This window comes from Polistes fuscatus, unplaced genomic scaffold (genome assembly GCF_010416935.1).
Source record: "Polistes fuscatus isolate 324 unplaced genomic scaffold, CU_Pfus_HIC Scaffold58, whole genome shotgun sequence".
In the NCBI taxonomy this organism is placed as follows: Eukaryota; Metazoa; Arthropoda; class Insecta; order Hymenoptera; family Vespidae; genus Polistes; species Polistes fuscatus.
This window is the reverse complement of record NW_025113138.1, coordinates 132570-190297: the sequence shown is the minus strand read 5'-3', so window position 1 is coordinate 190297 and position 57728 is coordinate 132570. Positions and strand designations below refer to the sequence as shown.

General features: G+C 29.8%; 3 protein-coding genes and 2 long non-coding RNA genes across 6 annotated transcripts; 3 read left to right on the top strand and 2 right to left on the bottom strand.

Annotated features, from left to right (window-relative positions):
- Nucleotides 1-15176: 15176 nt before the first annotated feature.
- On the top strand, nt 15177-17116 carry LOC122522783. The gene is made up of 2 exons (XR_006305154.1): nt 15177-15300; nt 16961-17116. It is a non-coding gene; the product is annotated as an uncharacterized LOC122522783 (long non-coding RNA).
- A 2011-nt stretch (nt 17117-19127) lies between these two features.
- Nucleotides 19128-23418, bottom strand: LOC122522778 (aminoacylase-1-like). 2 transcript variants are annotated; one of them, XM_043644060.1, is made up of 3 exons: nt 23339-23418; nt 20142-20288; nt 19128-19512 (listed from the first exon to the last, which is right to left on the bottom strand). In XM_043644060.1, the coding sequence occupies exons 2-3, from the start codon at nt 20163-20165 to the stop codon at nt 19153-19155; spliced, it is 384 nt and encodes a 127-aa protein (XP_043499995.1). In that variant the 5' UTR covers nt 20166-20288; nt 23339-23418; the 3' UTR covers nt 19128-19152. The 2 variants fall into 2 exon arrangements, 1 of the variants encoding a protein (XP_043499995.1); XR_006305149.1 differs by lacking the exons at nt 19128-19512; nt 23339-23418 and adding an exon at nt 19606-19848.
- Nucleotides 23419-37494: 14076 nt separating this feature from the next.
- LOC122522770 (histone-lysine N-methyltransferase SETMAR-like) lies at nt 37495-37902 on the top strand. Its single transcript, XM_043644041.1, has one exon. It carries the CDS (start codon nt 37495-37497, stop codon nt 37900-37902), a length of 408 nt encoding a protein of 135 aa, XP_043499976.1.
- A 12277-nt stretch (nt 37903-50179) lies between these two features.
- LOC122522779 lies at nt 50180-52530 on the top strand. Its single transcript, XM_043644061.1, has 2 exons — nt 50180-50828; nt 52276-52530. The coding sequence occupies exons 1-2, from the start codon at nt 50507-50509 to the stop codon at nt 52299-52301; spliced, it is 348 nt and encodes a 115-aa protein (XP_043499996.1). The 5' UTR covers nt 50180-50506; the 3' UTR covers nt 52302-52530.
- A 3348-nt stretch (nt 52531-55878) lies between these two features.
- Nucleotides 55879-56233, bottom strand: LOC122522784. The gene is made up of 2 exons (XR_006305155.1): nt 56084-56233; nt 55879-55994 (listed from the first exon to the last, which is right to left on the bottom strand). It is a non-coding gene; the product is annotated as an uncharacterized LOC122522784 (long non-coding RNA).
- Between the last annotated feature and the right edge of the window lie 1495 nt (nt 56234-57728).

The window sequence follows — 57728 nt, the reverse complement described above, 5'->3', positions numbered from 1 at the left end:
TTTTGCTGTACTCAATGTTAGAATATTGGCTGCGTGTCTATACCTCACTGTATTTGTCTGTCAGTATTCCTACTGTGTTTCTGCACTGAAACCTCCTTTTGTTGCATTTTGTTTATTCCTCATTTCTGCTTTAAATAAATCAAACGTATGAAAAACGAATATTACTATACACGATGAAAATGCAAAGCAGCCATTAGAGTAGCTAATAGTTGAACAATATCACTAATTTCGTTACCGCAAATCGATATTTGTTGGAAGCGATCCTTTCTATTTGTTTTCGTCGATTTGTGCCACACAAGGTTAGAAAAAACCATTACTTCGAAAAATGTTATTAGAAGGGCTACTGTTTTAGCAGATGAAATATTTGCATTACACCGTACTTTTCGGAGAGTTTCATCTTGTGGGAGCCTACAAGAAAAAGTAGCCACAGACTTATAAAATTACTAATTATAATAATAATTTCTTTCTTTCTTTAACTTTGATTTTAACTACTGATATAATATGTACAAAAGATCTTAATCTAGCAAAGAAATAGACATAATTTACGGTTATGTACTTATACTTGCCAAAAAAAATATTATTTTCGTATGTATTTAGCATATTATATAAGTATATATAAAAAACATTATATATGTGTGAATAGAAAAGATCAAGTTTTGATTTACACCCAATCTTTCAATATTCCAACGAGCGTTGATCCGAATAAACACAATCTCTCTTTTCCTCTTTTATCTATCTACGTATCCCTAATATTTCCTCGGTTAAAGTTTATACGATATTTATTATTTAAGTCCAAAACATGAAGTAGGTACGTCGAAAAACGCAGCAGCAGCAGCATGTAGAGGTGTAAATGGTAGAAAAAAGCGATTGTTAATGAAGGAAATATTCAACGGCAGCGGTGATCGCATCGGGAGAAATTCAAGTAACGAACAAACGCGAGTGTAAACGAAATATTTCAAAATTTAAGAGCTTTTGTCCTAATCCTATTAACAATAAGTAGAATGTAAACAGCATAATAAGATTTCTTACAAGTTTATTTGAATGTATGTGTGCTTATTTGCACGCACGTCTTTCATTGAAATGTTCTTTGTTTTTTCTTTCGATTTACAACCGTAAATACGTTAAAATTTTAAAGACGAGATTATTTCGATTTCTTCCTTACGTACGAATGATTAATTTTCTTTTAATTCTAATTGAAATAGCCCACACACATGTTCAATATTATTGAATAATATCTTATTTATATAGTGTTATTTATTATTTACATAGATCTATTATATTATAATCTTAATAAATTATAGAAATAAAATAGATTTAATATCTTCCAGTCTAAAAAAAGGAGAGATAGTATAAGAATATTATGTATAATATAATATAGGTATATATATATGTATTGTGTTTACTAATATATATAATAATACAAATTATATTACATATGTATGAAATTAATAATTAATTTATAATTTTTGTTTATAATATATATGTTGATTGATGATATTCATCGAGTATGGGCCGTCTTTAATAGTATTTCGTTGAAATGATATTATATACTGGATTATATAAAATATTTGTGATGATTTTAGCCGATCGAACATAAGTGTACTTGTCGATGTATTTTATATGCATTATGAATTAATTGAAGTTTTCCGTGTATACTTCATGTCTATATTTCACTGTATGCTCACGCAACAGTTAAAAAATGTTTTGAATTGTTCATCCTCACTTACTAACCTTCTCCTCTTTCTTTCCACCATTCGGGATGGAACGTATTCTTTATAATAATTCGAATGTGATAAAAAATTAAATTTTTACGTGACAAACATTTACGAATTGGCATTACAAATTTTTGAAATTTCATTTTCCTTCCGTATGTACTATATTCCGTATATATGTATACCATATACACATTTCATTCGTAAATACATTCTACATTATATTCGCTGGCTGATGTGGATATAAAAATAGTAGATGTAATTGTGACAAATTTCTGTCGGAAAATTATCGATTTTCAATCGATATCCTTCTTTCCGTATAGTTCATTGACCAAGTAGTTAAAACGAATAAATAAAGGTAACCCCCGAAGAACACGATTTTTTGTTCCGTGTTCTTTGAAACCGTGTTGTTCGAGACTACAAAAAGGGATTCCGTTTCAAGTGTAAAAATAAAAACAGCGTACGTTTAAAATTTTCTTCTGTTAAATATAAAAACTAAAAATTTTTATATTGTTTGAATTCATATTGGTAAAATCTTCTAAGAAATCTTGTATTACTTAATTAAAATTAATCTTTTAATTAGTTTTGAAAAAACGTTTTATCTTAAATTCTTAATATCAAAATAAAAGTGTCGTATCCATCTAAGATACTATATAAATATTTATTATCTAATCCCTATGCAAGACTTAAATAACAATAAACGCTTTATTGTTGACAAAAATTTTAAATAACATACTTACATATACATTTGTAAGTAATGTGTATGTAATGTGTATTTATTTAACACGTTCACGCCGGCGGCATATTTCTTTTTCTTTCCCATAGGACGGCTATAATTAAAGTTTTTCTCTCCATCGGACGGCAGCTAATCCAGAGCGTAAATGAAATTTAATAAAAAAGATTGTTTTCAATGAATATACGTTAAATTTTCATTATTTTGATTTTCAACTATATGGAAATTATTCTACTTACTTAAGGATCAATATTTCATCGTTTATTTGCATCGTTTAATAGCAAAACAAATGCGTACCACCGGAGGTACGCGCCGGCGTGTAAATGTGTCAACATGTAAATTAAATTGAATAAATTGAGAAGTCGAAGAAGTGATTTTTCAAATTTCGCGATGAAAGTTATAATTCCCTATAATTCTGAAGAATTTTGCCTTTGATCATAAGTCTCTACTTTATCAAACAAATGACATATATGGAAATAATTTTTTATATCAAATAATCTATGTTTTATTCTTTTTTAAAGAATTACTCGAAAATGGAGTAGTTTGAAACCGTGTAATTCGGGAAAAGATATTCGATTTATTCTGTACCGTGTTTTCGGGGATTACCTGTATTTACCATAAACGTTTACGCTTACACATTACATAATAAAAGCTCAGCCAGATGGCAACTCGTATTATTGCATGATTTAATATCAATTACAATCGGTGTAACATTGTTTTCGTCCATTACCCAGGAAGACCTGAGATGGATGACGTAATTCCAAATCCTGTGATAGAATTCTACCACTTTCAAAACATTCTCAGCAAATTATGAACCATCCAGTGTTTCTTTTAAAATCTTTTGGGACAATTTCGAATTTTGTTCCGGCCTTCATTACGCAAGTATTTTTTCCAGAATAAAGAGATTTTACGTTACTCCAACTATCTGGAATGGAGTTATGCTTTTTCTGAGAAGACTGTCTCAAGGACTCGGCGTATCTCTGAACACTTAATAAGCTTAGCCTCTTGAATTGATTTTATTGAATGACCGAAACTTATGTTAAGGACATTGCGTACACATTTTGAATTTGGTGATTTTCAGATTTCAAAGTATTCGCAAAATATTTGTCATCTACGAAAAAAGATGCACTGATTATACTGAAAAACATTCAATAGTTTAATGACGTTTGTTATTGTTGAAAGTTGGACAATTATACGCATCAGTAGGATGTTCTCATGCGTGTGTATGAATGTTCATACGAATATGCGGGAGGGGATGAAGATTAGTAAGACTAGAAAAATTAGTAGTCGTTTTTTTCTGCGGTAGAACATGTGCCCCTGTATGTAGATTATTCCGTTGAAATGATATGTGTTATGACTTGTGTTTACTTTTGTCTTTTGTAGTTGAATAAACGGTTAAGTTTTTTTATTACCTATTTCCTTTCTATTTTATTGCTCCTAACGTCAAACTCTCACCATTTATGTATTTATTAATTAATTTATAATAAAACTTTCTAATTCTATGTATATTTGCTGTCTTATAAATGTTTACATTGCAATATTGTTTTTTATAATTTGATTGTTTAGTTCTAAAAATTTATAGGCTTGATCAAACATTTTTTTGAATAGTCTAATATACTCTATGTGACGTTTGTTGATCTATAGCTATAATTTTTAATTGGCCTAATTAATGCTTGATGCATAGTATTTTTTAAGTTGTTAAGGTAATTGTATTTGAAAAGATTGATACACATTTTCAAGACAATATGTGATATCAAAAGTTAAGTTTATTATCGAAATAAATGCCTAGATATTTTACAACTTTTTTATGTGATATTGATTCCGGAGTCATCTTTCTTTTCATTCAAAGCAACGTTTTCCAATTTTGCTTTACAGTTTGGTAACAAGTAGATATTAATGGTGTGAATAGTATGTCTCACATATTTGCCTTGGTTTTTTTTAGTTTCCAGATATAGTAAAATTCATAAATCTTGTTAAATAAATTTGGAAGATTAGACTTTTTACATTTGTAAACGTTATCGTTTAAGTCACTGGGCTACTTGGAAGATGACGGAACTTATAAAAAATAAACAGACCAACAAAACGTTAAAGGGTTTTTCTCGGAATTGGCAAGCCATGGCCGGATTTATTTTACGGGAAGAATACCCTGATGATGTACTACTATATATCAAGTTACATCCAAACAGTATTTTGCAAGTGTTGATGCCTCTTTGCAAGAAGGAAAATATTGATTTTTTTTGTCGACAGAAATTATTACTAGCTATTTATAAAATATGTTACAAATGGTTTCGATCGATATTCGAAGCATCATAATGGAGCTGACTTGAACGGAGCTATTTCTTATGTTTCGTCAAGTTAAAAAACTGAAAATGCGTTTTTATTTAATGCGTGGTTATTTGAAACTCTCTTATATCGAAATTAAGAGACAATCTTTTAATATACACGATGTTTAAAAGTTCGGACGATATTTTTAAAGTGTTTAAAAATTATTCTTTTCATTGAAACTCATATAATAATATTATGATCTATAAGATATCTTTCTCTTCAAATAAACATAGTTTTTAGAAATACTTATATTCCCTAAACCAGCCAATATTATCATAGTTTCTTATACATTGATCGTGACAAAATTTCCTTTTTTTGTTACAAAAAAAATTATTTTACAAAAAGGATGCATACGAAAATTTTCCTTAATTAAAAAAAATGTAATTTAAGACAATTATTTTAAAATCGTTATTATACTTAAAAAAAATGTATAATATGATTTTTGCTCTAAATAAATTATTCATAAAAGTATATATTTTCTTTCTTTTGTAAAAGAATTATTCATTATTCCTTTAAAAATTCCTAGAACTTTTATAGTTTAAAGCCTTAAGGCTCGCGTTACTTCTCAAGAATACTTAAGAAAAAAAATGGAGTTATATTGATATGGTAAATTATTCTTCTTAAAAACACTGGGACTACATATGCGTACGCTGAGTTTTCTGTTATATTAAAATTTTTCAATGGAAAAAAAGGTTTCAATTATTTTCGTATATGTTCATTGATTTCAAATTAATTTCGTCTTACAATCTTTTTTTTTAAATAAGTAAGATAAAAAATAAAATAATTTTTAATCATTTTGTTTTCGCTTTAGAAAATGCTTCGCTCAGTAAGTTAAGATGATTTATTATAATATAATGAAGAATACCCTATTCGGATATTTATTCTTCTGAATTCAATAAAGAGGTTTCATCTACCCTTATTTCTCTTCAAAGATGTTTTTTATGTTTATCTAAAGATTCAAATAATACACGATGAGACGATAAAAGAAATTGTTTTCTCTCTAATAAGTTTAGTCCATCCTACGAAAGTATGGACGTAGCCAAGATATTCCATATAACATATACAGTTGCACTGCTAACTTTTAAAGCATCCCTAAAATGAGCAGTCGTCCAGGAAGGATTCGTTGTTATTAATTCCGATAAAAATCCTATACAATCACTGCTAGTTAAGGTATTTAATGGATACATTAGGGTAATAAATATCATATTCAATAAAAATATTAAACCAGAATTCAATTGTCGCTAAACATACGTCAGGAAACTGATAATAATCCAACGACAGAACTTCTTCTGCAGTATTGTTAACACTTATGCCTTTTCTAAAATTTACCCATAATATGTGCAACACCACTTTCAATTTCCAATCATTTTTAAAAGTATTCAACAGTGACCGAAAACTCATCAATAGAAGCGAATCTTAATATGCAAGTATTCAAATAACTCTCTATATTAATGTTAATCTTTGATTATTTATTAATCTCGTTGTACTCTGTTGCGATCGTAGATAACTTTAAAATATTTCAAATTGGAATAAGTATAATAGTTGTACTGCTGTGTGGAATTGATTTGATAATAGGTATCATTGTTAATAGCACTAATTAGAATTTCTCGAAATACATGAACAATAATATCTTGTAAAAATATACGACTTTATCGTTAGTGATGAATTTTATAAATGATTTGATTGTCGTTATTCTACTGAATGTCCTTGTGCCAGCTAGTGTTGATAAACATGGATTTCAATATTATTGTAGAAAGTGTCACAAGTTCATTGCGTATCGAAGCGTAACCGTTTACTTCTATTAGTTTTTTATTACTAGATTGCGGATGTTAACGCAAATATTTATTTTAGATGGAAGAAAATAAAGATTTTGAATTTGGACAGAAGTTTAACATCATTTATATTTATCGAAAATGTGTTTGTTATTTTGCATAATTTCCGTATAATGCATATGCGTTAATTTTATTACATATTCCGTACATATGTAACAGCATATGCATTTCACTGTGTACATCTCAGAAAATACGTTCTATCCATCATTGAGCACTTACACGATAACGGAGATCTAAAGTCACATCCATTCCTAAACTATCCTTGGGAAACGTAAATACAAAATGTGCCGGAGTAGCGTGATTCGCACCACCAGTGAAGGGACAACACGACGTGAATTGTACCCCTCAGAATCTATAATGTTCTAGAGACAAAATTTAAAATGTAAATTATAAAAGTGAAAACAATGCCTGAAGAAAAAAACTTCTAGGTTTAAGCGGGAGCGTATAAAAGAACTTAAAGCTTGAGGACTGGTAAAATACGTTGTTATTTTTCGCGACTTAAAATAACTTTCTAAAATTTTCAGGCTAGCACTACACACTCTTGTCCGTGATATTTAATTAAAGAAAAGAACGAGCAGCCTTAATGATAGAGTTATAGGCTAGACCAGTGATGACGAACTTTTTTGGATGCGTGGGTCAAATTCGGCTTATCGTCGATTGCAGCGCTAATGCGTGGGTCAGCAGGAGGAGGCGAATCAACTTTGGGAACTTAGAATCAAAAAAAGGCCATAAGTTCGGAATAAAATTTAGTAATCTTATTGAGAAACCTTCTGTTGTTTATGTTCGGATAGTTTTTAATATCAGGTTTATACAGTGGTCTTCCTCTAAGATATCCGTCAGTAAGATATTACTTTCCCTCAATTTACTCTACTTCTCTATTCATTTTTCCCACTCTTGACGCAAAATAGTATTTAGCATGCGCCTACGCCAACATATGTATCCCTTCTTTCTTTCTGTATTCCTTCTTCTTTTATAGCCTCATCTCTTTCGAAAGGAAAGGGGTCCCTCTTACTCTGTGAAATATTTTTCTCGGAACCAGAGCCCCGAGCTTGATATCAGGGGACCACTGTATTGCGCATTCATTAGTTTTTCACATTCCCAAGCTTATTTCTTTTCGTCGATTTTACAAAATTCATTTACAAGAATAATTTTTCACAGAAATACGTTGATTCAAATATCGTTAAAAGAGCAAGTTTCTTAATTGATTTAAAATTATTTGATAAACATTCCCATATATTTAATAGAATATTAAAAATTTTTAATATTGTTGATTATCTACGCGTGGGTCAGCATCTGACTCGCGGGTCATAGGTTTGCCACTCGTGGACAAGGCCGTTCAACGGAACGTGTATCGGTCTGCAACCGATATCTTGAATAAACATACGTACATTAGGTATTTGACCGTATCTTTGGTTGATATAGCTGCTCCATTTATGGTCACAGGAGAATATGTGAGCTTACGCAGCGTGATGGTTATATGCGCCGATTTACTTTTATTTATATTTACACGCCATTTCTGTGACATCAACTTTCTATTATTTGCATATGACATTGGAGCATATCAGTCGCGTTGAAGAGATCGCAGTCCGATGATAACAAAGCTGTATAGTCCGCAAATATTGCCGTAGTTACTTCCTCTGAGGTAGGTAAGTTGCAGAGTAGATTGCATATAGTATGTGTATTGTGTGTAGATTCTCCACATGGAAGTTCTGTGGCGATTGTGATAAGCTAACGATGAGGAAGAAAAAGGGTTAAATTAAAATAAAACACTTTTTTGAGCCAATAGAAAGTGTAATACTTCATTGGCTTGTCAGGAAAAAACTTTGCGGCTTAAAAACCCTGGTTGATGGATTCGATACAATAAGGAATGGCGTCCACCAAAGATTGGACACGCGGCTCATCTCTCGCTCGCTTCGTTTGTATATAGATACTATAATGAATCTCACCACTCGCTCGTCTATGGAAATGTAAAGAGTTCTTTTACACTTCGCTTACTCTCTTGATCGAGGCGCGTATTTCGAATATAGCTAAGAATCTACGATCTATCGAATCTTACAGCGAGGGTGGGGGTGGTGCCTTGGGTCTTGCCACGCGTAAGACACGGAGTCAGTCGAGTTTGGAACTGCTCGCGAGTAAGATCGATTGTGTGTAGATACAGTCACCCTGTGTGTAGTTTTGTTTCTTGTTAGTCTTGCGGTTAAAAGTTCAGATTATCACCATTTTTGCTATTGGCAACTTGATTTCATCGTGTAACAAATACATGTATATTAAAAAATATGATACTTTTAGTCTTGTTTTCTTAAAAATGAATTGTTATTTGATATAACTACTTGCGCAATGTATGATCCTGATGGACTCCTTACAACTGTTCAAAGGTTAAAATAAAAAATCTATTAATGTAGGATGAAAGAGATCGTTTCTCGGAAATGCATTTGTTTGTCTAGTTACGCGATGTTGCACCCAAATATCTCAAATATTTCTTATTGAAAATAAATTAATAATCTATACGTTTATAGTCAGGAATGGTCGGAAGGTTTCGAAAAGAACGGAAGAAAAAATAAAAAAGAAGCGATCTGTTGTTAGTTAGATCAGTTTAGTTTTGTTTGAATCAGCGATAGCTAATAGTTGGTAAGCTAATAGATGTGTAACATTATTCTGTTTAATTTAATAAAATTACTTTAATTTATTATTCACTATAACTTTTATTATATCTCTATATTAGCAAGAAGAAAAACTGACATCAGAATAATTAGGTACAAGACACTCTTTAAACGGTTGTACTACCTGCACAAGCATTGTATTTTTTTTTCTTCACTAATAACAGTGTTCAATAAAAATAATTAGATAAAACTTTCACAAATCGCGCGAGCACTGTGGTTTAAAATTATTTCTTTCGAAAATACTTTCGCGTGGTTTGTAGATTGTTGAAACGTTGTATGCAACTATCAAGAGGTATATGGTGCGTTAAATATATAATCAAGCTTATGTACTGATGAAATCCAATATTAAAACGGAACAAGAAATAACGTCATCCTCTCTCCCTTGACCCCTGCATTCCCTTTCTAGTCACCCTCGCGTACTACCCCATTTCTTCCCACCACACCTCACCCAAACCCTTTCACGATCTCATCGCCTCTTCCCTTGGCCCTGTGATATCCTTCTCTCCCCCCCTTCGAAGCCCCTGTTCAACGAAGGCATTTTCACAAATCACGAAGACGTGGGATATCCCCCGCCCCCTATAATTACATGATGATAGTTATGATACTCGACGTATGGAGTTTCGCATCACTAAGTGTTACAGAAAAGTTAATAAAGAGTATGCATAATCGTTTACAAGATGTTATTCGTGCCAAAGGTGGTCATACTAAATATTAAAGACTTCAAAGTTATCCGTTCAAATACAACTATAACTATATAATCTAAAGAGTCGTAAGTCCATCCAATATTAATAATATGTCGGTAAGTTTTTATATATACTTATTATATATATAAGTATATTCATGGCAAATGTTCAAGGACTTTCGTGAGTCACTATATGTTTTAACGAGGAAATCAGTATATTATTTTCGCAATGTTTGCATGCAGTCATTGGCCATAGTTATTCGCCGAATATAAAGGAATGCGTCGTTTGTAAAACGTTCATAAGTTGAAAAATGGTATTTATTTGATCATAACGAGTTAATAAATTATGTGTTTTTAATTTCGTTTCGTTTTGATGGAGTAAAGTTTCAATGACAGCGTGTTTATCAAATCTGTTATAACGTATCTTTTATCATAGTACACATTAAGAACCACTTTGTGTGGCTTATAATTTATAAGTTTTGTTTTATTATCGGAAGTGATTTTATTTTTAAGAGCATTTTTTCTTCTTTTTGTTTAAAGTGAACTTTACTTGTTGTCTTTGAACTCTATATTTTTCACAACAACGTTTCTATTTATGCCTTTATTTTTTTAATAATTACGTCATCTAAGCGAATAGCGTACATTTTAGCCCTTAATTAAACACATTCAGTCGAAATTATACTATTTTCTTCTTTCATCGAACCTATTTTTTTGTAATTCGCGCGCGGAATCTCGTATTGATTTTTTCATAAGCATCCACGCATTTTAATTCGTAGATTAAGCTATCCATATGGGTTTACATAATTTTACAATTTCCCGATAAGCGAGAGATCATGTAATCGTAATGAAACTCGTATAAACGTAATTAAGGTATGTCTAATATGTACATTCTTATGTAAGAGGGTTTGAAAAATCTCATTATAATTTTATCTATTTCGACCGCAATTAAAATTTTCGGAAAAATTACATACTTATCTACTTATGGATTAGCAATTTGAAATCTCTGCGATTACGAATATTTCCATTCTTTGACGAAACACTGCGTTATTCATTAATTTAAATAAATTTTATTGAGAATCATAATCGAATTTAGTACGAATTTAGTACTTACTCGATGTAAGTGTGTAACCAAAGATTGGTTAAATTCTAAGATGTGAATATTTTTAGACAAGTTATTTATTCTTATGTAAGATTTTATTTTTGTGATTTCGTTTTCTATTTTCTATGCAAACCTATGACTCGTGGATCAGACTAATCCACCACACCTTCTGTACTAACCGTGGCATCGATAATGATCTAACACTATAAATGGAAACTATTATATTAATTATATGGGATATTTATACAATAACTTTAGATCAATGAAGAAAACTCTCTGAATACTCTTTTAAACTCTATTCAACCGTTAAACCGCGTGTGACCTCGAGCCGTAACGACCTCTAGTTTTAATACAACATCATTTAAATAACTTATCGATACTGATGAATTGTTTGTAACTGATTATGCACAGACGGATCGGCATGATCATAATACAAAAATCGATTGTTACTCCTATAAATAACGATGATTATCTATTTTGTTGCGCGAACTATCAGCATCTTTAGTATTCTCACGAGTTGTGTCTCATTGTTAACGTTTTATGTTTTCCATCAACTACCACTCATTAACTTTTCTATATCCTCTCCCCTTCCCTATTCCACCACGTTCCATCCCCCCCTTTTCTCCATGCTCCTTTTTTCCTTTTTCACCTGCTTCCTTCTTTTCCGCCTTGTGGTTCCCAGCTTTTTCGTTTCCCCTTCCTTCTTTCACCTCTCGTTTTTCATTGGCCCCATTACCAAGGACATTGGTCCTCTTCTAAATCTGGACTGCCTATCGAGGACCCCTTGGAAACCAGATACCGGACAAACAAGCGAGCGATTATTAGAGAGGCAAAGAATTATTGTTAAGTACGAATCGTCTTACAAATTATATCGACGGTGGTGGATCGCAGAGGCGATAATTAAGGTGATATTTATATAATCACGATATCGAGACGGAGAGGCGACAATCACGGCGAGAGATAAATTTCTATTTCTTTCAACGAGATACCCATCCGGGTTAATCGTGACGAGAATGCAGCTCACGGACATAGTCCGTTATCCATCGTCGTCCATTGTATTTGATACCCAACCAGGGTTTTTTGCGCAAGGCTTTTTCCCTGACGAGCCAATAAAGCTTGCACTTATTGGCTCAACCAAGTGTTTTTTTTATTTTAATTCACCTTTTCACCCTCTCATAATTAGCTTAATCCAATCGCTGGAGGACTCCGCGTTGGAGGAATTTGGCAGATACAGACATTCAGCGTGTGTTTTGTGATTAATGATTTACTTTTAATTTAAAATTTTTGTTTTTTTTTTAACAATATTTTTTGATTGTTTTAAGCCAATACTACTATACTACTATTATACAACTAGTATACTATTATCTACTTTTAGTGCATTTCAATTACAATGATAAGTTTAATAATAATTACCTAATTTTTATTTTCTGTTTTGTTTCATTTATACATTCTATTAAACTGTAATTAATGGCCTCATCATTTTTTTTCTTACACGCGCCAAAAAAAAGTATAACTTTTAAAAATATTGAAAAAGATTAGACGAGGAAAAAGAAAATAAATCCGTTATGGATTATCGTGGCGAAACTTTACAATTTCAATTATTCAAAAAGAAATCATTTTTATATATTTGTGTTATTTTTCGTAATTTGTGTCGTTTTATTGTTTATAATTAAGAAAAATATATATTCTCTCTCTAAAACAAGAAAAATAACAGATATTTCTAGAACAATATTAAACTGTTACCGTGTACCGAAAACGGTGCACTTGTCCTAGAAACGAAATCTTCTCATAAACAGCATGTAAGGGAACGTGTTAAACGAAACGATGGATGATCGAGGACGAATTTTATTGCTTTTCCCTTCTATTATTAATATCTGTATTATTATTATATTTGATTATTTCATTCAATTATTATACTATTAGGTTGGTGCATATGAAATGTCGGATTTTCCTTACATGTGAACGTTTGTCCTCCCCGTTTTCGTTATTCTTGTATTTTTGGCATAACTTCATTTATAGTCGTACCGTCGACAGCCAGAGTCACATTCAACAAAACATATTTTCTCAAAAATGTTTAATTTTTCAGTTTTTTTAAATTTTATAAGGATATAAATTTAATTGATATTCGTGTAATTTTTTATATGAGTATAAACTTGGTAATAATGCTGCAAAATCTGCACGTGGTGCAGATAAACCAGGTGTTTTTAAAGAATACTGGTAACGATCGAAAAGTGCATCGTTAGTTTGAAAAACTTCGGTCTCGTGAATTTTACCTTCAAAACGAACCTCGTCAAAGATTCAAAATGTCCGTGAAAAACGATATTTAGAAACGAATTCAACTTTATTTACAAAAGAACTTCCTACTAGAATGAAAATTGATCATACAACAATATTGCGACACCTTTCTGAAATTGGCAAGGTGAAAAAAATAGATAAGTGTATAACGCACGAATTAACCGAGCGAAATAGACTGGATCGAATAAACGTATTCTCATCATTACTAACTCAATTTTTTCAAATAAATAAAAATATGAAATTTTGGCGCACCTATCTTATTCATCGGATCTTTCGCTAACTAACTTTCATTTTTTTAAACCTTTACAACAATTTGTACGTGCTTAACAATCTAAAAATGAAGACAGTTTGAAAAAATGCATATCAAAGTTTATTGATTCTGAAGATAAGAATTTCTTTAAGACCGAAATCTGTGCATTATAATCTCGTTAAGGAAAGTGTAATGAAGCGAATGCAGCATATTTTGATTAAATAAACAGCTTTTGAAAAAAAGAGATATGCAGTTTTATATATTCACTTAAAAATCCGACATTTCATACGCACCAACCTAATACAATAATTTGATAGAATTGTAAATGCACATAATCTCCCGAATCACAAATTAATTATCGTCGAATCATGTGTGTGTGTGTGTGTGTGTATGTTTGTGTGTGTGTACTACTTTTTTGTTATATTTCTAAACTGAACTATCTCTTTCCACGTCGTTCTTTTAAACACTTTATCGACCGCTAACTTATTAATCAGCATTTCGATTGCCAGCGCTTTTTGACCGCTAGCCTATTAATCGGCTTTTCGATTACCAACGTTTATCGACCTATTAATCTTTTATTATATATATTAATCAACCTATTAATCGGCCTATTAATCGATTTTTAAATATCGACGGTTTTCGTACAGTTGGAAAATTAGTCGATACTGTGAGTAAATATGCCTGCGATTAAGTCGGTACTTAGTGAGTGGCAGCCTCAACTACAAGCGGTCAATAAAGTGTTAACGTAACTTGCGTAATGCATACTGTCCCCCTCTATCCTCTATTTTCATTTCCTATCGGAATCCTAACTTTGCGTTATCACGGATAACATTAATCATATGACAACTTTGTTATTTGTTACGTTCGGTATTTGTACCTGCTCAACATACATACTCTTTTGTGCACTTATACTCACACTATTACAACACTAGAAAAAGAAAAAAGAACATTTTCTGTAGCTTTTGTTCTTGCACAATATATACATCTTTTGAATTTCTCCTATTCTCACACAGTTTTGTATAGTATAATATTTAATCAAAATATTACGAAATAATTATTATACAGATATTAATAATTACAGGAGGAAAAAAACAATAAATAACAGCCTTGATCGTTCTTTTTTTATCTATTACTCATTGTCTATCTGCTTCTCTTCTTATCTGCACTTCTACATTTTTCTATTCTTCACTTATCATTTAACAAATCATTCGCACACATACGCTCATATCAATCCTTTCTCTCTCTCTCTCTCTTCTCTCTCTCTCTCTCTCTCTCTCTCTCGAATACATTCACGCTCATCTCACGTTCGTCTCATTTTCGGCGACATTTTTTTCACACAACAGTAACATTCGTTGTAAAAAAAAAAACATCATCTGCAGATAATTATTCCACGTGAAATATGTCTAATTCAATGTGAGTAAAAATTATTATCAATTATTTTTTTATTATTATATAAAATTGTTAAAAACTGATTTTGAAATACTATATTATTTTGATAATTTATAGAAGGTATTCAACTTCACACAATTATTACTTGACGGCGCCATCGTCATCGGCTGATGCAATCATCGATGGACCGAATACCGCCAGCAAATTACCTCGTATTCTTACGAGAAGATATCCCCTTGCTCAAAGTTATAAAATGTATCTAGAAGTGGGAATCTGCGTGTCTCACTATTCCTCAATTCATCTAATATTGGGTAATAATGAAGGTATTGAAATAATTTTCGATATGCATACATGGATAGATTTGATACGTAAAAGATATATAATTGATAAAATGAGAATTGACCAATCGGTCGATATTGGCAATATGATAACTGTCAAATGTGTCACATACAACAAAATTCAATTGTTAACATTTGCTAGTGATTCATCATTAATATACATGCCTATAGAGAAACGATGCTTCAAATGTGTAATTAAGAATGCTGCGTCAATAGCACGTATTTATATTTAACGGAAAATCTTGACATAGTTCAAGCAAAATATAATGAATTCGCTGAAATTTTAAAGCAATTTAGCCATGGTAAACAATCGATATATATTAATTACAGTAAAATAATTATGGCATACAATAAATTCGATAAAAGTTCAATTATCGATTGCGAATTAGCAGTCATATGTAGCAAACAAATGATGTTGGAAAATTAGAAATATTTTAATATTATTTATTGCGGAGACGAGACATTTTCTTGCTAATGGTACCCGGTGGCCAGGCCGCATTAACATTTTTCTTTTTTTTTTCATCAGAACTGAAGTCGTTCATTTTCATTAAAAACCGCTTTAAACGCCTTTACGATCAATTAACAACTGCGTGATATCATGACAATGACCGTTAATTACGACATATGAAAAACGAGATATCTCGTCGTTCGTCCGTAATGTGTTAATCAACATTTTGCACGAATTTATAAAAATATAATTTATTGGAAATATATATACTATTTATAAAAATATTCGATTAATAAAGACATATTAAATAAGGAATAAATACATTTATAAAACATCATTTTTAATATCTAATTGATGAAATAAAATTTGAATGAGTTAATATTTGAAGAATAGTTATTTAGCATCGTAATGCCAGTTACAAAATACTAACGTTTCAACAAATGGACAACGTATTAATTTGTTGATGTTAATTTTAACGTTGAAAATTCTGATGTACTCATCAACTTTTATGTGAAGATTTAATGCTTTCAATAAATAATGACAGAACAGTTTCTACAATCCGACATGGTACCTAAATTGATGCTATATTTATACGACATTTAGAAAACGTTTATTGTAGACAATTTGTATCATATTTTAGCTATTATAAGTCTCTTGTAACTCACATGCTTATTGAATCATAATCAGACCAACTAATGCATGTGAAGTAATTAATTTTCAACATTTATAAATTGTATATATAATAATATAGTAATAAAAGTTTTGGAAGTTATTTTTAATTATGTGAATAATTAACCAGAGTTTTTATGCCATAAGAGTTTACCCTGACCAGTAAAGTGTAAAGTTTACCTAAGCCAGTAAAGTATATACTTTGTATAGGCTCTGAACCAAGTGTTTTATTTCTTATTTCTTATTTCTTATTTTAATTAAACCCTTCTTCTTCCTCATGTGCATAAATAAATAAATTAGATTATACTTATGAATTAAACCTTTATCAATTGTATTTAATATCTTAATTTTATTATTTTATCGTCTTTTTTACAAATGTAGAATATATTCAGAGGCGGGATAAAATGTTTGGAGTTATTTTTGAAGTTATTTTTGAATTTATTGAGGTTATATTTGTTTTTGTACGTCAAAGAAGTATATCTTTTTACGTGCGTACATAAGTACACACACTAGTTTTTTTAATTTCAGGCACTGTGAAGGTCGTTATCACTGCAGCAGTGGGAAGACTTTTTTGTGGAGCCTTGGAAGATTGGGAATAACTCGCTGAATTTTCAATATTTTGGTCCAAAAATTTTATCATGTATGTATTTATTGTAAATCCACAAATATATCCTTAAAACATTTCATGCATTAGTTTTCTCTACAAAAATTCCCAAAAATCATCTTTTTTCGTCACGCGGTCACACTAATGGTGCCCCTTAACACAGATTTTTTTGTAGTATATCCTTTCATAATGCTAAGGTCCTTTAACATACCTTTTTATTAATATAATAATATTCTATTTTACTGCTATAATACACACTTCGTTAATTTATTTTATATTTTCTTCTTTCTCTCTATTCGTGTGAAAATTATTATCTACTTTATTTGTTTTTCTTTTTTTACGTGTTTTCATTGATCTCTCATGTTTCTTAATTTTACGTATGAATAATTTTTTTCTGTTTTTGTACGCATAATAAAATATATAATAAAATAATAAACTTATACTATTATATGTGATAATTTGTTATTGCACTTTTATTATAAATTGTTGAAAATTATTTATTAGAAAAAAATTAGAAATAATAAATTTTGTAACATATTTCGCAAATTATAAAGGAAAATTGATTACTTGAATTACAGTTAACATTTTATTTTTTAACAGGTATATAAAAATAGATAAATCTTCAATATATACTTACAAATATAACAATTGTATATATTCTAATTAGTAACAATTCTATATATAATATTTTTATATCCATGAGTTTTAACATTTACTGTACATTTAATAATATTTATTAAACGCAGATTCCAGAGTGATAGTTATCGTAAAAGCATTCAATAGTCCATCATGAATTGTCATCAAAAATTTTTCATAAAATGATTCGATATGCATGTTACGCTTCGAAATTATTAAAACCAAATGAAAGAGAAATATTTTTAAACGTTAATCAGGTTTGTTTTCCAACAGATCTTTTAAGAAATTGATGTTTATGTAATAAGTCATCTTTTATTAATTGCGCAATAAGTTAAAAAATTTATTATTTCTAATTTTTTTCTAATAAATAATTTTCTCTTTCCTGTATATATTTAAAATTTACGAAATATGAAAAAAAAATTTGAAAACAGATAGAAAAAAATTATTAAAAAAAACTTCCCCCATGAAGGATCGAACAATAACTAGCGGCACGAGAAGCAAGAACGGTACTACTTACGCTAGTACGTCACTTGATAAACGGTTGAAATTAAGATAATATAAACATATATACAACGAAAATCAAAACTTTAAAACCTTTTTTTCTCAAAATTGGCTGAACATTTTGAAAAAACCCTTTACCACGGTAACACCCTAAAAGTATACTACTAATATACCAAAGCTCGTTAAAATCTGAGTATCTTAGTGTAAGGGTCCCCTTGTCAGTATTAAATATAAGATTGAAGTAATAAAATCATTGATTTATCAAAACGAAAAAGAACAAAAAAAAAGAATTGAACAAATTTGGAAAAATTAAAAATTTTCGGAGATTAAGAAATAGAAAATATGTTCATAATTTTTTGCTAAATAATTTATCGATTGATTTACCGATAATTCGAAAAGTATACAACAGTGCAACATGCAACATGCAACATTTCTAATAAATAAGATCATATAAAATTATTTAATTATACATTATTTTGATTTAAATATTTCTTTCATTAAATTGAAATTTAATGAATTGATGGAGCAAGTCTTATATCGAACGCAGCGATCAATTCGTTTGGTATAACGTTTATTTGTATTCCACCTTGCAAAAAAAAATTATTTAATTAGTAATTATTTCATAATGTTAAATAAATGTAAAATGACATATATGAAAAGAAAACAAAAACTACAGATAAATATGTAAAAAAATACAGAAAATAATCAATACAAATACTCAATATACATTAAATACTTATGAATCGTAAAAATCCTAATGTAGTAGACATGTAAATATCAAAATATTGATTAAATAAATAAAAATCAAAAAATGAATGAAAAACGGAATACGTTGCTGTATACCTTCAATTGAGTGTAATTAATTGTCGTAACATCGCCATGTTGATATTTTCCAGGGACTTTTAATTTTTCTTTTTTCGACGCTCTTAAGTCCATAAATCGATCAATTATAACTCGGATTTTTCTTCAACAGTATTATCTAACAATAAGGATTTCCAGTATAATGTACTTCTATGTGCCAAATAGATCTTTCACCGTTTAATATGTAGAATGTAACGATACGAGAAGTAACGATTCCTTCATCGAGAGCAAAACCGATATTTATAGCCTTAAAATTATTCGAGTGAACAAACTCCTTGATACCAAGTTTACCACCAATTTCTTCATCGGGTAAAAAGGATATATGAATAGTTCTCTCGAAGCGTTGATTAGACATTTTCATACGTCTTACAGCTTCCAAATACTGTATTCCGACACATGTCATATTTTGACTGCTACATAAGTAGATGTTTCCATGTTCGTCCATGTGAGCGTTGAATGATAGATATGTCCATTTATCCTAAAAAATGCATGTAAGATCTATATTTATAGTAATAGTATATATTTATTAGTGATTAAAAAGGTATAATGTTTGAAAATAATAAGAGATAGAATAGTAAGTATCTACAATCTAAACCAATAGTCTAATGCCACGATATATTAGGTGCAACCCTTTACGTCCGAAGACAACCGTTTTAATTAGCGAAGAACACCCGAACCCGACTCTTTGTCGCCTATCGTCGTCTTTTGTCCATTATGAATAAGGCCTCTCCCTGCACTTTCAAATCGAGAACGTTCGAGAGACTTCGACGTGGCCACACAAAGGCGATAAGTCCAGACGGTGTAACCTTACAACCTAAACAAATACTCTTGTCTCACGCAACGGTCCCTTTTCCCATCCTCAACCGATGCATTCCTTCATTCCTTTCAACCATTCACACCCATACCATTACACATATGGTAGATGAAGGCCCACACAAACATGAAATACTTATTTTTACACTTCTCAAATATTCCCCAACCCTACATGCATTTATTTAATTAGTAAATAATCCTTCAATAATCAATACTAATTGACAAATTTAAAGAGAGAGTCAGTTAATGAGCTTAGTAATCTCATAATATCTTTTCGCAAATTATATTACTAACCTCAAAGACAGGTACTACATCCATATGACTGTTCAAGAGAATAGCTGGTTCAGTTGGCTCCGTACCCAACCATGTAAGAATCACGATGTGTTTTCCTGAATGTAGATGATATACTTTAACTGGTAAGTCGAGAGACTTTGTCTGCTTCTGTAAGAATTCAACGCAAGCATATGTAATCAAATATTAGGTTGGTGCGTATGAAATGTCGGATTTTTAAGTGAATATTTAAAATTGCATATCTTTTTTCAAAAGCTGTTTATTTAATCAAAATATGCTCCATTCGCTTCAATATACTTTTCCCAACGGGATTATAATGCACAGATGTCGGTCTTAAAGAAATTTTGATCTTTAGAATTAATAAACTCTGATATGGACTTTTTCAGACTGTCTTCATTTTTAGATTGTTTAGCACGTACAAATTGTTGTAAAGGTTTAAAAAAATGAAAGTTAGTTAGCGAAAGATCCGATGAATAAGATAGGTTCGCCAAAATTTCATATTTTCATTTATTTGAAAAAATTGGGTTAGTAATGATGAGAATACGTTTAATCGATCCAATATATTTCGCTCGGTTAATTAGTGCGTTATACACTTATCTATTTTTTTCACCTTGCCAATTTCAGAAAGGTGTCGCAATATTGTTGTATGATCAATTTTCATTCTAATAGAAAGTTCTTTTGTAAATAAAGTTGAATTCGTTTCTAAATATCGTTTTTCACGGACGTTTTGAATCTTTGACGAGGTTCGTTTTGAAGGTAAAATTCACGAGACCGAAGTTTTTCAAACTAACGATGCACTTTTCGATCGTTACGTGCAGATTTTGCAGAATTCTTACCAAGTTTATACTCATATTAAAAAATTACACGAATATCAATTAAATTCATATCCTTATAAAATTTAAAAAAAATTAAAAAATTAAACATTTTTGAGAAAATCTGTTTTGTTGAAATGTGACTCTGGCTGTCGACGGTACGACTATAAATGAAGTTATGCCAAAAATACAAGAATAACGAAAACGGGGAGGACAAACGTTCACATGTAAGGAAAATCCGACATTTCATATGCACCAACCTAATAGTATAATAATTGAATGAAAATAATCAAAATATAATAATAATACAGATATTAATAATAGAAGGGAAAAGCAATAGTAAATTCGTCCTCGATCATCCATCGTTTCGTTTAACACGTTCCCTTACATGCTGTTTATGAGAAGAATTCTTTTCACGGACAAGTGCACCGTTTTCGGTACACGGTAACAAGTTTAATATTGTTCTAGAATATCAGTTATTTTTCTTGTTTTTGAGAGAGAATATATATTATTTTCCTAATTATAAACAATAAAACGACACAAATTACGAAAAATAACACAAATATAAAAATGATTTCTTTTTGAATAATTGAAATTGTAAAGTTTCGCCACGATAATTCCATAACGGATTTTTTTTCTTTTTCCTCGTCTAATCTTTCTTCAATATTTTTAAAGTTATACTTTTTTTGGCGCGTGTAAGAAAAAAATGATGAGGCCATTAATTACAGTTTAATAGAATGTATAAATGAAACAAAACAGAAAATAAAATTAGGTAATTATTATTAAACTTATCATTGTAATTGAAATGCACTAAAAGTAGATAATAGTATACTAGTTGTATAATAGTAGTATAGTAGTATTGGCTTAAAACATCAAAAATATTGTTAAAAAAAAACAAAAATTTTAAATTAAAAGTAAATCATTAATCACAAAACACGCTGAATGTCTGTATTTGCTAAATTCCTCCAACGCGGAGTCCTCCAGCGATTGGATTAAGCTAATTATGAGAGGGTGAAAAGGTGAATTAAAATAAAATAAAACACTTGGTTGAGCCAATAAGTGCAATGCTTTATTGGCTCGTCAGGGAAAAAGCCTTGCGGCAAAAACCCTGGTTGGTATCAAATACAATGGACGACGATGGATAACGGACTATGTCCGTGATCTGCTTCTCGTCACGATTAACCCGGATGGGTAATCTCGTTGAAAGAAATAGAAATTATATCTCTCGCCGTTGATTGTCGCCTCTCCGTCTCGATATCGTGATTATATAAATATCACCTTAATTATCGCCTCTGCGATCCACCACCGTCGATATAATATTTGTAAGACGCATTCGTCTTAACAGGTAAATTCTTTGCCTCTCTAATAATCCTCTCGCTTGTTGTCTCCGGGTATCTTGTTTCCAAGTGTACTCGTAGGCGTCCAGCGTTAGAATAGACCGAATGTCTTTGGTAATGGGACCTGCAGGGTGCACTCACTCGACGGTCGAGTGGTGGGGGTTATGAACGCTAGTTACTAGCAACTCTCTATAGATTAGTGCGCGCACAATAAATCTCGTTTTTTAGTTATAATCGATTTTTGGTTCTAATCGATTCCGATCGTACAATATAGAAATCATTTAATGTTTAAATGTAATCCTTTAAATATCTCGAAACAAGAAACATATAACTTAGACCACTTTCATAATTATAAGCACATATAACAAAAGTGCAATAACAAATTATCACATATAATAGTATAGGTTTATTATTTTATTATATATTTTATTATGCGTACAAAAACAGAAAAAAATTTTCATACGTAAAATTAAGAAACATGAGAGATCAATGAAAACACGTAAAAAAAAGAAAAACAAATAAAGTAGATAATAATTTTCACACGAATAGAGAGAAAGAAGAAAATATAAAATAAATTAACGTAGTGTGTATTATAGCAGTAAAATAGAAATAATTATTATATTAATATAAAGCCAAGATCAACCAGAAAATATAATAATAATTATTATTAAATGCATAAGTATATTAAAAATGACTACTGCATTTGTTCATCCAAGAAGAAAAAGAAGAAAAAAAGGAGTTGTCAAGCTTAACGTATTGTGAAATAATTAATAATATATAAATGTTAATTTTTGTACGGATGAAAAATTGTGAAAATATTACTAGCCATCGTAATCAGTTGATGTTATAACAAGTTGATCGAAAATATACAAAAAGGTATGTTAAAGGACCTTAGCAATATGAAAGGATATACTACAAAAAAATCTGTGTTAAGGGGCACCATTAGTGTGACCGCGTGACGAAAAAAGATGATTTTTGGGAATTTTTGTAGAGAGAACTAATGCATGAAATGTTTTAAGGATATATTTGTGGATTTACAATAAATACATACATGATAAAATTTTTGGACCAAAATATTGAAAATTCAGCGAGTTATTCCCAATCTTCCAAGGCTCCACAAAAAGTCTTCCCACTGCTGCAGTGATAACGACCTTCACAGTGCCTGAAATTAAAAAAACTAGTGTGTGTACTTATGTACGCACGTAACAAGATATACTTCTTTGACGTACAAAAACAAATATAACCTCAATAAATTCAAAAATAACTTCAAAAATAACTCCAAACATTTATCCCGCCTCTGAATATATTCTACATTTGTAAAAAAGACGATAAAATAATAAAATTAAGATATTAAATACAATTGATAAAGGTTAATTCATAAGTATAATCTAATTTATTTATTTATGCACATGAGGAAGAAGAAGGGTTTAATTAAAATAAGAAATAAGAAATAAAACACTTGGTTCAGAGCCTATACAAAGTATAATACTTTACTGGCTTAGGTAAACTTTACACTTTACTGGTCAGGGTAAACTCTTATGGCATAAAAACTCTGGTTAATTATTCACATAATTAAAAATAACTTCCAAAACTTTTATTACTATATTATTATATATACAATTTATAAATGTTGAAAATTAATTACTTCACATGCATTAGTTGGTCTGATTATGATTCAATAAGCATGTGAGTTACAAGAGACTTATAATAGCTAAAATATGATACAAATTGTCTACAATAAACGTTTTCTAAATGTCGTATAAATATAGCATCAATTTAGGTACCATGTCGGATTGTAGAAACTGTTCTGTCATTATTTATTGAAAGCATTAAATCTTCACATAAACAGTTGATGAGTACATCAGAATTTTCAGCGTTAAAATTAACATCAACAAATTAATACGTTGTCCATTTGTTGAAACATTAGTATTTTGTAACTGGCATTACGATGCTAAATAACTATTCTTCAAATATTAACTCATTCAAATTTATTTCATCAATTAGATATTAAAAATGATGTTTTATAAATGTATTTATTCCTTATTTAATATGTCTTTATTAATCGAATATTTTTATAAATAGTATATATATTTCCAATAAATTATATTTTTATAAAAATTCGTGCAAAATGTTGATTAACACATACGGACGAACGACGAGATATCTCGTTTTTCATATGTCGTAATTAACGGTCATTGTCATGATATCACGCAGTTGTTAATTGATCGTAAAGGCGTTTAAAGCGGTTTTTAATGAAAATGAACGACTTCAGTTCTGATGAAAAAAAAAAGAAAAATGTTAATGCGGCCTGGCCACCGGGTACCATTAGCAAGAAAATGTCTCGTCTCCGCAATAAATAATATTAAAATATTTCTAATTTTCCAACATCATTTGTTTGCTACTTATGACTGCTAATTCGCAATCGATAATTGAACTTTTATCGAATTTATTGTATGCCATAATTATTTTACTGTAATTAATATATATCGATTGTTTACCATGGCTAAATTGCTTTAAAATTTCAGTGAATTCATTATATTTTGCTTGAACTATGTCAAGATTTTCCATTAAATATAAATACGTGCTATTGACGCAGTATTCGTAATTACTCATTTGATTCATCGTTTCTCTATATATAGGCATGTATATTAATGATGAATCACTAGCAAATGTTAACAATTGAATTTTGTTGTATGTGACACATTTGACAGTTATCATATTGCCAATATCGACCGATTGGTCAATTCTCATTTTATCAATTATATATCTTTTACGTATCAAATCTATCCATGTATGCATATCGAAAATGATTTCAATACCTTCATTATTACCTAATATTAGATGAATTGAGGAATAGTGAGACACGCAGATTCCCACTTCTAGATACATTTTATAACTTTGAGTAAGGGGATATCTTCTCGTAAGAATACGAGGTAATTTGCTGGCGGTATTCGGTGCATCGATGATTGCATCAGCCGATGACGATGGCGCCGTCAAGCAATAATTGTGTGAAGTTGAATACCTTCTATAAATTATCAAAATAATATAGTATTTCAAAATCAGTTTTTAACAATTTTATAAATATAATAATAGAAAAATAATTGATAATAATTTTTACTCACATTGGATTAGACATATTTCACGTGGAATAATTATCTGCAGATGATGGTTTTTTTTTATACAACGAATGTTACTGTGGCTTGAAAAAAATGTCGACGAAAATGAGACGAACGAGCGTGAATGTATGAGAGAGAGAGAGAGAGAGAGAGAGAGAGAGAGAGAGAAAGGATTGATATGAGCGTATGTGTGCGAATGATTTGTTAAATGATAAGTGAAGAATAGAAAAATGTAGAAGTGCAGATAAGAAGAGAAGCAGATAGACAATGAGTAATAGATAAAAAAGAACGATCAAGGCTGTTATTTATTGTTTTTTTCCTCCTGTAATTATTAATATCTGTATACTAATTATATTCGTAATATTTTGATTAAAATATTATACTATACAAACTGTCTCACAGTTTGGGAGAAATTCATAATATATATACTTATATTTGTGCAAGAACAAAAGCTACAGAAAATGTTCTTTTTTCTTTTTGTAGTGTTTTTATAGTGTGAGTATGAGTGAACAAAGAGTATGTATGTTGTGCAGGTACAAATACCGAACGTAACAAATAACAAAGTTGTCATATGATTAATTGTTATTCGCAATGACGCAAAGTTGGGATTCCAACGAAAGAGAAGGGGTTAAGGAAAGAATTCCGATTAGAAATGACGATAGAGGATAGAGGGGGGATGATTAGATTGGAGAGGGACAGTATGCATTACGCGATGTTACGCTAACACTTTATTGACCGTTCGTAGTTGAAGCTCACTACAATCAGATTTGAGTTGCAAACATCTCTTCCACTCAAATGATCTTATCTTATTATTATTAACTTATAAGTTTAATAATAATTACATAATTTTGTTTTCAGTTTTGTTTCATTTATACATTCTATTAAACTGTAATTAATGGCCTTTAGGAAGCTTAGGTTCTAGGGTCAATAAAATATAATTAAATAAATAAATAAATAATAGTTTGTTGTTTTTTATTGCAAACTTTGATGCGATTACATTAGATACAAAATCAAACGTATTAAAAAGTAATAAATGATAAACTGATCGTGTTATGGGAGACCATTTTCCATGAAGTATGAAAGGAGTTCTCGTGTCAATTTCGTTAAATTTTCGTCACTTATACTTTCGTAATTTTTTATTCTATACGTGACAGTTACTTTACAATTATAATCCACGTATACATTTCCATAGAAATAATCGACGGATGTTGTTGGATTTTCTTTATTAATTGTTACACTTATATTGTAATTGCGCTGTCGATTAACCATAAAATTTCTTCAAACCGTGGTTTATTATTATAGACATTTTTGTAATCATCTTTGATGTGTAGACAAAAAATTACATTTTTATCTATGATTTTTAATATTACACGACAATGTAAATCAGTGCCTTGTAATACAAATTCAGGAGATTCATATTGAATAGAATTACAACAAATTTGAATTTGAAATTGAAATATTGTCTTCAAATTTTCTATTTCTTAAATATCATTATCAAATAATAAACGATATTTTCTTCTATTACTGGACATTTTTTACGCGTAAAAGCACTATTACTTCGATATTTATTTTACTTTAGAGATGTGATCACTTCTATATTATATTTTCCGTACTCGAAACTGCACTAACTTTTGCGAACAATCTGTCGTCAAACGAATATCAATGGGATGTGGATGTAGCCTGAGGTTTTTTGATATACGTGGAGTGTGGTGGAGAGAGGCTATCGCGAAAAGCGTTTACGATGAATGTCGAATAATTACTGCTTTAATTGTATTAGGTCGCGTCATAAGTAACTTCCGTTTCTTTGTCAGATATTTATTTTGCTCTCATTAAATACAAAAATTACATTTATTTATTCCGTATTCACCACCTTTATCTATAACCTTCTCCAATCTTCCTGGCAATTTATAAATTCCTTCCTTGTAAAATGTGGATTTTTTGGAATGGAAAAAGTTTTCGACAGCCTGCATGATTTGCTCTTCGGAATTGAAAGTTTTTCCATTCAAAAAATTTTGTAGGAAACAGAAAAAGTGGTAGTCTGTCGGGGTACGATCTTGGTAGTAAGGAAGATGTTGTAAAACAGACAATCCAGGCTCAAGAACTTTTTCTTGAGTCACCTTTGCTGTATGTAGTCGCGCATTGTCTTGAAAAAGGATAACACTTTCGCGATTGACGATTCCCTAATTTCTCCTGGTGGCGGATAAAGGTTGATTGCGACGTATTCAACCTTTCTGCTATACATCTTGTCGATCGACGTAGATTTTGCTCCAATACCGCCTTTAAAAGGTTGTCGTCGAAGTTGGAAGGATGTCCTGCCCTCGGTTCATATTTTAAAATCACATCTCCAGAACGGAATTTTACGAAACAATTTCTAACTGCCCGATCAGTTATCAATCCTTCACCGTACATTCTGCATATTTTTTCAGCTGTCGCATTAGCACTATTGTCTTTTTTTAATTCGCGAAGTATCACATTACGAATCTGTACTTTTTGGCTCTCCATTTCCGAGGATAAAGAAGCACTTTATTTTAACGTGTATCATACAAAGTTCTTGACAAGAGACTAACGGAAACCTCGTGTAACTAATGAAAACAAAAACTCGTTGTAATGGTAACCCATAGCGGGTAAATTCGAATAATAGATTCTACATAGCTGCGTCGGAAGTTACTTATGACTCGACCTAATATATACACAGCACGAGTTTTATATATATATATATATATATTAGACTGTGCCAAATAAATCGACTATTTTTTTTTTTCGGTCCCATATCAAAATTTCGTTGAGAGTGACGAAAAAAAAATTGTGTCAAAATTTGAGCCCTCTATCTTCATTTTTCAGTTACCGCTCGCTAAAATAAGAATTTTCGCCAAAAAAAGTTTTTTTTCACTTATTTTTTGGTTATAGACAATTCAATATACCAAATATAAAAAAACCCTTGGTATGGTTTTGTAGGAAATTAAATTCTCTACAAAGATAATTTTTTATCGAACTTAAAAAGTCAACAGCTTTTTTTTTATAGCTGATTAAATTACATTTCGTTCTATAATTTTCATTTTTAATTATTGATGAACACTTATTAAACTACTTCCTAACGAAAAGAACATACTAATGCAATTTTTCTAGGAATATTTATGATCTAAAAAAATAGTTTTTATGCCGTAATGAATGTAAATACTGTTGAGTAATTTATATTCTTTACTTTTAAAATAATGAATTACATGTCAATTCTATTTTTTTTTGTTTTTTACCTTATTGATTCAAAATTCGGTGAAATTTTTCTGTTTACAGTGAGAATTGCAGAAACCTATGATTGTATAAAAAATCATTAGTATTTTAATAGAAATAGATAATTACTAAAAACGAAATATCTTAAAAAATTTTAATAAATTAAAAAAATGATATGCTAATCTTTATTATTGTCTTTATTCATATGTTTTACTAGTTTTAAAGAGCTTACATTTTTTAAATAAACATTAATATAATTATGATAGACACACTTTTAATCTTGTTATATATAAATGACTCATAACTATAATATATATATATATATATATATATATATATATATATATATATATATATATTTAATGTTTTACATGAAGATTTAAATCTTTCAATAAATAACGACCATGCAGTTCCTACAATCCAACATGGTACTACAATTGATGCTGTATTTATATGACATTTAGAAAACGTTTATAGTAGACAATTTGTATCATATTTTAGTTATCATAAGTCTCTTGTAACTCACATGCTTATTGAATCACAATTATACCAACTAATGCATGTGAAGTAATTCATTTTCAACATTTATAAATTGTTTGTGTAATAATAATATAGTAATAATTGTTTCTGAAGTTATTTTTTATTATGTGAATAATCAACCAGGGGTTTTATGCCATAAGAGTTTTCAATGACGAGTCAGTAAAGTATTATACTTTGTATTGGCTTAACCAAGTGTTTTATTTCATTTTTTAAATAAACCCTTCTTCTTCCTCGTCATATCTTATCACAATCGCCAGATGACTTCATGTTGGAGAAATTTGCGCACGATACAATGATAAATAGATTAGATTATACTTATTAATTAAACCTTTATCAATTGTATTTAATATTTTATCGTCTTTTTTACAAATGTTGAAATGAAACGTTGAATTCACACGCGGGATACAATTTTCGGAGTTATTTTTGAGGTTATTGAGGTAATATTTTGTTTTGTTATGCTAAATCAGTATAACTTCTTACGTGCGTGAATAAGTACACACAACCGTGTTAAATCTAATATAGATACCTAGTTTATCACCGAAGAATATTCATGTGTCAATTACGTCACAGAGTATGTAAATAAAATCAACCGTGGTATTAGCAACCTACAACGTCATTTTCATCGTAAGAAATTACAGGATAGTTATGTCCTTTATGTTGTGTGTGAATATGAATTAGCTAAAAAGGTCAAATGAACGGTCCGGGATAGTTTGTTCGTTGTTTAAACAAACTTCGATTAGATGTTCATTCTCTCTTGCTTCTACTTTTTATATTATCGAAAACCTTTTCCGCTATCGATAGCCCCTCTTCTCCACGCACCACGTATATCTAATGAACTTTGGACTATATCCATATCCCATTGATCTTCGTTTGACGATAGTTTGTTCGCAAAAGTTAGTGCAGTTTCGAGTACGGAAAATATAATATAGAAGTGATCACATCTCTAAAGTAAAATAAATATCGAAGTAATAGTGCTTTTACGCGTAAAAAATGTCCAGTAATAGAAGAAAAAATCGTTTATTATTTGATAATGATATTGAAGGAATAGAAAATATGAAGACAATACTTCAATTTCAAGTTCGAATTTCTACTGATAGTGCTGAATATGAATCTCCTGAATTTGTATTACAAGGCACTGATTTACGTTGTGTGTGTAATAAGAATCATAGATAAAAATGTAATTTTTTGTTTAGACATCAAAGATGATTACAAAAAAGTCTGTGATAATAAACCACTGTTTGAAGAAATTTTATGGTTTAATAAACGGTACAATTACAATGGAAAAGTAAATATAAATAAAATAAATCCAACAGTACCCCTCAACGTCAATTTCTATTCAAATGTATATAGAAATTGTGATTGTAAAGTAACTGTCACGTATAATATAAAAAATTACGAATTTATATGTGACGGACATTTAACGATGCTTTCCAATCTGCAATACATGTACGAGGACGAAGAATTTACGGACGTGATAATAAATGTCAAGGGAGAAGAATTTTCTGCCCATAAAGTGTTACTTGTTAGAAATCCTGTATTCGCAGCAATGTTACGAAATGTTATGCGAGAAAGTAAGGAAAACATCATTTATATCAAGAAAATGGATCCAGTGGTATTTCAGGTCATATTAAGATATCTTTATCTTGGTAAAACAGACAAAATTTATTTAAAAAAACTTGGAGATGATTTTCTTATAAATTTAATAGAAGCAACGGATATGTATCAAATGAAAAATTTGAATACAGAATTGATGAATATAGCAGTAAGGTATATTAACCTAAACAATGTTATTCAACTTTTTATATTGGCAGATAATCATAATTTTCTGGATGTTAAAGAAAATTGTATGCTCTATATAAGAAATCATCATGAGAAAATTTCGGGCTCCTTACGATTTCAACAACTAATAAAAAAGAATCTAAAATTAACAGGTGAACTCCTTTTATTTGTCATGAAAAATGGTTTCCCATAATACGATCAGTTTATCACTTATTACTTTTTAATACGTTTGATTTTGTATCTAATGTAATCGCATCGAAGTTTGCAATAAAAAACAACAAACTATTATTTATTTATTTATTTAATTATATTTTATTGACTTTAGAACCTAAGCTTTTTAAAGGCCATTAATTACAGTTTAATAGAATGTATAAATGAAACAAAACAGAAAATAAAATTATATAATTATTATTAAACTTATAAGTTAATAATAATAAGATAAGATATTCTGAGTGGATGAGATGTTTTCAACTCAAATCTGAGACAAACATTTTCTCTTTCCTGTATATATTTAAAAATTAAGAAATATGAAAGAAAAAAATTTGAAAACAGATAGAAAAAATTTATAAAAAAGAATTTCCCCTATGAAGAATCGAACACTAACGCTACTACTTACGCTAGTACCCCACTTGATAGACGGTTGAATTTAAGATAATATAAATACGTATGCAATAAAAATCAAAGCTAAAAGTATTTTTCTCAAAATTGGCTGGGCATTAGGCAAAAATATTTTACCGCGACAACACCCAGAAGTATAGAACTGATATACCAAAGTTCGTTAAAATCCGTTGGTATCCCAGTGTAAGGTCCCCTTATAAGAGTCACTGATATGCAATCATAATCTGAGAGAAACGGCTCATCAGATTGACAAGAAGATATTATAAATAAAAACCATTATTGCTGATAAAATGATCAATCCAAGTATCTGAAGTAGGAGTGTGATTTTAACATTAAATGGCACAATACATAAGTCATGGCTTTCACAAAAATTATTTAAATGAATGATTTCACGAGAATCACGTAAAAGGTTAATATTTAAATCACCTGTTATCACAATATATTTATAATGCATAAAAAACTCATCAAAATCTTTTTCAAAAATATAGTCCAGTCAACGAGGACCGTTTCCTGCATATCTCAGGAAAGAAGGTGGAAACTTGATATAAGGGTAAATAGACGACGCTGAATCGAATGTTGCTTATTGTATGAGGTGGAAAGTGCCGTTTTTGAGAAAAAGGGTAAAAAAGGGTAAAAAATGGCTTTATCTTAGAATCGAGGCATTTAATCGAAAAAAGTTTCAAACAAAAGTTGTAGAGAATTAAAATATACATAAAAAATGTTTTATGAGTTATCTTCGTATTTTCAAAAATAAGCGAATAAAATGGAATTGAAGATGGGAAAATAATTGTAAGAGTGGGAGGAAAGCAAGTCTTACCTCTCTGTCGGTTTTTACACGCGAGCGCACTAGTATGCTAGTGTGCGTGTGAGCGTCCGTATGTACTAAACACAACGAAGGATTTTCGACAATCTTCGGGGCTCTCGGCCTTGAATGCAAGTGCGAGTGAGAGAAGAAACCGATATTTCTCTCTTTCTATTTTTTCATTTGGTAGCCAGAATTTTACGTCTTGGCCATCGAGCGTCGAGCGTTTTGTATATCTATATATATCGGCGTATAAGCGCGGCATTTTTAAATCGAATCTTGATGCTTATGGCACGCCGTTTCTTTATTTATTGTCAAAAATAATGAACCTTGAGTAAAAAAAAAAATAATTCATTTTAACAGAAACTATTATTATTTAGTTGAGAGTAAAAATAATGAATTAATTTTGTGTCTCGCCATAAAATTAATTAGAATAATTAATTGATATAAATTCTTTGCCTCACAAAAATTTATTTGTATATCAAATTGAATACGTATTCTCTTTAAGACGAAATTTAAAATTTAAATATTTTTCCTATTAAATTATGTATTTTATAAAATTTTAAATTACTGACTTTTTGTCTCGTAAAAATTTATTAGTTTATCAAATTAAATACATATTTGAAAAAGAAGAATTTTATATCCTCACATAAAATTAATTCAAGATATATATGAAAGGATATTCTAAAAACGTGGAATTTATTTTTTGTCTATACATAATTTTAATTCATTTTTATTATGTTATAAGAAAATAGTAATGCATTCTGATTCATCTTCGAAGTCTTAAGAATTGTACGAAATAAATTGAGCAATTATCGAGTGGTGCGTTAGCCTAAGTAGTAACGTCTTTGCTTCTTGCGCTGGTTATTAACGTTCGATTCTTCGTTGGGGAATTATTTTTTTTATAATTTCCGGAAAGTTAAATTTATCTGCGAGTATAAAAAGTTGAATAACATTGTTCAGGTTAATATACCTTATTGCCATATTGATTAATTCCGTATTCAATTATTCCATTTGATTCATATTCTTTGCTACTATTATGTTAAAAATGTTAAAGGAAACTCTTCTCGTGAACGTGATATTCTTATAAAATGTCATTCTTCAAATTTGGTTGACAAGTTTATTGCCTGCAAGAGGAAACAAAGCGATGTTTCAGCTAATTTAGTCATCAATGGGTCGCAAAAAATGCCAGTTTTTGTGAATAAGCGGTATCTATCGTCATTATACAAATTGCGACAGAATATGAATAAGAAGTTTCCTCATATTAGCAAAAAAATTTTTGGATTACGGCTAATTCTGTTTGCGTTAACCTTCAAAATGGATCAGAACCTGTGAAAATTTTGCCGTCAATGGATTTATCAAATATTCCTAATCTCTGTGATTAATATTGTAATATCGGCTCTCAGCAACGTAATATAATTGCTGGATCATCTTTTAATTTAAAAATATATCACTTAAATGACCAATCACTTATTCCTCATATTGAGAGATGAGTTTCGTGAATTTTTTAGAGAAACTAATCATGACCTTATTGCTGTCTCAGAATCTTGGCTTTCCAGTTGTGTTGCGGATTCTCAAATATGGCTTCCGATGTTCCATTTAGATCGACATGATTGCAAGCGTCGTCATGGTGGAGGTGTTTTATTATTTGTACGCATCTTACGTTACGTTATCTTATCTTATTGTTGCTTGCTCTTCAAATCAAATAGATGCTTTTCCTGAGTACACGATTGCTGAAGTATGGTCATCAATTTGTAATAACGTTTTAATTTCTGTAATTTACAGGTTGCCTAACAGTATTATTGGATATTTTTGAACAAGATTTTGATGAGTTTTTTATGCATTATAAATATATTGTGATAACAGGTGATTTAAATATTAACCTTTTACGTGATTCTCGTGAAATCATTCATTTAAATAATTTTTGTGAAAGCCACGACTTATGTATTGTGCCATTTAATGTTAAAATCACACTCCTACTTCAGATACTTGGATTGATCATTTTATCAGCAATAATGGTTTTTATTTATAATATCTTCTTGTCAATCTGATGAGCCGTTTCTCTCAGATTATGATTGCATATCAGTGACTCTTATAAGGGGACCTTACACTGGGATACCAACGGATTTTAACGAGCTTTGGTATATCAGTTCTATACTTCTGGGTGTTGTCGCGGTAAAATATTTTTGCCTAATGCCCAGCCAATTTTGAGAAAAATACTTTTAGCTTTGATTTTTATTGCATACGTATTTATATTATCTTAAATTCAACCGTCTATCAAGTGGGGTACTAGTGTAAGTAGTAGCGTTCTCGATTCTTGTGCCGTTAGTTAGTGTTCGATTCTTCATAGGGGAAATTCTTTTTTATAAATTTTTTCTATCTGTTTTCAAATTTTTTTCTTTCATATTTCTTAATTTTTAAATATATACAGGAAAGAGAGAATGTTTGTCTCAGATTTGAGTTGAAAACATCTCATCCACTCAGAAGATCTTATCTTATTATTATTAACTTATAAGTTTAATAATAATTATATAATTTTATTTTCTGTTTTGTTTCATTTATACATTCTATTAAACTGTAATTAATGGCCTTTAAAAAGCTTAGGTTCTAAAGTCAATAAAATATAATTAAATAAATAAATAAATAATAGTTTGTTGTTTTTTATTGCAAACTTCGATGCGATTACATTAGATACAAAATCAAACGTATTAAAAAGTAAAAAGTGATAAACTGATCGTATTATGGGAAACCATTTTTCATGACAAATAAAAGGAGTTCACCTGTTAATTTTAGATTCTTTTTTATTAGTTGTTGAAATTGTAAGGAGCTCGAAATTTTCTTATGATGATTTCTTATATAGAGCATACTCTTTTGTTTTACTTCCGGAATGTTCAATATATCTGCGAATACAAGAAGTTGAATAACATTGTTCAGGTTCATATACCTTACTGCTATATTCATTAATTCCTTATTCAAATATTTCATTTGATACATATCCGTTGCTACTATTAGATATAAAAGAAAATCATATCCAAGTTTTTTTAAATAAATTTTGTCTGTTTTACCAAGATAAAGATATTTCAATATGACCTGAAATACCACTGGATCCATATTCTTGATATAAATGATGTTTTTCTTACTTTCTCGCATATCATTTCGTAACATTGCTGCGAATACAGGATTTCTAACAAGTAACACTTTATGGGCAGAAAATTCTTCTCCCTTGACATTTATTATCACGTCCGTAAATTCTTCGTCCTCGTACATGTATTGCAGATTGGAAAGCATCGTTAAATGTCCGTCACTTATAAATTCGTAATTTTTTATATTATACGTGACAGTTACTTTACAATCACAATTTCTATATACAGTTGAATAGAAATTGACGTTGAGGGGTACTGTTGAATCTATTTTATTTATTTTTACTTCTCCATTGTAATTGTACAGTTCATTAAACCATAATATTTCTTCAAACCGTGGTTTTTCAACACAGACATTTTCGTAATTATCTTTAATGTGTAAACAAAAAATTATTTTTTCATCTATGATCTCTATTATTACATGACAACGTAAATCAGTGCCTTGTAATACAAATTCAGGAGATTCATATCGAGTATTATTAGTAGAAATTTGAACTTGAAATTGAAGTATTGTCTTCATATTTTCTATTCCTTCAATATTATTATCAAATAATAAACGATTTTTTCTTCTATTACTGGACATTTTTTACGCGTAAAAGCACTATTACTTCGATATTTATTTTACTTAAGAGATGTGATCACTTCTATATTATATTTTCCGTACTCGAAACTGCACTAACTTTTGCGAACAATCTGTCGTCAAACGAATAGCAATGGGATATGGATATAGTCCAAAGTTCATTAGATATACGTGGTGCGTGGAGAAGAGGGGCTATCGATAGCGGAAAAGGTTTTCGATAATATAAAAAGTAGAAGCAAGAGAGAATGTACATCTAATCGAAGTTTGTTTAAACAACGAACAAACTATCCCGGACCGTTCATTTGAGCTTTTTAGCTAATTCATATTCACACACAACATAAAGGACATAACTATCCTGTAATTTCTTACGATGAAAATGACGTTGTAGGTTGCTAATACCACGGTTGATTTTATTTACACACTCTGTGACGTAATTGACACATGAATATTCTTCGGTGATAAACTAGGTATCTATATTAGATTTAACACGGTTGTGTGTACTTATTCACGCACGTAAGAAGTTATACTGATTTAGCATAACAAAACAAAATATAACCTCAATAACCTCAAAAATAACTCCAAAAATTGTATCCCGCGTGTGAATTCAACGTTTCATTTCAACGTTTGTAGAAAAGACGATAAAATAATAAAATTAAAATATTAAATACAATTGATAAAGGTTTAATTAATAAGTATAATCTAATCTATTTATCATTGTATCGTGCGCAAATTTCTCCAACATGAAGTCATCTGGCGATTGTGATAAGATATGACGAGGAAGAAGAAGGGTTTATTTAAAAAATGAAATAAAACACTTGGTTAAGCCAATACAAAGTATAATACTTTACTGACTCGTCATTGAAAACTCTTATGACATAAAACACCTGGTTGATTATTCACATAATAAAAAATAACTTCAAAAACTATTATTACAATATTATTATTACATATACAATTTATAAATGTTGAAAATGAATTACTTCACATGCATTAGTTGGTCTGATTGTGATTTAATAAGCATGTGAGTTACAAGATACTTATGATAGCTAAAATATGATACAATTGTCTACTATAAACGTTTTCTAAATGTCATATAAATACAGCATCATTTGTAGTACTATTTCGGATTGTAGGAACTGCATGGTCGTTATTTATTGAAAGATTTAAATCTTCACGTAAAAAATTAAATATATATATAAATAAAACTCGTGCTGTGTATATATTAGGTTGAGTCATAAGTAACTTCCGTCGCAGCTATGTAGAATCTATTATTCGAATTTACCCGCTATGAGTTACCATTACAACGAGTTTTTGTTTTCATTAGTTACACGAGGTTTCCCTTAGTCTCTTGTCAAGAACTTTGTATGATACACGTTAAAATAAAGTGCTTCTTTATCCTCGGAAATGGAGAGCCAAAAAGTACAGATTCGTAATGTGATACTTCGCGAATTTAAAAAAGGCAATAGTGCTAATGCGACAGCTGAAAAAATATGCAGAGTGTACGGTGAAGGATTGATAACTGATCGGGCAGTTAGAAATTGTTTCGTAAAATTCCGTTCTGGAGATGTGATTTTAAAATATGAACCGAGGGCAGGACATCCTTCCAACTTCGACGACAACCTTTTAAAGGCGGTATTGGAGCAAAATCTACGTCGATCGACAAGATGTATAGTAGAAAGGTTGAATACGTCGCAATCAACCTTTATCCGCCACCAGGAGAAATTAGGAAATCGTCAATCGAAAAAGTGTTATCCTTCTTCAAGACAATGCGAGACTACATACAGCAAAGGTGACGTAAGAAAAAATTCTTGAGTCTGGATTGTCTGTTTTACAACATCTTCCTTACTACCAAGATCGTACCCCGACAGACTACCACTTTTTCTGTTTCCTACAAAATTTTTTGAATGGAAAAACTTTCATTTCCGAAGAGCAAATCATGCAGGCTGTCGAAAACTTTTTCCATTCCAAAAAATCAACATTTTACAAGGAAGGAATTTATAAATTGCCAGGAAGATTGGAGAAGGTTATAGATAAAGGTGGTGAATACGGAATAAATAAATGTAATTTTTGTATTTAATGAGAGCAAAATAAATATCTGACAAAGAAACGGAAGTTACTTATGACGCGACCTAAAACAATTAAAGCAGTAATTATTCGACATTCATCGTAAATGCTTTTCGCGATAGCCTCTCTCCACCACGCTCCACGTATATCAAAAAACCTCAGGCTACATCCACATCCCATTGAAGCTCGTTTGACGACGATTTATGCGCAAAAGTTAGTGCAGTTTCGAGTACGGAAAATATAATATAAAAGTGATCACGCCTCTAAAATAGAGTATATATCGAAATGGTAGTGCTTATATGCGTACAAAATGTCCAGTGACAGAAGAAAAAATCGTATATTATTTGATAATGATATTTAAGAAATAGAAAATATGAAGACAATATTTCAATTTCAAATTCAAATTTGTTGTAATTCTATTCAATATGAATCTCCTGAATTTGTATTACAAGGCACTGATTTATTGTCGTGTAATATTAAAAATCATAGATAAAAATGTAATTTTTTGTCTACACATCAAAGATGATTACAAAAATGTCTATAATAATAAACCACGGTTTGAAGAAATTTTATGGTTCATCGACAGCGCAATTACAATATAAGTGTAACAATTAATAAAGAAAATCCAACAACATCCGTCGATTATTTCTATGGAAATGTATACGTGGATTATAATTGTAAAGTAACTGTCACGTATAGAATAAAAAATTACGAAAGTATAAGTGACGAAAATTTAACGAAATTGACACGAGAACTCCTTTCATACTTCATGGAAAATGGTCTCCCATAACACGATCAGTTTATCATTTATTACTTTTTAAGACGTTTGATTTTGTATCTAATGTAATCGCATCGAAGTTTGCAATAAAAAACAACAAACTATTATTTATTTATTTATTTAATTATATTTTATTGACCCTAGAACCTAAGCTTCCTAAAGGCCATTAATTACAGTTTAATAGAATGTATAAATGAAACAAAGAGAAAATAAAATTATGTAATTATTATTAAACTTATAAGTTAATAATAATAAGATAAGATCATTTGAGTGGAAGAGATGTTTGCAACTCAAATCTGATTGTAGTGAGCTTCAACTACGAACGGTCAATAAAGTGTTAACGTAACATCGCGTAATGCATACTGTCCCTCTCCAATCTAATCATCCCCCCTCTATCCTCTATCGTCATTTCTAATCGGAATTCTTTCCTTAACCCCTTCTCTTTCGTTAGAATCCCAACTTTGCGTCATTGCGAATAACAATTAATCATATGACAACTTTGTTATTTGTTACGTTCGGTATTTGTACCTGCTCAACATACATACTCTCTTGTTCACTCATACTCACACTATAAAAACACTACAAAAAGAAAAAAGAACATTTTCTGTAGTTTTTGTTCTTGCACATTTATAAGTATATATATTATGAATTTCTCCCAGAACTGTGAGACAGTTTTGTATAGTATAATATTTTAATCAAAATAATACGAATATTTAGTATACAGATATTAATAATTACAGGAGAAAAGAAACAATAAATAACAGCCTTGATCGTTCTTTTTTTATCTACGACTCATTGTCAGTCTGCTTCTCTTCTTATCTGCACTTCTATATTTTTCTATTCTTCACTCATCATTTAACAAATCATTCGCACACATACGCTCATATCAATCCTTTCTCTCTCTCTCTCTCTCTCTCTCTCTCTCTCTCTCTCATACATTCACGCTCGTTCGTCTCATTTTCGTCGACATTTTTTTCAAGCCACAGTAACATTCGTTGTATAAAAAAAAAACCATCATCTGCAGATAATTATTCCACGTGAAATATGTCTAATCCAATGTGAGTAAAAATTATTATCAATTATTTTTCTATTATTATATTTATAAAATTGTTAAAAACTGATTTTGAAATACTATATTATTTTGATAATTTATAGAAGGTATTCAACTTCACACAATTATTGCTTGACGGCGCCATCGTCATCGGCTGATGCAATCATCGATGCACCGAATACCGCCAGCAAATTACCTCGTATTCTTACGAGAAGATATCCCCTTACTCAAAGTTATAAAATGTATCTAGAAGTGGGAATCTGCGTGTCTCACTATTCCTCAATTCATCTAATATTAGGTAATAATGAAGGTATTGAAATCATTTTCGATATGCATACATGGATAGATTTGATACGTAAAAGATATATAATTGATAAAATGAGAATTGACCAATCGGTCGATATTGGCAATATGATAACTGTCAAATGTGTCACATACAACAAAATTCAATTGTTAACATTTGCTAGTGATTCATCATTAATATACATGCCTAGAGAAACGATGCATCAAATGTGTAATTACGAATGCTGCGTCGATAGCACGTATTTATATTTAACGGAAAATCTTGACATAGTTCAAGCAAAATTTAATGAATTCGCTGAAATTTTAAAGCAAATTAGCCGTGTTAAACAATCGATATATTTTAATTATAGTAAAATAATTATGGCAGACGATGTATTCGATAAAAGTTCAATTATCTATTGCCAATTAGCAGCCATATGTAGCAAACAAATGATGTTGGAAAATTAGAAATATTTTAATATTATTTATTGCGGAGACGACACATTTTCTTGCTAATCGTACCCGGTGGCCAGGCCGCATTAACATTTTTCTTTTTTTTTTCATCAGAACTGAAATCGTTCATTTTCATTACAAACCATTTAAACGCATTTACGATCAATTGACAACTGCGTGATATCATGACAATGACCGGTAATCATGACATATGAAAAACGAAATATCTCGTCCGTATTGTGTTAATCAACATTTTGTACGAATTTTTATAAAAATATAATTTATTGGAAATATATATACTATTTATAAAAATATTCGATTAATAAAGACATATTAAATAAGGAATAAATACATTTATAAAACATCATTTTTAATATCCAATTGATGAAATAAAGCTAAAATTTGAAGAATAGTTATTTAGCATCGTAATGTCAGTTACAAAATACTAACGTTTCAACAAATGGACAACGTATTAATTTGTTGATGTTAATTTTAACGCGGAAAATTCTGATGTACTCATCAACTTTTTATGTTAACATTTAATGCTTTCAATAAATAATGACAGAACAGTTTCTACAATCCGACATGGTACCTCAATTTATGCTATATTAATACGACATTTAGAAAACGTTTATAGTAGACAATTTGTATCATATTTTAGCTATTATAAGTCTCTTGTAACTCACATGCTTATTGAATCAAGATCAGACCAACTAATGCATGTGAAGTACTTAATTTTCAACATTTATAAATTGTATATATATAATAATAATATAGTAATAAAAGTTTTGGAAGTTATTTTTAATTATGTGAATAATTAACCAGAGTTTTTATGCCATAAGAGTTTACCCTGACGAACCATTAATATATTATACTTTGTATAGGCTCTCAACCAAGTGTTTTATTTCTTATTTCTTATTTCTTATTTCTTATTTTAATTAAACCCTTCTTCTTCCTCATGTGCATAAATAAATAAATTAGATTATACTTATGAATTATACCTTTATCAATTGTATTTAATATCTTAATTTTATTATTTTATCGTCTTTTTTACAAATGTAGAATATATTCAGAGGCGGGATAAAATGTTTGGAGTTATTTTTGAAGTTATTTTTGAATTTATTGAGGTTATATTTGTTTTTGTACGTCAAAGAAGTATATCTTTTTACGTGCGTACATAAGTACACACACTAGTTTTTTTAATTTCAGGCACTGTGAAGGTCGTTATCACTGCAGCAGTGGGAAGACTTTTTTGTGGAGCCTTGGAAGATTGGGAATAACTCGCTGAATTTTCAATATTTTGGTCCAAAAATTTTATCATGTATGTATTTTTTGTAAATCCACAAATATATCCTTAAAACATTTCATGCATTAGTTTTCTCTACAAAAATTCCCAAAAATCATCTTCTTTCGTCACGCGGTCACACTAATGGTGCCCCTTAACACAGATTTTTTTGTAGTACATCCTTTCATAATGCTAAGGTCCTTTAACGTACCTTTTTGTATATTTTCGATCAACTTGTTATAACATCAACTGATTTCGATGGCTAGTAATATTTTCACAATTTTTCATCCGTACAAAAATTAACATTTATATATTATTAATTATTTCACAATACGTTAAGCTTGACAACTCCTTTTTTTCTTCTTTTTCTTCTTGGATGAACAAATGCAGTAGTCATTTTTAATATACTTATGCATTTAATAATAATTATTATTATATTTTCTGGTTGATCTTGGCTTAATAAAATATATAATAAAATAATAAACTTATACTATTATATGTGATAATTTGTTATTGCACTAATGTTATATGTGCTCATAATTATGAAAGTGGTCTAAGTCATATGTTTCTTGTTTCGAGATATTTAAAGGATTACATTTAAACATTAAATGATTTCTATATTGTACGATCGGAATCGATCATAACCGAGAATCGATTGTAACTAAAAAAAGAGATTTATTGTGCGCGCACTAATTGATAGAGAGTTACTAGTAAATAGACTACATAACCTCCACCACTCGACCTTCGAATGAGTGCACCCTGCAGGGCCCATTACCAAAGACATTCGGTCTATTCTAACGCTGGACCCCTACGAGGACACTTGGAAACAAGATACTCGGAGACAACGAGCGAGAGGATTATTAGAGATGCAAAGAATTTACCTGTTAAGACGAATACGTCTTACAAATATTATATCGACGGTGGTGGATCGCAGAGGCGATAATTAAGGTGATATTTATATAATCACGATACCGAGACGGAGAGGCGACAATCAACAGTGAGAGATATAATTTCTATTTCTTTCAACGTGATTACCCATCAGGGTTAATCGTGGCGAGTAGCAAATCACGGACATAGTCCGTGATCCATCGTCGTTTATTGTATTTGACAAAAACCAGGGTTTTTTGCCGCAAGGCTTTTTCCCTGACGAGCCAATAAAAGCATTGCACTTTTTGCCTCAACCAAGTGTTTTATTTTATTAAATTCATCCTTTCACCCTCCTCATAATTAGCTTAATCCAATCGCTGGAGGACTCCGTGTTGAAGGAATTTTTGCAAATATAGACATTCAGCGTGTTTTGTGATTAATGATTTACTTCTAATTTAAAATTTTTGTTTTTTTTTAACAATATTTTTGATGTTTTAAGCAAATACTACTATACTACTATTATACAACTAGTATACTTTTATCTACTTTTAGTGCATTTCAATTACAATGATAAGTTTAATAATAATTATATAATTTTATTTTCTGTTTTGTTTCATTTATACATTCTATTAAACTGTAATTAATGGCCTTTAAAAAGCTTAGGTTCTAGGGTCAATAAAATACAATTAAATAAATAAATAAATAATAGTTTGTTGTTTTTTATTGCAAACTTCGATGCGATTACATTAGATACGAAATCAAACATATTAAAAAGTAATAAATGATAAACTGATCGTATAATGGGAGATTATTTTTGCATGACGTATAAAAGGAGATCACTTGTCAATTTTGGATTCTCTTTGATTAGTTCTTTAAATGGTAAAGAGTCAAAAATTTCCTTTTGATAATTTTTTATATAGAGCATAATTTTTTCTTTAACTTCCAGATAATTATGTCTATCTGCGAATTTAAAAAGTTGAATAACATTGCTCTGGTTCAAATACCTTACTGCTATATTCATTAATTCTGCATTCAAATTTTCCATTTGATACATATCCGTTGCTACTATTAAATTTATAAGAAAATCTTCTCCAAGTTTTTTAAAATAAATTTTGCCAGTGTTACCAAGATAAAGATATCTCAATATGATCTGAAATACCACTGGATCCATTTTCTTGATATAAATTATGTTTTCCTTACTTTCTTGCATATCATTTCGAAACACTGCTGCGAATACAGGATTTCTAACAAGTAACACTTTATGGGCAGAAAATTCTTCTCCCTCGACATTTATTATCACGTCCGTAAATTCTTCGTCTTCGTACATGTATTGCAGATTGGAATGCATCGTTAAATGTCCGTCACTTATAAATTCGTAATTTTTTATTTTATACGTGACAGTTACTTTACAATCACAATTTCTATATACAGTTCTATAGAAATCGACATTGAGGGGTACTGTTGGTTTTTTTTTATTTATGTTTACTTTTTCATTGTAATTGTACAGGTCATTAAACCATAATATTTCTTCAAACCGTGGTTTTTCAACACAGACATTTTCGTAATTATCTTTAATGTGTAAACAAAAAGTTATATGTTTATGTATGATTTCTATCATTACACGACAACGTAAATCAGTGCCTTGTAATACAAATTCAGGAGATTCATATTCATTGTAACGAACAGTAATTTGAAGATCAAATTCGTATATTGTCTTCATATTTTCCATTTCTTCAATATTATTATCAAATAATAAACGATTTTTTCTTCTATCACTGGACATTTTTTACGCGTAAAAGCACTATTACTTCGATATTTATTTTACTTAAGAGATGTGATCACTTCTATATTATATTTTCCGTACTCGAAACTGCACTAACTTTTGCGAATAAACTGTCGTCAAACGAATATCAATGGGATATGGATATAGTCCAACGTCCTTTAGATATACGTGGTGCGTGGAGAAGAGGGGCTATCGATAGCGGAAAAGGTTTTCGATAATGTAAAAAGTAGAAGCAAGAGGGAATGCACATCTAATATGCACATCTGCACATTTGTTTAAACAACGAACAAACTATCCCGGACCGTTCATTTGACCTTTTTAGCTAATTCATATTCACACACAACATAAAGGACATAACTATCCTGTAATTTCTTACGATGAAAATGATGTTGTAGGTTGCTAATACCACGGTTGATTTTATTTACATACTCTGTGACGTAATTGACACATGAATATTCTTCGGTGATAAATTAGGTATCTATATTAGATTTAACACGGTTGTGTGTACTTATTCACGCACGTAAGAAGTTATACTGATTTAGCATAACAAAACAAAATATTACCTCAATAACCTCAAAAATAACTCCAAAAATTGTATCCCGCGTGTGAATTCAACGTTTCATTTCAACGTTTGTAGAAAAGACGATAAAATAATAAAATTAAATTTTAAATACAATTGATAAAGGTTTAATTAATAAGTATAATCTAATCTATTTATCATTGAATCGTGCGCAAATTTCTCCAACATGAAGTCATCTAGCGATTGTGATAAGATATGACGAGGTAGAAAAAGAGTTTATTTAAAAAACGAAATAAAACACTTGATTGAGCCAATACAAAGTATAATACTTTACTGGCTCGTCATTGAAAACTCTTATGGCATAAAACCTTTGGTTGATTATTCACATAAAAAAAAATACCTTCAAAAACTTTCATTACTATATTATTATTATATATATACAATTTATAAATGTTGAAAATTAATTACTTCACATGCATTAGTTGGTCTGATTGTGATTCAATAAGCATGTGAGTTACAAGAGACATATAATAGCTAAAATATGAAACAAATTGTCTAGTAGAAACGTTATCTAAATGTCGTATAAATACAGCATCAATTGTAGTACCATGTCGGATTTTAGGAACTGTTTGGTCGTTATATATTGAAAGATTTAAATCTTCACGTAAACAGTTGATGAGAACATCAGAATTTTTTGAGTTAAAATTAATATCCAAATCTCCGCTAAAAATTATCGGTAACCTATTCTCACCTTTACCTATATACTATGCCCCTCTAATTGTTATCTATGGAAATATTATCCGTTTTAAGGAATGAATAATTTCTTCAATTTTTTGTATGTTTTTAATTATTACGTACGGAGGTGACTGATATTAAATAATTGAATATCTTCAAAAACATTGATTGTTTTTGAATATTAGTAATAAAAGTTGTTTTCATGATCTTTTTTAAAGTATTTTTATATCATTGAGGATTACTAAGCTATGTATTATTAGGTTTACATTATTTATAAATAATTTTTACTTTATTATTAAATATATAAATAAATTTATATAATAATCAATCAGATAATAAATAATTATATATAATAAATATAAAAAATTTATTTTTTTTTATTATTTTTGATATAATTATTGTTTTTATGTATGGATATATATATAAAAATGAAATTTTTATGAGTGTGCTTTTTGCAGGTAAATTTTTAAGAAATGATTCTACCTCACGTAAAATAACTTAAAAAAAATTGTAATTAAGAAAATGCGTATCTAGATATAAGAATTTTGAACACGTGCTTTTTCTAACTATTTAAAAATTGTATTTTTAAAGTAAGTATTTTGTTTTTGAAATTTGTTTGCTATCTGCATAATTCACACTAATGATTTTATACTTTTTATATTGACATATAATACTGAGTGTTTATATTATAATTTTTTAAATTTAATTATTTATTATTTTGTTTTGTTATACGTCAAAAAAGTGTAACTTCTTACGTGCATACATAAATACACACACTCGCGTTTTTTACGAAGTATTGACATGACATACTGGAAACACTTATCTTCTTTCGACTATAATATGAGATAAGTGGACATAGCTCTCTTCCGCTTGGTAATGAAAACAACGGATAAGGGAAAACAAAATTATGTACCAAAGTGAATAAGAAATAGTGAATAAATCCTATATTTGTCATATATTTTCATATGGTGATGAATTTTGTTAAAACAACTATTACATACGTTATTAAAACAATCATTACGAACAAGTGTCACCCTTTTTGTGATATTTCCTGCGGTTTTCCTATTATAATTTACACATAACTAATTACCACACCGCATGTATCGTTATTGGTGCACGACTCAAAAATTGCTGTAAACATCATTACGTCACATAGGGCAGTAGTATTACCATCAATTACTTTTAGATGAAAACATATCAAATTAAAAAGTTCAGCTTAGCATACTGTGGGGTTGGGGAATATTTGAGAAGTGTAAATATAAGTATTTCATGTTTGTGTGGGCCTTCATCTGCCATATGTGTAATGGTATGGGTGTGAATGGTTGAAAGGAATGAAGGAATGCATCGGTTGAGGATGTGAAAAGAGACCGTTGCGTTAGACAAGAGTATTTTTTTAGGTTGTAAGGTTACACCGTCTGGACTTGTTGCCTTTGTGTGGCCACGTCGAAATCTCTCGAACGTTCTCGAGTTGAAAGTGCAGGGAGAGGCCTTTATTCGTGATCGGGAATCATCGGGAAGTTTCCAGAAAGAATGCCGGAAAATGACGAGAGACGATGGAGGGAATGTCGTGTATAAATAGGCGACGGAAAGGACTGAGGAGGGCGGTCCATAATAGTTTTGTTGAAACGACTAGTGTGAGGTGTGATAGAAAAGACGGAAGACGTCGGGGGACGGCGAAGGGACAAAAGACGACGATAGGCGACGAAGAGTCGGGTTCGGGTGTTCTTCGCTAATTAAAACGGTTGTCTTCGGACGTAAATAGTTACACCTAATATATCGTGGCATTAGACTATTGGTTTAGATTGTAGATACTTACTATTCTATCTCTTATTATTTTCAAACATTATACCTGTTTAATCACTAATAAATATATACTATTACTATAAATATAATTCTTACATATAAAATAATATAATGTAATTGTATTACTTACAGTCAAATGCAATTAAAAATGAACACTTTCTATGTACGATATCCATAGTGATCAAAATGAAAAAGTAATTCACACTGGAGAAATTTTTAATGCTCGCTGTATGTTATATACGTTATTACAATACACATGACCTTTAAGTCTCATAATTACTATTGTGAAATAAATGTATAAAAAAAGGAACAAGTTTTGAAGAAATATACATATATATATAATTTAATCGCGATATTAATCGCTCTCATTACTTATAAACATGATAAATACCACATATTGATTTTTATCCGTTAGTAATTATTTGTTTTACTCACACATAGTTCCTCATCCGTTATTTATTGTTCATATATAACAGAATTGCTGCTTACAGATCTGTATTTAACATGAAAATCGTTGTTTTTTGAATTTTAGATAGAAGCTTGGTTTTCTGAAGACAAAATTATCGATTCTTGCAACGAGCGTTAATCAAAAATCAATTAATAAAGTATCATTCATGTATGTTAATAATAACGTAAGTTAGAATACAAATTGTTCTTCAATCTCCAATAAACGTTAAATTCCAAGCATAATTTCCATTGACGACAAAATAATTCAAATTAACATCAATTTGTTGGAGCAGAAAATTATTATATAATATACATTTGAGAATAATTATTTTATTTAAACTATAATAATTCGACGTTTTTTTCCATTAATAGTTAAACAATTGATTAGTCTTTCAATTTTTCGTATATTAGCTCCGTCTTACAAAACCTACATCATTCAGGTTATAATCATAGTAACGAATTGTATTTCCGCTTTCTACATAACATTTTCACGCGTCACTTACTTTCTTAGTTGTTTCATCAAAAACGCAATAATCTGTGGTAAAGAGAAAATCTTCTAGTTCAACAAATAAATTCCTTTGGACCGTCAACACGGTTTGTAATATATGGAATATAATACCATGGATAGAATTGAACCAGGATTACCGTTTACGATAAAAGTTATACCCCGTACTAAAATATATATTAAAATTACTATAACCTCTCGAACTAAATTTTAATCAACTGTAGGATTCGTAAAAAAATTAAACCGCAAGACTGGCTAGACAGCGACTAGAACCACGGATCTTTCGCTTTCTTTGTTGCAAAATTCAACATGAACAGTAATAACCTACATACTTGGGAAAAATCGTATTGGTTGGGATTTCCATTGACCTGATTTCTTAATTTTTATACAAAAGTTTCAATTTCGTGATAATTTTCACGACAACTCAATTGTACGATGGTTCCAATCAAAACAGAAGATTCGCAAGATACCAGTTGACCATTTAATTTACAATCAGCATCATTTGATGCTGAAGTCAATGATTTGCACCGTATTTCTATTATATTAATGTAGAATTATTAAGGAAATAATAAAAATATTAAAGAAAACAATTCGTATAGATATTGATATATATTTTCTATCTTCATTACGTTTAATTTTACAATTTTTTGAATACAAAAGAGAATATTTAACCAGTTTTCTTCCCAATCACAAAAAACATCACCGGAACCGTTTATTTGGTATCCGTGATTACAGGTATAAATTAAATGGGACAAAGCTGGTAATTTTGTACCCTCCTGCACGTCGCAATTGCTTTGTTGTGATTGGCATTACAAATTACATAATTGTCGATAGCAATTTGCTAACTTGGGAGACACCGTACAAACATTTGTTTCTATTGCCACGATTGAAAGAGGTATGAATGTTAAGAAGACTATGAAATAAAACTAATTGTTCAATTATTCGATCATTCGTCAATTAAATTTTCTACAAGAATCATACAAAGTCAAAAATAAAAACATTTTTTAAATAACAAGATTCTTTTACTATCAGGTAGTTGATTAACGCTTGAATTACATGTTTACGAATACTATTTATAATTGATATTACCAATATTCTTGTTTTCTTAGTTCAAAATAAATAATATTATTCTTTAAGTTCAACGGTATTCTGTAATCTTACACAAAACTGGTTTCTGATTTCTTGGAACGAGATGCGTCGTATATTCGTTTATTGAATAATTTATTATTCCATAACATATATTATATTCGTTTTTCCTACTAAAAATACTTTCAATTTTAATGCTAAGTTTTCGGGTTATTTAATCTATGGGAAGGAATTTGTATTTCGCGCCGAATTGGTTTGGTAGATGCGGCGCTAGTGGAGTGGCGAGGGCCTGCAAGGGCTCGAGAAGTAAAGGTTGGTGTATCGTACCATGAGCTATGTGCATGGGCAGGAAATCTGACCACTTCCATTCAGGACAGTTACCTATATAAAACGTTTGTGAATAGAAACAGTTACGCCATATTGACTTTGTTCTAAGTTTTTCGAATACCGTGAGGCTATTCTTGTGCGATTTACACACAATTCCTGATTTCCTACTATTCAGGTATCATAAACATTATATACAAAATCATTCCTGCTATAAAACTATTACATATTTAGCCTATTCACGGCTAATTAGTGCTATTAATAACTATTCCGATTGGTCATATTCCAAAGTCATCTACAATCGCAACAAATTATGACCAGACTGATATATAATCAATGTTAAACGTTCATGTGAAGTGTTATTTTAATATTTGGATATAAAGATTCGTTTGTTATTTATGAGTTTCATGTTCTTTGTTGAACATTTTTAAATATGTCTGCGAAATTTACAAATGTGATGGTACAATTGAGGAGAAATTATTCAAGAGGCGTAAGTGTTGAAAACACTGTAGAGGAGCTTCTATCATTGAATTATTATCGGTTTCATGAAGTATGTTTAGCAACAGTTAAATATTGGTTTAATATTTTCCTTGATTATGAAATGAAACATTCTCGTATACGTGGAATATTCGTCGTAACATACGAAGAGACTGAAGCATTTTTATCGCGACTATTAAAAGAAAATCCTTTTTGGACGACTAATCACTTTTTGGATGCTTTAAAAATTAACAGTCAATCTCTGGGTAGTCAAATGGGTAAAATTAACTATTATTATAAGCATGGAAGATGGTGTAAGATTAGGTAAAAAAAAAAACAATCTTTTTTTCAAATTTCCGTGTATCATTTGAAACCTTTGCGAAAAATAAAAATCATTCTTTGAAAAGATTAGTAAGAGTGGATAAGACGTCTTTAATTGAATTCAGAAAAATTAATATCTGAATAAGGAGGGCATTATGCATTATAAAATATTTAACTTACTGAACGAGAAATTTTCAAAAGCGAAAAGAAAATGTATGTGTGATTAAACTTGTTTTCTATTCTTTACTTTACTTATGTTAAAAATAAAAGATTTTGCGACGATAAAATGATTTGAAATTCAATGAATATACAAGAAAATGATTAAAACTTTTTCTCCATCGACAAATTTTAATATAATAAATAATTCAGTTTACACATATGCATATGTCAGTGTTCTTAAAGAAAATAATGTATCATATGAATATAACTTCATTTTGCGAGGTATCATAAAGAAGTAACGTAATCCTTGAGGCTTCAGACTAAAAACAAGTTCTAGGAATTTTTGAAAAGATAATAAATAACTCTTTTTAAAAATGAATAAAAATGTACACTTTTGTGTATATTTAAGAACAAAAATCAAAAATATACATTTTTGTAACTTTAATGGCGACTTTAACACTAGAACTACCGGAAAAAAAACAATGCTACTTCTACCAAGACCAGTCAAAATGACTGGTCATTTATAATCGTAAAAACAAAAGAATTTTTTTATTGTTTTGTTTTATATTATCATATAGAATGAATATAAGGGTATGGAAATACATCTATATGATGACAATTTTTAAAAATATAATAATGTAAACTCCCAAACACATAAGAACATAAGACTAACTAACTGCTACTTCCTACTACTCAGCACATAAGAACATAAGATTAACTCACTGCTACTTCCTACCCCTACTCGTATTGTCCGACTCCCCTTTTTTTACTTTTCCGTCGAACAACGGAGCATCGGCCCCCCTCCATGGGTGACGCATACAGCCTCGGTTCCCCACACTTAATCTTAAGAGTACCGATATCCTAAATAAACATCCGCACGCACTCACACTAGTGCAGGCGCCAACGTGCACGAACCTGCATGAGACGTTTACAATAATTTAATTATAATAACAACATTTTTAATGATACTAAAAAGTATAAATAGAACTTTTAGAAACAAAAAGAAGAAAATAAACATACAATAAAGTAAATATAAGAAGTATTTTATTAATAAAAATGTAATAGAATCTGAAATAGAAAAAAAAAATTATTATTATTTTTAATATAAAATATTAAAATGATTGTTATTTATCTGATTATGATTCGTCACATTTCTTACAAAAGTAATTTATCTTTGTAGTGCATTGTTTGCAAACATATTTTTTACATAAATTACAAATGACAGTAGTCTTATTATTATTGCAGAACCCTATTTGACACCATTTACGTGAAGAAGGTGAACTCGTTGATGTACTTGGAGAAGTAGTTTCTTGTTGCTTGATTTTTGATTGTACATATTCAATGGAAAGTTCATTTGCTAGTTGAAACAAGAAGTCTTGTCTAGATATTTTCTCACCTGTGGTTTCCTTATATAAGATCCAGGAATTTATGCCAGCTAAATCTAAAATGTTATAAAATACTTGTAGTCCAGTCAACGCGGGCCGTCTCCTTCAAATCTCAGGAAAGAAGGTGGAAACTTGATATAAGGGTAAATAGACGACGCTGAATCGAATGGTGCTAATTTTTTTGAGGTGGAAAGTGCCGTTTTTGAGAAAAAGGGTAAAAAAGGGTCAAAAATAACTTTATCCTAGAATCTAGGCATTTAATCGAAAAAAGTTTCAAACAAAAGTTGTAGAGAATTGAAAAATACTAAAAAAATGTTCTATGAGTTATCTTCGTATTTTCAAAAATAAGCGAATAAAATTGGATTGAAGATGGGAAAAAAATTGTAAGAGTGGGAGAAAGCAAGCTTATCCCTCCGTCGCGTTTTACACGCGAGCGAGCTAGTGTGCGTGCGAGCGTCCGTGTGCACTAATACACAAACGAAGGATCTTCGGCAATCTTCGGGACTCTCGGTCTTGAATGAAAGTGCGAGTGAGAGAACAAACCAATATTTCTCTCTTTTTATTTATCATGCGATAACGAGTATTATTGTCCTTGGCCATCGATTGTTGAGCGTTTTGATATTTCTCTTTTTATATTTTTTCTTTCGGTAGCGAGAATTTTACGTCTTAGACTATTTATAATTTATGGGTATATCATTTGGATTATAATCAACAACAGCTAAATGGAATATATTAGACAATTTGAAAAAAAATGCTTGAAATCATGCCTACAAATATTTAGAATTAAACTATCAAGTTATTAAATACATTATAGCAATGTAAACATTTGTAAGACAGCAAATATATACGGAATTGGTAATTTCATTATTAAATTAATTAGAAAACACATAATAAACGTTATTAAATTATTCAATGTCAAAAACTTGATTAGCGTACATTTTTCATAAATGACAGATATGTTGCAAAAACTTAGAAATCTGGATTCGTACCAGCAGAAGCCTTTTACTGTTATTCAACTGAAAATACTGTACATAGTTTACATAGCCGTTAAAATAAGTTATAACAGGACCAGTTTTTTTTAGCTCTTTTCTGATCCCTAGTACTTAACTCTATAAATAAGATTCAAATTGACACATTGAAATATTACCGCTATGGGGTATAGCAGCGAAAAGCCACATTGTCAAGCTCGAGGCACAACAATCCATAACCCTGCGCACAATCGTGGATGCTCCATGGTACGTCCGTAATGAAGAGATAAGGAAGGACTTAAATATTCCCACGATAGAAGAAGAAATAACCAAGTCAACCAGCAGATACAAAAGAAGAATTGATACGCACATAAACCCGTCAACGATAACTACAACCAATATATCCCGAGAAGGTTCAAAGGAATCCACCCAGAAGACTTAGTAAAAATTATAACTAAACGAAATAAACGACAATAGCGACGCTATCTCATTGGAGAAACCGTCCACGTGCTATATTTTTTCACTTATACAACAATTTACCAAATGTCTACGAACAAATTGTAAAGATGTATAGAGTTAAAAAAAAACACACACACACACATTGAACGCCATTGTATTAATATTGATTTTTAAATTAATTTGTACAGAATAACACCGGCCAACATGATTTTCCTTGTCAAAGATATAATTAATTTTTTCCACTAATTTTGTAGTGGTGATTACGAAATCAGACCTAATTTTATCGTATCACATCAGATTTTTAGTAAAATTAATATATTCGTTATTTTTGATTTTTCAGTAAAAATAAAATATATTAGCTGGAACAGCGATACGCCCATTCGAAACGCGTTACATGGAAATAAGCCGTTATAGTTACTTTGTTTACAAACTATTTACTGAAATCAGTGTGTTTATCTTTGATGACCGATGAAATATTTGATGCAACACTGAATACTACTGAATTAGAAGCTTGGCTGGCGTTCAAAGATGTTGTCAACAATTTTTTAGGAAATCACAAACATCCTGATTATAAAAATATTGTAGCAAACTTATTAAATAAATATAAAAAATTAGGGTGTAATATGAGTATAAATCTCCATTTTTCATATTCACATGTGGATTTTTTCCCTGATAATCTTGGTGATTATAGTGAAGAACATGGAGAAAGGTTTCACCAAGACATAAAAACTATGGAAACAAGGTACCATGGTCGATGGAATGTGAATATGATAACTGATTACTGCTGGTCAATAAAACGTGATATTATTGATGATTCTATTAAAAAAATTACACCCAGACGTAATTTTATCAATAAACGTAAAAGATGTCACTCAAAATAGCCCTGTAGCAATTATTGTACTTGATATTTTCTCTTTGTAAGTTTTCAAATATATGTATTTATAATATAATTGATTTTTTCTTAAAATTTTAAAATAAACGTTTTTTCCTTTTTGAAAGAAATCTGATGTGATAGAGTAATTATATAGGTATTTTTGTGTTCAAAATACTATAAATTAGTGATATTTTTCACTCAAATCAAAATAACGTTCAAAAAGTTTTCATTTGTCGGCAGGTGTAATTGTTGATCTGATTTTGCATAGAATATTATCTATGTCTTACTAGAAATTAAACAAATGCAGAAAAAAATAAACAATGGAAAGTAAAATATATCAATGTTTAAAACATGATAACATATTGTAAAAATAATCTCATAATAACGCGAAGTCGGCGTTCAATGTCTTAACATTTCCTGATCGAAATTTACAATAAAATACCAAGAGATTTATGTACATACTTAATCGCCATAGAACTATAAAATGTAATCATTATGAAACCATGCGCAAGCTATGCACACATGTATTTTAATTATATTCTTATATTATTTGCTTCTTCTTATTTTGTTAACGATAAATATTATTGTAATATGTAGTTTTGTAATAGGTGTTAATAAAACATATTGTTCAAGGTCAAATTCAAGTTAAGCATTAGTGTATTTCCCTAGCAATCAGATGGTCAGGATTCGATCCTACATATATGTTTTCCCCAATTTAAACAATTTTTAAGTTTCCTAAATAAATAAAAAATTTACAAGTATTATCAATTAAAACACAAACAATTCTTCAAGAGAAAAATAAATGGAAGAACAATATAAAAAGAAATGCGCTATCTTTATTGAATTATTAGATTATTATATAATTACTGATACAATAAATGAAAGGATATACTAAAAGTGACAAATGTAATGTTAAATGAAAAAATGGCTTGACATCAAACAATTTATTCTGAATTATTTATTTGTCTTCTTAATGCTAATTAAAGTGAACACATAAACACCATGGGATTATACTATCCTATAATAGCATACGATATAGAAAATTAATAGCTATTGATTCTTAAGGCTTCAAAGTATCTGAACACATAGATACTAGACAAAAAATATCTCAGAATACTATAATGAGAATTAAATAATACGAACCATTTGACCACATTTGATCCCTTTACGCTCAATGCTTTATTCGCTGAGGCCTACCAACAACTCTAAACGACTTGCTGCTTATTTCGTGTATTTCTTAAAGCTAATTTAAAATGATTTCACGATGTACAAATTTACCTATAAAATTATTATTTTTGAATATTTCGTGTATCTTTATATTTATTAGACGTCCACACCTCACGTAATAGTAAGCACAGTATACATACCGTTTTCTTAGCTTTTATTGTTTAACTTTTCTTAGATCGTCTAAGCGTGTGGTTTAGTCGACTTTTATAATCATTTCCTAAACTAAAAAGTATAAGTAGCTTGACAACATTTTGCTTAAACCTTTGAGCGCTGCGTAGTCCGACGTTAAACGTGCGTCGTTGACTGCCCACTCTTTACAAAAAAGCACACTTTGAGCTGCGTATTTTTTGCGAAAGAGCGCAAGTTAAGCAAACTGAATTTTCATTACAAAATGAAAATAAAATGGTTTTGTCAGATCCCACATATGCGTAACTAGCCTAAATTGAATGTTTATGTGAGAACGAATATATGCGTCAAAGCGCTTAAAAGGTCAATCGATAATTTCATTTAACTCGCTGTAATTCGATAAGTAGTTTCGTTTGTAAAAATATTTATTTATAAGTAATAAATTTGTTTGATATTAAATTATAAGCGATGTTGTGTCAGTGTCTCCTGAACCGACGTAGGTAATTAGGTTTTTTATCTCCTTCATTTCTTGTTTACTAATTATTGCTATTACTGCTATTTGATAAACGAATATATTGTGTTCGTAATCCAAACACATTGTCACTAATTATAGCAGTAAAATCTGGAATCATTATGTAACGAGTGTAAACTTGTTAAATGCTCGAAATAAATAAAATATGATGTTATTTATTATACGATGTAATCATAATGTAATCATGACATTTGTGATCTACACTTAATATTACAATAATAATTACATAGATTAAACATATAAAACGAATCTCTACTATTATATTAGATTGCACTTCTTTTAACTTGTTTCTATCGATTACATTTTTATCTCATAATTTTAATCACGTAACCGCAAGTATTCGCAAGTATTGATATAACGTATATAACATACAGCGAACATTAAAAATTTCTCCAATGTGAACCAACGGACCGACTCGCAAACAGTGAAGAATCTGAGTTGATCTAAGACAACACGATACGGCACTCTCTTTGAATATTATTTCAATTTAAAAATTCATTTTCTATTTTTCATTTTGATCACTATGGATATCGTACATAGAAAGTGTTCATTTTTAATTGCATTTGACTGTAAGTAATACAATTACATTATATTATTTTATATTTCCAAGAATATTAACAATATCTGGAAGATATTAATTTTTCATACGATTAGCAATAATTTTCATATTACTAAAATTAGATGTCCTCGATACCTCAGCTATGCCTTTACCTACAAAAAAGAAATAGATATCAAAATACGTCCCTTTTCATGCTATGCAAGTTTCGTATGAATCATTTTTCGTATTATTATTATACTAATAACAGAGATATTAGAGCCGAACAGAGTAATTATCTTTGGATGCGAAGAACGCGAGAAAAAATGATCGCAATAACATGTTCATATAAGTTATTTTAATTCGTTGTTTCGTACACTATATAAATATCATGAAAAATATAAATAGTTCTTTGTAAAAAACGTATATATTCTTGGAAATATTCTTCAAGTAAAAAAATTACTATAAAATAATAAAAATATCGAGACAAATGAATGTGAATGAGTGGAAGAGTAAAGACTGATGAGCATATACGTACGAATGATTTATTAATTGTTGCGTGATTCATTCGTAGAAAATCATGATATTAACG

Coding starts and splice junctions, on each gene's coding strand:
- LOC122522778 (XM_043644060.1), bottom strand. CDS start 20,165: ATGGATGTAGTACCTGTCTTTGAG. Junction 19,513..20,141: donor ATGTAGTACCTGTCTTTGAG/GTTAGTAATATA, acceptor TGCATTTTTTAG/GATAAATGGACATATCTATC.
- LOC122522779 (XM_043644061.1), top strand. CDS start 50,507: ATGTCTGCGAAATTTACAAATGTGATGGTACAATTGAGGAGAAATTAT. Junction 50,829..52,275: donor ATCTCTGGGTAGTCAAATGG/GTAAAATTAACT, acceptor TTATTATTGCAG/AACCCTATTTGACACCATTT.
- LOC122522770 (XM_043644041.1), top strand. CDS start 37,495: ATGGAGAGCCAAAAAGTACAGATTCGTAATGTGATACTTCGCGAATTT.